Source organism: Pan paniscus, chromosome 5 (assembly GCF_029289425.2).
Source record: "Pan paniscus chromosome 5, NHGRI_mPanPan1-v2.0_pri, whole genome shotgun sequence".
Taxonomy (NCBI): domain Eukaryota; kingdom Metazoa; phylum Chordata; class Mammalia; order Primates; family Hominidae; genus Pan; species Pan paniscus.
This window is the reverse complement of record NC_073254.2, coordinates 78,139,859-78,211,947: the sequence shown is the minus strand read 5'-3', so window position 1 is coordinate 78,211,947 and position 72,089 is coordinate 78,139,859. Positions and strand designations below refer to the sequence as shown.

Here is a 72,089-nt window from a genome sequence, read left to right as displayed (position 1 = left end):
GACACCAGATGGGTAGGATTTATTTTTCCCCACATACTAATTCTCCAGCAAACATCAACTGGGTGTCTCTGGTGGCACAGATCTTCCAATCCCTTGAAATTTCCTGGATGATAGGAGTGCCTCTTGTTCTAATGAGGCAACTTTTGGTGGGCATCTGAATGGAGGCTGGTAACCAGAAAGACTAAGCCATGATTTGAAGACTGGAACTTTCATACTTCGCCAGGAGATGCTACCCCTCTCAGCTTCTCCATGTGTTCAGCAGTCCATAGGTCTCCCAATTCATTGTTTAGGGATTTTTATGGAGGCTTTTTCAAGAAGGCATGACCGATCATTAACTCAATCTCCAGCTTCTCTCCTCTTTCAAAAGGATGGTGGGGTGAGCTCGAAAGTTCCAGGCCTATAATTCAATTCAGTTCTGGTAATATCTACCTAGAGTTAGAGTCACATCCTATAGGTTAAAGGCTCAGTCTCACAGGATTGCCCCCACTTCAGAGGCCAACTGCAATCTGGGAACTTCTGACCGGCTGGCTATGAATTGGGATTCACATGACTTCCTCCTTAGGTTAAATCATTTAATCATTTACTAGAGTGGCTCATAGAACTCAGGAAAGCACTTTACTTTTTTTTTTGCCAGTTTATTATAAAGGATATTATAAGAGATACAGATGAACAGCCAGATGCATTAGGCAAGATACGGGGGAAGGGGTACAGAGTTTCCACGTCCTCTCCAGGGCTCAGCATCTCCATGTGTTCTGCAGTCCAGTTGCTCTCCAAACCCATTGTTCAGGGATTTTTACGGAAGCTTTTTCAAGAAGATATGATCAATTATTAACTCAATGTCCAGCTTTTCTCCTCTTTCAGGACAATGGTGGGGTGGGCTCAAAAGTTCCAGGCTTTAAATCATGACTTAGTCTTTCTGGTTACCAACCTCCATGCAGACGCCCACCAAGAGTTGCCTCATTAAAACAAGAGACACTCCTATCACCCAGGAAATTTCAAGGGATTGGGAGCTCTGTGTCAAAGACCTTATTAGAACAAAATATTCACCTGGCACCCCTATTGCTCAGGAAATTAGAAGAGTTTTAGGAGTTATGTGCCAGGAACCGGGGACAGAGACCAAATAGATATTTCTGATGTCACAATATCACAAAAGTATACTTTAAATTTGTGGTAAATGAAACAATGCAGAATTAGTGTAAATTCAACAAATGCATCAACAGAATGGAATATAGAATCCAGAAACAGACCATTTAGTTTTGGAAATTTAGTTTATGAAAAGGATGGTCTTTCAGTAAGTGGGAGAAAATTTTTAAGTAAAAGATATTGGACCAAAGAGTGTTGGTTGGCCCATTCTTTGCTGCTTCTGTGGTTATGGAACCCATGATTTCTAGCTGAACAAATGGCTGCCCACAGTAGACAATACTTCCTAATCTTTCTTGGAGTAAGGTGGCCATGTGATTAATTCTAGACCAGTGGGATGTAAGCAGAAGGTTGTAATCTTAAAGTGAGGGGCATGACCACCTAACAGGGCTTTCCTGCTGCCTGAAATGAGAACATGATATCTGCTACCTATAGCTATCTTGGCTCATATGGAAAATGCAATGGTTGTGATTGGTGGAGTAATAAGACATAAAGAAAAGGGATCTCTGACACTTCTAGTGACCTCCCAAGACAGGTCTCATCATGAAGATACTGTGTCTTTGGAATACACTACAAATCTTGAATTGCCTGTCTTTAAATTTTATTTTTGGTGGAAAATAAAATTCTAGTTAGTTTAAGCTACTATTATTTTAGATTTTCTGTTATTCCCAAATGAACCCAATCTTAGCTGACACAGATGTGAGGTTATTGAATACGCATTTAAAATTTAAAATTTACAGAAAAGTAAAAGAGAAGAAATAAAAAAGAAACCACCTTATTAAAATCTGTTAAAGAGGAAACAAAGAATTACCCAACCCAAAACATATATTTCTGAGTCTAGGTTTCATCCTTCTATTGCTAATGTTTTTAGCATTAGCATAATAATATTGCTAATAATTTTTTAAAGGAATATTTATTTTTTTTTGTGGGATAATGGTGTCAGCTCCAAAAGTGTAATTGTAAATCTCTTATTTAGGTCATAGAATGTATTTTCCTTTAGAAATTAAGTTATAAACAATGATTGGGTTTCCTGTGAGCCAATGCTATAGAGGACAATGGTAGATTTTGATGAACACATAAGACTTTAAACCAAAATACCGATAGTGGTATGCATTTCTAACACAATCACATTATCACATTGTAAGTTTACAGTATTATGTGTGCTTATAGTATCTTAACTATAAATGCTATTTATTCCTTTGCCAAATATCATTCTATGAGTATTTTTTTCTGTACTACAACTTTTTGTTTTCCTTTGGGCTAATAACAGGTTTTTTTTCTTTTTCTTTTCTATTTACTTGTCTTTCTATATACTAATAATCAATTTGGCCCTAAACTCTCAGCCAGTTGTCTAAATCTCCTCTTCATACATTCAGACCCACCAGGCATTCTTACAATGTCCACCATTCTGAAGAATCTCTCCCAGGCCTTCAGAACTGCTTTCCTCTAGAGTGATTTCTCTGTGGGCCTTGTGTACAGCCATCATCATGGGAACTCTTTTCACTTCTTCTATAAGTAGGATCTCTTGTTTCTTGAACTGCATGATTTCTTCTTTTTTAGTTTACTTTCTTTGTAGTGGAGCACATCTTCTAGTAACCTCCTCAGAAAGGCTTCATAATGACAATACTGTGTCTTCAGAATATCTTGGTATAGCCTCACGTTTGTTTGATAGTTTGACTGGATAGATAGTTTTGGATTTGAAATTGCTTTTCCTCAGAATTTCAAAAGCAACTTACATTTTCTTCTAAACTACAGCTTCGCTACTGAGAAGTCCAAGCCATGCTTATTTCTAGCCCTTTATCACTGTATTCATTTTCTACTACTGTGTAATAAGTTTACCACTAATTTAGGGACAACACCTATTTATTATCTCATAGTTCTATAACTTGGAAGTCAGGGTGAGTTTTCTTCTTTTAGGGTCTTACAAGGCCAAAACCAACATTTTGGTTTTGGGCTGGGCTGTCATATGGAGGTTATGGGGAAGAATGTATTTCCAAGCTCTTTCAGATTTTTGACCAAATGTGTCTTCCATCTGTAGGACTCAGGTCCCTGTTTCCTTGCTGGTGGTTCTCTGGGGGCTGCCCTCAGCTTCTAGAAGTTGCTGTCATTGTTTGTCATGTGGCCTCCTCTGTCTTCAAGCCAGCAATGGATCACTGAATCCTAATGGCTTCCTACCTCTCTGAATTTCCCTTCTGCCAGCCAGAGAAAACTGCTTTTAAAAGGCTCATGGGATATGATTAGGCCCACCCAGATAATCTTTGTATTTTAAAATCAGTGATTTGGGATTTTAGTTGCATTAGCAAAATCCCTTCACAGCAGTACCTAGAGTAGTTTGATTGAATAACCAAAGGAAGGAAATCTTGGGGGATCTCTCTTTAGAATTCTGCCTACCACAGTAACCATTCATATTTTGCAAAAGAGCATTCCCTTTCCTGGGAAGTTACGATACTCTTCCTTGCTGCTTGAGTAGGAATGCTCCCCATACCCTACTCATTGTCATCTGTCAGGCCTAGATTTCTACTATAGATCACATGGAGAGTGACAGGGAAGCAACTAAGGGTAGAGCAGGACTGCTTATTTATAAGTTGAAAAATTGTGAGCTGGGTAATTCCTTTTTAAACACACACATTTATTTAAGTTATATTTTTTGACTCTTCTGTTTTATAAACATATAATTCAAAGTGATAGGAACTCTTAAATGGCAGATCATATCTCAGACTGATGAAAGTAACTAGGAAATAATAAATATGTAATTGAATGCCTAATCTTTTATGGAGATTCGGGTTAAAACGTGAATAGGACTTAATTAAAAAATTATGCAAGCCTACATAATGAGTTAGCTTAGACTGTTTTCTTTCAACTATTTTATTGGTATAAAATCATAATTAACATTATTCAAACTATTATATTTATAACTCATATGAATAGGCAAGTCATTATTGCAATTAAAGCATAAGGAACTTGAAGACTTTTATATTAAACAAATTTTAAAATGTCATTAAAACCAAGAAGTGAATCTGAAAATGTCTCATATGTTTGAGAGGAAGCAATATTTTGATCCAACAAGGAAAAACTTTCAAGTCAAAAGCAGGCTGAATAAGTGAATGTAGGGGAGAGAGGAGATTGACTCCCATATGGTTAATGGTCAGTGTGACATCACTGCAGGAAACATGATTGGTGAATAAGGATTAAGGCTAAATGACACAATCAAGCTGACATATGCTAGGGCCAGAATTTGAAAGCCTTGTGTTATATCTGAGTTTCAGTGCATGGTTCTGATCGATGTAAAAAGGGACAGTGTTAATTCCTATTATTTCACGAGTAAAATTTAAAAAGCTGATCACCAAACCTTCCTATATAGAATACACTTCAGTGCTTTTAGTGAGATCTTATGAATCACACTATAATGAAATTATTGAGCAATTTTCTCTTTGGTAGTTCTTGGACACTGACGTTCAAGTTCATTTTGTTGACTGAATTTAAAAAATATGTTTCTAATATTTTCTTTATAGACATAAAGTATAACTATTTAATGTGTACTACTTGCTATGTTCATTACGTTTATTGAATCATAGCATGTGTCATGACTATTTCCAACCCTCTTTTAACTATTTTAAATAATTTTTAACAGCCTTAAATAATCTATTATATGCCAATACATAAATAATAACATTTCAAGTTAAAAAATACTATTGCTTAAATTGTTTGAACTGAACTAATTCTATAATTGCATAAATAATATGTATAAATTGGGGTTCTCAGTGACAGAAATCAAATTGGTTGATTTAAACAGAAAATGAAATTGTAAAGACATTGAACAGCTTGCAGAGTCATCAGGGAGCTTGGAAATGAAGAGTAACAGACTGAACTACAACCAAAAGCATAACACAGAACTGGCCTTACAAAGATACCTCTGCCACTGTACACTGGGTGATGTAGCTTGACCCATTGATATCACCCATGGGACACCATGTCTTGTGACTTGTACCATCACTACTTTTACCCCTGGAAACTAGAACTTTCAGTCACTGCTACCAGCTCTAAAATGAAATCTTCACCATCCCTTCTCCTTTGCATCCTTGCTCCTTTGACTTAGAATGCTGGTAGCTCTAAGTGGTTGAACAGAGGACACATATCTATGCTTAGATAAGGTACACAGGTTGGCTGCATTGTTAGACATTTGAGAATCTGTATTTTCTGTTTCTGTTGTGATAGTCAGTGTATAACTTGCACAAAGACTCTCAAGATAGGGTTTTCTTCCAATATAGGAAGGGTTTTAGATGTTAGGAAGAAAAAAAAGGCAAAGCAAATATCCCTTTAGCCCCCACTGACATTCTCAAATGTCAATTTAGGGTTTGCAATGTCATAATGCCAGCTGGACCCTTCCTTTCCAGTGTCATAGGGTGTTCCATCACACTAGCCAATGCAGTGTCCTATATCCCAGGGAACAGGTGGACTAGCACACCAGGAAGTCTTCCCTCAGGACAAAAGGAGCCATAATGCATAATCCCCAGAGCCTGGGAGCTACCTTCCTGGGGCTGCTGCTACTGACAGCAACCCCAGCCACTCTAGAGACAGGACGGACAAGTACCTGAGCATGCTTTCAGGCATCCTGAAGACCGATCCACTCACACACATTGTTTGGGAGTGTAAGGACAGGCCTGCCTAGCCCACCACTGCCAGTGCCTACACATGTTGTTTGAAGGCTTGAGGATCAGTCCATACCACCTACAACCAGTGGTGCTCATGCATGCTGTGTGGGAGCCTGAGGATCGGCCGGCCCTGCCCACTGCCACTGCCACTGCTGGCATCCATGTGTGCCATCTAGGGGCCTGAGGATCAGCTTGCTTCTGCTGGTACCTATATGCACTTCCCATGAGCCTGAGGCCTGGACTGCCTGGTGTTCCAGTTTCCAGCAGAGCCTCACTGAAGCCAACACTAACAAGTGTAGCCTAAGCCACTGAGGAACTCAGAGACACTGCTGATGTTGACTACAGTTGAAGAAATCATATGGAGACTACACTACTGCATCCACTCATAATCAAAACCAAAGCACACTACACAACCAACGCTATAGATACTTTTACAGGAAAAAAGTCTTTCGCTATAAAAACCAATCCATAAATTTGGAATAAGTGACTGTTATATCAGGTGTGCAGATAACAATGTAAAGACACACACACACACACACACACACACACAAAACCATAAAAAGCAAGGGAATATGACTTTCCAAAGGAAAATAATAGTTCTGTAATAATAGATCCTAAGTAAAGGAAAACTATGAAATGCCTAAGAAATTCAAAATAATGATCTTAAGGAAACTCAGTGAGATATAAAAGATAAACCATACAAGGAAATCAGAAAAACAATTCATGATACGAATGAGAAATTCAACAAAGAGATAGATATCATTAAAAAAAAAAGCCAAACAGAAATCCTGGAAATGAAGAATTCAATGAAAGGAAAAAAAAATACAAGGGAGAGCTTCAACAATAGACTAGATCAAGAAGAAAAAAGAATTTCTGAACTTGAAGACAGGTCTGAAGTAACCCAGTCAGACAAAACAACAACAACAGAATAAAAAAGAATGAAGAAAGCCTATGTTACATGTAGGACACCAAAAAGTGAACAAATATTTAATTTTGGGAGTTTCAGAAGGAGAGGAGATGGGGAAACATGTAGAAAATCTATTTAATAATATAATAACTGAAAACTTCCCAAATCTTCAGAGAGATATAGACATCTAGATACAGGAAGCTCAAAGATCCCCAAATAGATTTAATCCCAAAAGGTCTTCTCCAAGGCACATTATAGTCAAACTATCAAAACTCAAAGAAGAATTCTAAGGACTGCAAGAGAAAAGCGTCAAGTCACACATAAGGGAATTCTCATCAGACCAACAGCATATTTCTCAGTATATATCTTATAGGCCAGGAGGAAATGAGTTGATATATTCAAAGTGCTGAAAGAAAAAAAACACCCTGCTAGTTAAGAAGAATACTATAACCAGTACAGCTATCTTTTTTTCAGAAAATGAGGAGAAGTAAAGTCTTTATAAGAAAAGCAAAAACTGAGGGAATTAATCACTGTTAGAGGGGATCTACAAAAAAAGCTTATGGGAATCCTACATCTGGAAGCAAATAAATGCTATCTGACATCATGAAAACACATGAGAATATAAAAGTTACTGGTAGAGCACATACACAAATGAGAGAGAGAAACAAATCAAGTTATCATTACAGAAAACCACCAAATCATAAAAGTAAACAATAAAAGAGGAAGAAAGGAACAAAAGATATACAAAATAATCAGAAAACAACATAATGACAGGAGCAAGTCCTCACCTATTGATAACAATCTTGATTATAAATGGTTTAAATTCCCCAATTAAAAGATACAGACTGGCTGAATAGATGGAAAAAAACCAAGACTGAACTATATGATACCTACAAGAAACACACTTCGCCTGTGAAGACACACATACACTGAAAGCGAAGGGAAGGAAAAGAATATTCCATGCAAATGGAAGACAAAGCATGCAGGAGTAGCTATACTTATGTTGGACAAATTAGATTCTACATAAAAAACAACAACAATGAAAAGACAAAGATAATTATATAATGATAAAAGGATCAATTCAGCAAGAGCATATATCAATTGTAAATATATGTGCGCTCAATATAGGAGCACACAGATAGGTAAAGCAAAGATTATTAGCACTAAAGAGAGATTAAACTCCAATACAATTACAGTTAGGAACTTCAATATCCCATTCTCAACTTTGGAGAAATCATCCAGATAGAAAATCAACAAAGAAACATCAGACTTAATCTGCATTATAGACCAAATGGACTTAACAGGCATTTACAGAACATTTCATCTAACAGTTACAGAATACACATTCTTCTCATCAGCACATGGAACATTCTCCAGGATAGACTATATATTAGGCCACAAAACAAGTCTCAGAAAATTAAAACAAAGTCAATATCATATCAAGTGGCTACTCAGATAAAAATAGAATAAAACTAGAAATGAATAACAAGAGGACCTTTGAAAATGTACAGTTTTCAAATATATGGAAATTAAACACCATGCTTCTTAATAATAATTGGGTCTATGAAGACATTAAGAAGGAAATAAAAAATGATCAAAACAAATTAAAATGGAGACACAACACAACAAATCCTATGAAATACAGCAAAAGAAGTTCTAACAGGGAAATTTGTAGCAATAAATGCTTACATTACAATAGAAAGATTTCAAATAAACAACCTAAGGATGCAGAAAAGCAAGAACAAACCAAACCCAAAATTAGAAAGAAAGAAAAATAATAAATATCAGAGCAGAATGAAACAAAATAGAGACTAAGAAAAGGATCAATAAAATGAAGTCTGTTTCCTGAAAAGATAAAATCAATAAACTGTTAGCTAAACTAACCAAGAAAACAAGACCCAAATAAGTAAAATTAGAAATGAAAAAGGAGCCATTACAACTGATAACTACAGAAATACAAAAGATCATCAGAGACTGTTATGAAAAACCATATGCCAAAAAATTGGAAAACCTATTAAGAAATGGGTGAATTCCTGAACATATATAACCTACTAAGATTGAACTAGGAAGAAATAAAAAATCCCTGAGGTTCAGAGCTTCAGTGAGGGCCTGAAGAGCAGACAGGTGCTATGGAGGAATCTGAAATGTAGCTGTACCCCCAACCCAAACCCTACTCTTATGATCTCAATCGTGGTGATGTTAGAGTGCCTATAATGGCATCTTATTTATTTATTTATTTATTTATTTTTGAGATAATTTTGAACTTAAAGAAGAGTTGTCAAAATATTACAGAGTTCTGGCTGGGCACGGTGGCTCACGCCTGTAATCCCAGAACTTTGGGAGACCAAGGCAAGTTGATCACCTGAGCTCAGGAGTTTGAGAGCAGCCTGGCCAAGATGGTGAAACCTTGTCTCTACTAAAAATACAAAAATTAGCCAGGCGTGGTGGTGCGTACCTGTAATCCCAGCTACTTGGGAGGCTGAGGCAGGAGAATCACTTGAACCTGGGAGGTGGAGGTTGCAGTGAGCCAAGATTGCACCATTGCACTCCAGGCTGGGCAACAGAGCAAGACTCCATCTCAAAAGAGAAATAAATAAATACATAAATAAAATAGTACAGAGTTCTTACATAATCATCACCAAACTTTCTCTTATGTTGCATATTTTTGTTGTTTGTTTTTGAGACAGTATCTCACTCTGTTATCCAGGCTGGAGTGCAGTGGTGCAACCATGGCTCACTGCAGGCTCAACTTCCTGGGCTCAAGTGATCCTCCCATCTGAGCCTCCTGAGTAGCTAGGACCACAGGCATGTGTCACCATGCCTGGCTAAATTTTTTGTATTTTGTGTAGAGATGTAGTTTGGCCATGTTACCCTGGTTGGTCTCGAACTCCTGAGCTCAAGTGATCTGCCTGCCTTGGCCTCCTAAAGTGCTGGATTACAGGTGAGAACCACCTCACCTCGTCCAAAGTCTTTTTTGTATTTATTTATTTATTTATTTATTTTTAAAATTGAGACAGAGTCTTGCTTTTGTCTCCCAGGCTGGAGTGCAGTGGCGCTATCTTGGCTCACTGTAACCTCTACCTCGCAACCTCTGCCTCTTGGGTTCAAGTGATTCTCATGCCTCAGTCACATGAGTAGCGGGATTACAGCTCTATGCCACCATGCCTGGCTAATTTTTGTGTTTTCAGTAGAGACAGGATTTTGCCATGTTGGCCAGGCTGGCTTTTTGTATTTTAGGAAACTACATTACATTTAGAAATGTCAGGCCAGGCAGAGTGGCTCACACCTGTAATCCCAGCACTTTGGGAGACCGAGGTGGGCAGATCAAGAGGTCAGGGATTTGAGACCAGCCTGGCCAACATGGTGAAACCCCGTCTCTACTAAAGATACAAAAAAATTAGCCAGGCATGGTGGTGTGTGCCTGTAATCCCAGCTACTCGGGAGGCTGAGGCAGGAGAATTCCTTGAACCCAGGAGGCGGAGGTTGTAGTGAGCCAAGATTGTGCCATTGCACTCCAGCCTGGGTGACAGGGCGAGACTCCATCTCAAAAAAAAAAAAAGAAAAGAGAGGAATGTCATAATTTTTGGGGCCGGGCATGGTGGTTCACGCCTGTAATCCCAGCACTTTGGGAGGCTGAGGCGGTACTATTGCCTGAGGTTGGGAATTCGAGTCCCTACTAAAAATACAAAAATTAGCAGGGCGTGGTAATGCACACCTGTAATCTCAGCTACTACGCGGGATGCTGAGGTGGGAGAATCGCTTGAATTTGGGAGGCAGAGGTTGCAGTGAGCCGAGATGATGCCACTGCACTCCAGCCTGGGTGACAGAACGAGAGTCCATTTCAAAAAAAAAAAAAAATCATTATTTTTTATTATTCCATATAATCTATACATAGAAACTTTATAATTTTATACATATATATATATATATATACACACACACACACACACAGATATTCTATAGGGAAAATGACCTTAAAAATTGTATTACAATTACAGCATGGGAGTGAAGGCATGTGTGAAACTAGTAATACCATCTAAAGCATAAGTAAGTGCAGGGACTGCAGATGGGTCTCTCTCTCTGTTTTTCTTTTATTTTTATACTCTGTAAGTGTACATATTTATAGGCTACATGTGAATCTTTGTTACATTTATAGAATGTGTAATGATCAAATCAAGTATTTAAGGTATCAATTATCCAAGTATTTATAATTTCTGTGCGTTTAGTACATTTCAAGTCCTCTCTTCTAGCTCTTTAAAAAAATACAAAACATTGTTGTTAACTTTTAAAAAATGCGTTGTATAGTCTCACCTTACTCTACTATCAACATTATAAATTATTCCTTCTATTTAACTGTATGTTTGTATCCATTAGCCCACTTCTCTTAATCCTCCCCCACTCAATCTTACCAGTTTGTGATATCTGTCTTTACCTCTATGTGATCAACTTCTTTAGCTCCCACATATGAGTGAGAATATTCAATATTTGTCTTTCTGCACCTGGCTTATTTCACTTATCAGAATGACCTCCAGTTCCATCCACATTGCTGCAAATGACATGATTTCATCATTTTTTTATGGCCAGATAGTATTCCATTGTGTATGTATAGCACATTTTCTTTTTTTTTTTTTTTGAGACGGAGTCTTGCTGTGTCTCCCAGGTTGGAGTGCAGTGGCGCGATCTCGGCTCACTGCAAGCTCCGCCTCCCAGGTTCATGCCATTCTCCTGCCTCAGCCTCCCAAGTAGCTGGGACTACAGGCGCCCGCCAACACGCCCGGCTAATTTTTTGTATTTTTAGTAGAAATGGGGTTTCACCGTGTTAGCCAAGATGGTCTCGATCTCCTGACCTCGTGATCCGCCCGTCTCGGCCTCCCAAAGTGCTAGGATTACAGATGTGAGCCACTGCACCCAGCCCAATGTATTTTCTTGATGGCTTTGTTGAAGATCAGCTGGCCGTTAAGTATGCAGATTTATTTCTGGGGTTTCTATTCTGTTTCATTGGTCTATGGGTCTATTTTTATACCAGAACCATGCTGTTTTGGTTACTATAAACTTGTAATATATTTTGAAGTCAGGTAGTGTGATGCCTCCAGCTTCATCCTTTTTGCTAAGAATTACTTTGGCTATTTGGGCTCATTTTCAGTTTCATGGAAATTTTAGAATTGTTTTTTCTGTTTCTACAAAAGTGACATTAATATTTTGATAGGGATTGCATTGAATATGTAGATTGCTTTGGGCAGTATGGTCATTTTCACTGTGTTAATTTTTCTAATTCTTGAGCATGGAATTAGTCTTTCTATTTGTTTGTGTCCTCTTCAATTACTTTCATTAATGTTTTATAGTTTTCCTTGTGGATATCTTCTATCTAATAGGTTAAATTTATTTCTAGTTTTTTTTGTAGCTATTGTAAATGAGATTATCTTCTTGGTTTGTTTTTCAGATATTTCATGATTGGTGCATAGAAATGCTGCTGGTTTTTAATATGTTAATTTTGTATCTTGCAACTTTGCTGAATTTATCATTTTTGAATTTTTTTGTAGTCTTTTAGCTTTTCTAAATGTAAGATCATGTCATCTGCAAAGAGGAACAATTTGCCTTGCTCTTTTCCAATTTGGATGCCTTTTATTTCTTTCTTTTGACTGATGCTCTGGCTAGGACTTCTAGTACTATGTTGAATATAAGTGGTTAAAATGGGCATCCTTATTTTCTTCCAGTTCTTAGAGAAAAGGCATTCAACTTTTTCCTATTTAGTAAAATGTCAGCTGGGCATTTGTTATATATGGCCTTTATGATTGTGAAGTATATTTTCTACACCGAGTTTTTTGAGAGCTTTAATAATGAAGCCATGTTGAATTTTATCAAATGTTTTTCTGCATCTATTTAAATGATCATATGGTTTTTGTTCATTCTGTTGATGTGATGTTTCATATTCATTGATATGCCTATGTCAAACCATCCTTGCACCCACAGTATAAGTCCCACTTGATTATAGTGTCTTATCTTTTTGATGTGCTGTTGGATTGAGTTTGCCAATATTTTGTTGAGGATTTTTATGTTCATCAGGCATATAGACCTGTAGTTTCCCCCTTCCCCTTCCTCTTCCCTTCCCCTTCCTCTTCCCTTCCCCTTCCCTTCCTTTTTCTTTTCTTTTTTTTGCCTCCCTCCCTCCCTTCCCTCCCTCCCCTCTTCCTTCCTTCCTTCCTCTCTCTCTCTCCTTCCTTCCTTTCTTTTTCTTTCTTTCTTTCATTCTTTTGTTCTTTTGTTCTTTCTTTCCTTCTTCTCTCCCCCTCCCCTCTCCTCCCCTTCCCTCTTTTCTTTTCTTTCTTTTCTTTTCTTTTCTTGCCTGGTTTTGGTGCCAGGGTAATGCTTGCATTGTAGAATAACTTAGGGAGAATTTCCTTCCCTTCAACTTTTTGTAAGGCTTGTTATTAGTTCTTCTGCATACAATTTGGTAGAATTCATCAGTTAATCCATCCAGTCCTCAGCTTTTTCTGTGTTGGGAGACTTCTTATTGTAAACGCACCAATCAGCACCCTGTCAAAAGAGACCACTTGGCTCTACCAGTCAGCAGGATGTAGGTGGGGCCAGATAAGAGAATAAAAGCAGGCTGCCCGAGCCAGCAGGGGGAACCCGCTCGGGTCCCCTTCCACACTGTGGAAGCTTTGTTCTTTCACTTTTTGCAATAAATCTTGCTACTGCTCACTCTTTGGGTCCACACTGCTTTTATGAGCTGTAACACTCACTGTGAAGGTCTGAAGCTTCACTCCTGAAGCCAGGGAGACCACGAGCCCACCGGGAGGAACGAACAACTCCAGACGCACCACCTTAAGAGCTGTAACACTCATCGCAAAGGTCTGCAGCTTCACTCCTGAGCCAGCGAGACCACGAACCCACCAGAAGGAAGAAACTCCGAACACATCCGAACATCAGAAGGAACAAACTCCAGACGCGCCACCTTAAGAGCTGTAACACTCACCGCGAGGGTCTGCGGCTTCATTCTGGAAGTCAGTGAGACCAAGAACCCACCAATTCCGGACACATGTTGGTGACCACGAAGGGACTTTCACCTACCGCCATGTGGTGAGACAATCGCCAAGCAGTGAGACCATTGCCTATTGCTGAGTGATGAGACCATCACCTATCACCAAGCAGTGAGTACCATCGGACCCCTTTCGCTTGCTCTTCTGTCCTGTCTTTCCTTAGAATTCGGGGGCTAAATACCGGGCACCTGTCAGCCAGTTGAAAGCGACTAGCGCGGCCGCTGGACTAAAGACATGGGTGTCAGGCTTTCCAGGAAAGGGCTCTCTAACAACCCCCAACTCTTTGGAGTTGGGACCATTGGTTTGCCTAGAAACAGCTTCCTCTTTTCCTTTACTTCTGGGCTGAGCCAAGGGTTGACAGAGAGGAAAGCCATGCAGCTCTGGGGTCCCAACAACAAGTTGGTTGACCCTGCGGCCATGAGCGGAACTCTCAAAGGCATGTTGCCCAAGTGAGACTCGCCCATCTATACTATCTATCCTGACCCTTGCCCCCTGGGTCCCAATGCCTGCCAGACAAACTTCCTCTCACCTCTCTTCTCTGAGGTTAGACCCGCTTCTAAAAATTGCTACCTGTCTCTAGTGCTTTTCTAGTTTCTCCTATAAGAATGATTTCTAATAAAAATTCCAGGACTCTGTTACCTTCTTTAGGCACCTGGGCTCACCAATCAGAAAGACACAATTTTTGCCCAAAGCCGCGTCATAGTGGGCACTCCCTGGAATTTTAGGATCCCTCCTCAGACTAACAGGCCTAACAAAAGCTATTCCTGAAGCTAGGATATGGGGAGTCTCAGAAATTGTATCCTTCCTATTCATATAAGTGAGGACAAAAGGTGTCACTCTTCCAACCCTGAAGATCCCTTCCCTCCCTCAGGGTATGGCCCTCCACCTCATTTTTGGGGCATAACATCTTTATAGGAAAGGGGTAAAATCCCAATACTAACAGGAGAATGCTTAGGACTCTAACAGGTTTTCAAGAATGTGTCGGTATGGGCCACTAAATCCAATTTTTCTCGGTCAGTCCTCCCTGTGGTCTAGCAGGACAGGCAAGGGTGCAGGTTTTCCAGAATGCGTCAGTAAGGACCACTAAATCTGACCTTCCTCGGTCCTCCATGTGGTCTGGGAGGAAAACTAGTGTTTCTGTTGCTGCGTAGGTGAGTGCAGCTATTCTGATCAGCAGGGTCCAGGGACCGTTGTGGGTTCTTGGGCAGGGGTTGTTTTCTGCTGCTGCATCGGTGAGCACAACTATTCCGATCAGCAGGGTCCAGGGACCGTTGTGGGTTCTTGGGCAGGCGGAGAAACAAAATAAACCAAAACCGCGGGCGGTTTTGTCTTTCAGATGGGAAACACTCAGGCATCAACAGGCTCACCCTTGAAATGTATCCTAAGCCATTGGGACCAATTTGACCCACAAACCCTGAAAAAGAGGTGGCTCATTTTTTTCTGCACTATGGCTTGGCCCCAATATTCTCTCTCTGATGAGGAAAACTGGCCACCTGAGAGAAGTACAAATTACAGTACTATCCTGCAGCTTGATCTTTTCTGTAAGAGGGAAGGCAAATGGAGTGAAATATCTTATGTCCAAGCTTTCTTTTCATTGAGGGAGAACACACAACTATGCAAAGCTTGCAATTTACATCCCACAGGAGGACCTCTCAGTTTACACCCATATCCTAGCCTCCCTATAGCTCCCCTTCCTATTAACAATAATCCTCCTCTAATCTCCCCTGCCCAGAAGGAAATAAGCAAAGAAATCTCCAAAGGACCACAAAACCCCCCGGGCTATTTGTTATGTCCCCTTCAAGCTGTAGGGGGAGGGGAATTTGGCCCAACTCAGGTACCTGTCCTCTTCTCCCTCTCTGATTTAAAACAGATCAAGGCAGACCTGGGGAAGTTTTCAGATGATCCTGATAGGTACATAGATGTCCTACAGGGTCTAGGGCAAACCTTTGACCTCGCTTGGAGAGATGTCATGCTACTGTTAGATCAAACCCTGGCCTTTAATGAAAAGAATGCGGCTTTAGCTGCAGCCCGAGAGTTTGGAGATACCTGGTAGCTTAGTCAAGTAAATGACAGAATGACAGCTGAAGAAAGGGACAAATTCCCTACTGGTCAGCAAGCCATCCCCAGTGTGGATCCCCACTGGGACCTTGACTCAGATCATGGGGACTGGAGTCATAAACATCTGTTGACCTGTGTTCTAGAAGGACTAAGGAGAATTAGAAAAAAGCCCATTCAATGATGTCCACCATAACTCAGGGAAAGGAAGAAAATCCTTCTGCCTTCCTCAAGTGGCTACGAGAGGCCTTAAGAAAATATACTCCCCTGTCACCTGAATCACTCGAGGGTCAATTGATTCTAAAAGATAAGTTTATTACCTAATCAGCCGCAGATATCAGGAGAAAGCTCCAAAAGCAAGCCCTGAGCCCTGAACAAAATCTAGAGGCATTATTAAACCTGGCAACCTCGGTGTTCTATAATAGGGACCAAGAGGAACAGGCCCAAAAGGAAAAATGAGATCAGAGAAAGGCTGCAGCCTTAGTCATGGCCCTCAGAGAAACAAATCTTGGTGGTTCAGAGAGGACAGAAAATGGAGCAGGCCAATCACTTGGTAGGGCTTGTTATCAGTGTGGTTTACTAGGACACTTTAAAAAAGATTGTCCAATGAGAAATAAGCTACACCCTAGTCCATGTCCACTATGCTGAGGCAATCACTGGAAGGTGCACTGCCCCAGAGGATGAAGGTTCCCTGGGTCAGAAGCCCCAACCAGATGATCCAACAACAGGACGGAGGGTGCCCAGGGCAAGTGCCAGCCCATGTCATCACCCTCACTGAGCCCCGGGTATGTTTAACTATTGAGGGCCAGGAAATTGACTTCCTCCTGGACACTAGCACGGCCTTCTCAGTGTTAATCTCCTGTCCTGGACGACTGTCCTCAAGGTCCATTACCATCTGAGGAATCCTGGGACAGCCTGTAACCAGGTATTTCTCCCACCTTCTCAGTTGTAATTGGGAGACTTTGCTCTTTTCACATGACTTTCTTGTTATGCCTGAAAGTCCCACACCCTTATTAGGGAGGGATATATTAGCCAAGGCTGGAGCTATTATCTGCATGAATATGGGGAAAAAGTTACCCATTTGTTTTCCCCTACTTGAGGAGGAAATCAACCCTGAAGTCTGGGCATTGGAAGGAGAATTTGGAAAGGCAAAAAATGCCCGCCCAGTCCAAATCAGGTTAAAAGATCCCACAACTTTTCCTTATCAAAGGCAATATCCCTTAAGGCCTGAAGCTCATAAAGGATTACAGAATATTGTTAAACATTTGAAAGCGCAAGGCTTAGTAAGGAAATGCAGCAGTCCCTGCAACACCCCAATTCTGGGAGTACAAAAACCGAATGGTCAGTGGAGACTAATGCAAGATCTTAGACTCATTGAGGCAGTAATTCCTCTATATCCAGTTGTACCCAACCCCTATACCCTGCTCTCTCAAATACCAGAGGAAGCAGAATGGTTCATGGTTCTGGACATCAAGGATGCCTTCTTTTGTATTCCCCTGCACTCTGACTCCCAGGATCCCACAGACCACACGTCCCAACTTATGTGGACGGTCTTGCCCCAAGGGTTTAGGGATAGCCCTCATCTGTTTGGTCAGGCACTGGCCCAAGATCTAAGCTACTTCTCAAGTCCAGGCACTCTGGTCCTTCAATATGTGGATGATTTACTTCTGGCTACCAGTTCGGAAGCCTCGTGCCAGCAGGCTATTCTAGATCTGTTGAACTTTCTAGCTAATCAAGGGTACAAGTTGTCTAGGTCGAAGGCCCAGCTTTGCCTACAGCAGGTTAAATATCTAGGCCTAATCTTAGCCAGAGGGACCAGGGCCCTCAGCAAGGAATGAATACAGCCTATACTGGCTTATCCTCACCCTAAGTCATTAAAACAGTTGAAAGGGTTCCTTGGAATTACCGGCTTTTGCCGACTATGGATCCCTGGATGCAGCAAGATAGCCAGGCTCCTCTATACTCCAATCAAGGAAACCCAGAGGGCAAATACTCATCTAGTATAATGGGAACCAGAGGTAGAAACAGCCTTCAAAACCTTAAAGCAGGCCCTAGTACAAGCTCCAGCTTTAAGCCTTCCTACAGGACAGAACTTCTCTTTCTACGTCACAGAGAGAGCCAGGATAGCTCTTGGAGTCCTTACTCAGACTCGTGGGACAACCCCACAACCAGTGGCATACCTAAGTAAGAAAATTGATGTAGTAGCAAAAGGCTGGCCTCACTGTTTAAGGGTAGTTGCAGCAGTGGCCATCTTAGTGTCAGAGGCTATCAAAATAATACAAGGAAAGGATCTCACTGTCTGGACTACTCATGATGTAAATGGCATACTAGGTGCCAAAGGAAGTTTATGGCTATCAGACAACCACCTACTTAGATACCAGGCACTACTCCTTGAGGGACCAGTGCTTCAAATATGCATGTGCGTGGCCCTCAACCCTGCCCCTTTTCTCCCAGAGGAAGGGGAACCAATTGAGCATGAATGCCAACAAATTATAGTCCAGACTTATGCCGCCCAAGGTGATCTCTTAGAAGTCCCCTTAACTAATCCTGACCTTAACCTATATACCAATGGAAGTTCATTTGTGGAAAATGGGATATGAAGGGCAGGTTATGCCATAGTTATTGATGTAATCACACTTGAAAGCAAGCCTCTTCCCCCAGGGACCAGTGCCCAGTTAGCAGAACTAGTGGCACTTACCCGAGCCTTAGAACTGGGAAAGGGAAAAAGAATAAATGTGTATACAGATAGCAAGTATGCTTATCTAATCCTACATGCCCATGCTGCGATATGGAAAGAATGGGAGTTCCTAACCTCTGGGAACCCCCACTGGATGCCACAGGGAAGTTATGGAGTTAGTGCACACGGTGCAGGAACACAAAGAGGTGGGAGTCTTACACTACCAAAGCCATCAAAATGGGAAGGAGAGGGGAGAACAGCAGCATAAGTGGCTGGCAGAGGTAGGGAAAGACCAGCAAGAAGGAAAGAGAGAAAGAGAAAGAGAAAGAGACAGAGAGAGGAAAAGACAAAGGAGAAGTTGAAGAGAAAGAAAGAGAGATGGAAGTAGTAAAGAAAAAACAGTGTACCCTATTCCTTTAAAAGCCAGGGTAAATGTCTATCTACCCAGCCAAGGCATATCCTACTTATGTGGATCTTCAACCCATATCTGCCTCTCAGACAGTTTGCAAGAAATAATGAAATCTATCCTTACTTTACAATCCCAAATAGACTCTTTGGCAGCAGCGACTCTCCAAAACTGCTGAGGCCTAGACCTCCTCACTGCTGAGACAGGAGGACTCTGCACCTTCTTAGGGGAAGAGTGTTGTTTCTACACTAACCAGTCGGGGATAGAATGAGATGCCGCCCAGCATTTACAGGAAAAGGCTTCCGAAATCAGACAACACCTTTCAGATTCTTATACCAACCTCTGGAGTTGGGCAACATGGCTTCTCCCCTTTCTAGGTCCCATGGCAGCCATCTTGCTGTTACTCACCTTTGGGGCCTGTATTTTTAACCTTCTTGTCAAATTTGTTTCCTCTAGAATCGAGGCCATCAAGCTACAGATGGTTTTACAAATGGAACCCCAAATGAGTTCAACTAACAACTTCTACCGAGGACCCCTGGACTGACCCGCTGGCACTTTCCCTGGCCTAGAGAGTTCCCCTCTGAAGGACACTACAACTGCAGGGCCCCTTCTTCACCCCTATCCAGCAGGAAGTAGCTAGAGTGGTCATCAGCCAAATTCCCAACAGCAGTTGGGGTGTCCTGTTTAGAGGGGGGATTGAGAGGTGACAGCGTGCTGGCAGTCCTCACAGCCCTCGCTCGCTCTTGGCACCTCCTCTGCCTGGGCTCCCACTTTGGTGGCACTTGAGGAGCCCTTCGGCCCACTGCTGCACTGTGGGAGCCCCTTTCTGGGCTGGCCAAGGCCAGAGCCCGCTCCCTCAGCTTGCAGGGAGGTGTGGAGAGAGAGGCGCGAGTGGGAACTGGGGCTGTGCACGGCACTTGCGGGCCAGCTGGAGTTCTGGGTGGGCGTGGGCTTGACAGGCCCTGCACTCAAAGCAGCCGGCAGGCCCTGCTGGCCCTGGGCAATGAGGGGCTTAGCACCCAGGCCAGCGGCTGCAGAGGGTGTACTGGGTCCCCCAGCAGTGCCAGCACACCAGTGCTGTGCTCGATTTCTTGCTGGGCCTTAGCTGCCTTCCCGTGGGGCCTGAGGGCTCAGGACCTGCAGCCCGCCATGCCTGAGCTTCCCACCCCCTCCGTGGGCTCCTGTGAGGCCCAAGCCTCCTCAACAAGTGCCACCCCCTGCTCCACAGTGCCCAGTCCCATCAACCACCCAAGGGCTGAGGAGTGCAGGTGCATGGCGCAGGACTGGAAGGCAGCTCCATCTGCAGCCCTGGTGCGGAATCCACTGGGTGAAGCCAGCTGGGCTTCTGAGTCTGGTGGGGATGTGGAGAAACTTTATGTCTAGCTCAGGGATTCTAAATATACCAATCGGCACTCTGTATCTAGCTCAAGGTTTGTAAACACACCAATCAGCACCTTGTTTCTAGCTCATGGTTTGTGAATGCACCAATTGACACTCTGTATCTAGCTACTCTGTTGGGGCCTTGGAGAACCTTTGTGTGGACACTCTGTATCTAGCTAATCTGGTGGGCACGTGGAGAACCTTTGTGTCTAGCTCAGGGATTGTAAACCCACCAATCAGTGCCCTGTCAAAACAGACCACTCGGCTCTACCAATCAGCAGGATGTGGGTGGGGCCAGATAAGAGAATAAAAGCAGGCTGCCCAAGCCAGCAGTGGCAACCCACTCGGGTCCCCTTCCACACTGTGGAAGCTTTGTTCTTTCACTCTTTTCAATAAATCTTGCTACTGCTCACTCTTTGGGTCCACACTGCTTTTATGAGCTGTGAAACTCACCGCGAAGGTCTGAAGCTTCACTCCTGAAGCCAGCGAGACCACGAACCCACCAGAAGGAAGAAACTCCGAACACATCTGAACATCAGAAGGAACAAACTCCAGATGCGCCACCTTAAAAGCTGTAACACTCACCGTGAGGGTCTGCGGTTTCATTTTTGAAGTCAGTGAGACCAAGAACCCACCAATTCCGGACACATAATTCCTGATTCTACCTTGCTACTTATTATTGGTTTGTTCAGGTTTTCTATTTATTCCTTATTCAATCTTGGTAGGTTCTATGTTTCTAGGAATTTCTCCTTTTCCTCTAGATTTTCCAGTTTGTTAGTGTATAATTGTTTATAACAGTGTCTGATGATCTTTTGTATTTCTGTGATATCAGTTATAATGTCTCCTTTTCCATTTCTAATTTTGCTTATTTGGATCTTCTCTCTTCCAAATATAGGTTAGTCTAGCTAGGGATTTATTAATGTTGTTTATCTTTTCAAAGAACCAATGTGTTTGGTTGAACCTTTGTATTATTTTATTAGTTTCTATCTCATTGAGTTCTGCTCTGATATTTATTATTTCTTTCCTTGCACTAGTTTTGGGTTTGGTTTGTTCTTTTTGTTTGTTTGTTTTGTGTTTTTTAATCAAGTTCCTTAAGGTGCATCATTAGATTATATATTTGAAAATTTTCTCCTTTTTTTTTTTTTTGAGACAGAGTTTCACTCAGTCTTCTAGGCTGGAGTGCAGTGGTGTGATCTCAGCTCACTGCAACCTCTGCCTCCCAGGTTCAAGAGATCCTCCTGCCTGAGTCCCCTGAGTAGCTGGAACTACAGGCGCTCAACCACGCCCAGCTAATTTTTGTGTTTTTAGTAGGGACGGGGTTTCACCATGTTGGCCAGGATAGTCTTGATCTCCTGAATTCGTGATGTGACCACCTCGGCCTCCCAGAGTGCTGGGATTACAGGCATGAGCCACCGTGCGCAGCCTTCTTTTTTTTTTTTTTTTTTTATGTAGGTGTTTATTGCTATCAACTTCCCTCTTAGCAGAGCTTTTGCTGTACCCCACACATTTTGGTATGTAGTTTTTCTATTTTCATTTGTTTCAAAAAAAATTTTTTTTTATTTTCTTCTTAATTTCTTCATTGACCCAGTGACCATTCAGGAGCATGTTGTTTAATTTGCATGTATTTGTAGAGTTTCCAAAGTTCCTCTTGATGTTGATTTTTAGTTTTATTTAATTGTAGTCTGAGAAAACACTTGATATAATTTTAATTTTTAAAAGTTTGTTTAGACTTGTTTTGTGTCCTAACATATAGTCTGTCCTGGAGAATATTCCATGTGCTCATGAAGACAATGTGTATTCTCAGTTGTTTTATAAAATTCATTTAATATCTTACACGATCACAGAACAGAGATAAGAGAAACCTGAGATCATCTTGCCCTAAACCACATTTTGCACAAAAGGAAACCGTTATCAAGAAAACTATGTGATATGTCTTTAAAAAACAGTGTTTCCTATAGAACTCAAGTCTTTAATCTGCTGGTTGTTTCACTACAGCAGCAGTTCTGAAAGTATGGTTCAGGGACCCCTAGGGATTCCAAGAACCTTTGAGGAGACTGTGAGGTCAAAATTATTTTCACAATAATGGTAAGACCCTATTTGCCTTTTCATTCTCATCTAGCATTAGTGTATAGTGAAGTTTTCCAGAGGTTGAATGACATGGGCTGTATCAAAAGAATAAATGCAAGCTGGGAGCGGTGGCTCACGCCTGTCATCCAGCACTTTGGGAGGCTGAGGCATGTGGATCACCTGAGGTCAGGAGTTCCAGACCAGCCTGGCCAACATGGCGAAACCCTGTCTTTACTAAAAATACTAAAAATTATCCGGGTGTGGTGGTGGGTGCCTGTAATCCCAGCTATCTGGGAGGCTGAGGCAGGAGAATTGCTTGAACCCGGGAGGCAGAGGTTGCAGTGAGCCCAGATCGCACCACTGCACTCCAGTCTGGGTGACAGAGCAGACTGTGTTTCAAAAAAAAAAAAAAAAAAAAGAATGCAAAAACATATACAAGATTCCAGTGGTTTTTCTCTTAAGCTAGACATTAGAGCAATTTGTGAAAATAAGAAATACATCAATTTTCTATAAAAAATGCTATTTATGTTAATATGTACAATGCCCATTATTATTATATTTTTAAATATGCTAATATTGATTAACATAACCTGTGTGTGTGTGTGTGTGTGTGTGTGTGTGTATATATATATATATATATATATGAGGATTTGGTGCTCTCAAGAATTTGTAGGTATTATCACAATAAGTAGAATGATGCCAATAAACGAAGGAAACAAGGACAACACCAGCTACCAATTTTTTAAAATTAATGGTGTTATAAAAATGTCTTCTGTGAATAGACAGTAGAGACTCAAAAGGGTGGAGTGGGATGAGTGATGAGAAATTACTTAACAGGTACAATGTATACTATTCTGGTGATGGCTACACTAAAAGCCGAGACTTCACCACTATTCACTATATTCATGTAACAAAACTGCACCTGGACTCCATAAATCTTACAAATAAAAAGAAATGTATTCTGTGGCACTCTCCTTCTTCTAAAAATAGCTTGGGCTGTTTTGGAATAATTTTTAACTTATTATATGTGATTGCAAGCTCCTTATGTGCCTTGGAATTCAGAATTTCATGCTTCCACTTTCACAACTGACTTCATTTAACTTTATGAAGCTTGTGCTAAATATATACATGCTTAAGGATATGTGAAAATCATTGAAAATGCTAAATTAAAATGATTTTAAACTAGTTTTAAATTGTATCAACTTTACAAAATAATTTTTTTCAGGGAGTTACACTGTTTTCTACTCGTTGCTTACTTAGGTTTATCGAAGGGGCAGATGAGAGGAGAAATTCCCTTTCTGAAACAAATGAAAAGGACACACAAAAATATTCTTCAGTTTCCCTGCCAATGTGTGTTTCCACTCAGCCCTGAATTCACTGATTTTCTACCTGTCCTCACTCCAATATTTTTTAATCATCGATTTTAAATCTTAATTCTGTAAACAGATCTACCATTTTCTTAGAAAATGAGGCATTTCTGGGAAGAACTGAAAAGAAATGGGGACTGGATTCATGAAAGGAACTTTTGGGGGCCTTTGTGAACAGGAGTTCTAGAACCACTAGGGAAGCTCAAATATTACTCCTTATAATTTTTGTATGATGTTCTCTTCAATAAAGGGTGTCAATGTAGTCTTCCTGTTACATATGTCATAATTAGATGCATATAAAGGAGGAACAAACCCATGCAGCTTCTAGAACAACAACAAATCGGGAGAAAGATAGGGTGGAAGTATCCTTCTGTCGTGGTTGTTATGTTCTTATGCTGACCTGAAACCATATTTTTGTGATTCATGAAGGTCATAAGAAAGACTATTTCCTTCACTGAACTTGGCTATTATTCTCACAAGTCAGTTATTCCCTTGGTCTCATTGGGCATGTTTTCACCCTATTTCCTTATCAGTTAGTGCTGGGAAGATAAGAACTTTGTATTTTATACACTGTACTGTAACATATAATATATGTAAACATGAAACAAAAACAGATTCATTGTGATTTCATTTTCTCCCACAGTGAAAGAATAGATTTAATCCTTTACCTAATTTGCATCCTTTGCTCTTCCAATCCTGTTCAATAATTCATCAGAAGGCAGTAACTTAGTGGTAAACAACATATTGTTTCCCCTTGTTGGTACTTAGTAAGCTTTAGCTTCTGCAATCTGTTCTCATGAAACGAATCCCATAATTCCTTTAATCATTTTAGTTACTCTTCTCTGGATCCATTCAATTAGATTACAACTTTTTGGCAGTAGAAGTACTTGAGTTGAACAGTCTTTCCATATGTTGTCTCAGAAGAGTGGTAAGAGAAAGACTTGGATCATTTACATTCATGGCTCAATGGCTACATTCATTTTGACTAAGATAGCTTTCTGGATATAGTACACATTGAACAAATGCTTGTGAATGAAAGTGTTTAATATGGACTTATTGACCATTTATTATTTTTCTAATCTATTTGTTAAGCCCTTTACTGACATTTGGTTTCTCCTTTGGAAAAACTGATTCTAAATAATGGTAATACTTTTAAAATATGTATCATGCTAATACCATAAATTAGGTTATACACCATATGTCCAACCAAGCTTTAGAACACTTTTTACAAAAATGGGCAAATCAAGGTTCAGGAAAGGATATTATAAAAAAATCATGGATACACATTGAGAAGAAGAGATTGTCAAAATAAGGTAAGGAAAAGAAGATGACATGAATCAAATTTCATATTCAATAACAATAAAATTCCCAGGAGAAAATTTGGGTAAGTAGTACTATAAAGGAATGATTTTTTAAAAACATGTCCCAATATGTAACTGAACATGTAAACCAGCTTGGAGTTCTTTTCTTTGATATAGGAAAGGGAACATTTCTGAAACAAAAATGAAATTTTTCACAAAACATTTTTTTCCATAGCTCAATGGCACCTGTTTTGCATGGAGACAAGCACATGCGAGAAAAAGTTGTAAAAGTGGAAGCAAATGTGGTCTCAGAAGAGGACTGAGAAAAACTTAGGTAAGGCTCTGGTACAAGACATTGTGGGAATTAAACACCCTACTAGAGATCTGGGGGAAAGCACCAAGAGCAAGTCAAATACTAGGATAGGAGATAGAATCCCTTTTCTTGGGGAGGTTCGAGAGTCCAAAACAGCCATATTCAGGATGCAGTTTCAGGTTGGCATCAGCATCAGAACTAGGTCCAAATTGAAGATCTGGTTGTAGATCAGGCTACACAGAGCAGAAGCTTTAGAGTCAGTCATGGAACAAGTACCAATGGAATGGAAATAGGAATAGTTAATCACTGTCTTTAGGAAATGGGGCTTTTGAAATGGGCCAAGAGAGTCAGGCAGGATTGAGTGGTTGTAAGTATTGGCTTGGTCTTCCTCAGGCCCAGAAGACCAGGAAGAAGTGATTAGCCATGGAGACTATACACTTCCACATGGAAAATGCTTAGAGAGAATTTGGTTTGGTTCAGAAGAAACTGCATATCCTCCTTCATCAACAATACTTGAAGTTGAGTTGATAGCAGCAGAAGTGTGATTTCAAACCCCCTTTACTAGTGAAGAGAAAGCATTCCCTATTTCCTCTACTGAGTTAGGATTGTTTATGGGACCCTATGGGGCAGCCTGTAGATGATTCCGTGTTCATTGTGCACAGTGGGGATGGTCTGGGATTTGTCACAGACTGACATCGGAGAATTGGAAAAGCTAAAGAAAGATATTTCAGTTTTATAATGAAGGTCCAGAATTAATTTGGAGGCCAGAGGGACCTAGAAAAGAAAATAAAAATGAGAATTACAAATGAGTGGATCTTTGCCATTGGTAAAAATCTGGGTCACTTATAGCTGTATTTTTCCATCTTTGCTTTTGTCTGTGGGCTTTGATAGCATAGTCGTCTAATAAGTGTTTCATCATCTGAATCTGACAATAGATATCATTCCAGAATACAATTGTTATGTAACAAAAATTCTGTATGTTGGAGAAAAAAGTCAATCAACACAATTTTAAGCTTTGTATGTCTTTTGTTTGCAGGGAGTCAGGCGTAAACAAGCATTTGTCATTCGATTCTTCTAGTGCATTTTCAGCATACTGTGCCTTGGGCATGACACATCAGAATCTGATGTTTATCTTTTATTACCTGCCAGACCTCTCTGGAAAAGCCTCTATGGAATTCATCATCTGCAGTCTTTGTTGTAGCTACACATATAAATACACGTTGAATGCACTTGTTGAGGATATTGTGGTTTCTAACGCTGAACTTAAAAAGTGTTGAGATGAATAATGAAGAGGACCTTCTGCAGGAGGTATGAAGCTAATCATTAAAATGTTTTTAACCAAAATATTGACAGTAAATCTTTTTTAAAAAATGTCAATTATTTGAATGCCAGTAAGAATAAGGGCAGCATAATTATACTTGTTATATGTCCACTCAGGAGAAGTTTATGAAGAATTGCCCTTCTGTACTACACAGTGAGTTTATAAAGATAATAAAAACTAAACAATTCAAAATATTCATCTAGGAAAGCTCATTTGGTTTGAATAATCATTTAAGTTCAATAGGCACTGAGTTTCAGAAGCATAAGTATGCTATAAAAAATTTTATTTCTATTTTGGTTGTTATTGAGAGAATAATCTTTGTTTTTCTCAAAGCTTTGGCCTCTTTCTAATAAATATGCTTTGAGATTAAATGACTAAAGGTGGAAACCTGTTTTCAAATTATATTTGAAATGCACAGCATGAATAATGATAGCCACTTATAGGGTCTAGCATATGTTAAAATAATCAGTTGTCAACATATAACATTTCTCCTCACTTCTTAATGTGCGTGTACCCAACCTTCACTCTTGTATTTCTGACTGACCATTCTGAAAGACTGAAGTGCAGACTTGGAGGCAAGCTGTGGTAAAATTTGGGAGGATGCGAGTTATCTTTAGTAGGTTAAGAAAATATAATGCAAGAAGCATACCTACTATGTGAAGAGTGCAGTGGAAGACCAGTGCATTATGTATGAAATAGTGGCATATAGAGAACAAACCTGGTCCCCACTTTTGCATGTAGTGGAGAAGATAGCTAACATCTAAGAATGGGTTCAGTGATCTGTGTAGTGAATACAAGCAGTTGTTTTGAAATAGAGTCAAGAACAAATGCACTTTCCCTAAGGAAACTGGGCAAGGCTATGTGAAGAAGGCACTCCCTGAGGAGGAGCTGTGGCTTATCCTGTACTGTCATGTCACTGTTGTAGGCATCAAATGGTGGATATGTTTATGTGATTATAATGAATTTAGCTAAAAGTAAATTCATAGCTGCAAAGGAAGGCTTATAGAAAGAAAGTAAAGGTAATTAGCATATACATCATTAGCTTTTTGGGATTTTGATTTCTAACTATGTAACTTCTTGGACTAGTTTTACTTACTACTTCTGATCCCATGGCAGAACTCTGCTTTCTTCCCCATCTCCCACAATTTTAGCCCAGGATTCCAGGTGATACAGCTCCCATGAAAGTCCTTAAAAGCCATGCCCTCCTCAAGACCAGTCTAGACCAAATGTTGATTGTTTACTCTTAGGAGAGCAGAAAAATGAACAATATGATTTTTAAACTGCACAATTCTCACAGCAAGAGACATTCTCTGTCTTTTGAGGAAAAGTTCCTTCAAAGTTGGAATAGAGCATTGTATTTACTAGATGTAATAAAGGTGAATCTTGGCTGGCCACTTGACCCAACTCCACTGAGTAAGCTCTTTTATACTCTCCTGTATAGGGTCACATTCTCAGGAAGTGAAAGAATATGGAAGGAGGGAGAGAGATGACATGTGACATTCCTTTTCCAGCCAACCGATGTTTGGAAAAGGACAAGACTGTGTTCCATGCTAGATGCTCTGGTAATGTGAGCAAGAGCAGCATGAAGTTAACTACAAAACACAGCAGCTGAACAAAAGCTCAGTGGATTCCGAAGGGCAGATTGTGTATATGGAGAAAATCCCTCAGAATACTTACTTCCCCAGTCTGAAGAAATTCTTTGTCAGAATATTCAGTAAAATGAACAGTTATTAATCTTAGGTTTGGTACTTCCCTAAAGAATATTTTACTGAGATTCTCTATTTAAAACAATGCTGTAAAGTCATGCATTCAGCTACATTCTTAGCAGTGGCAGACAAAAAATAGATTGAAAACACATTCTTACTTCTTAAAGTAGATCCTATGGGTGTATGAAGTTGTGAAATTGAGTGAAAGAGTGGCATATCATAACAATTAAAATCTGTTTATCAAGAACCTTGTGTGTGGTGCTGAGCTGGGTAATATGTCAAGTGAGTAAGATCTGTTCTCCACCCTGCAGATATTTATAACTCAATACAGAGAACACTGACACAGGTAGACACAGTTCTGACGTTTGCATATCACAGAAGGAATGAATGCCATCTGGGGTAAAGTCAGAGACTCATCCTGCTCTGCAGCCTGTATCTGTTGGGGGCATGAAGTGCAGCCCCATGGGAGGCTCTACCTGACCTTCTAGAGGCTTGCTTCAAGAGGCTAGAGATTTACCTACCCCAGCTTTCCCTGCTTTATGCTATTGTCTGTGTGACTCTAGAGACCTCCTGATTCTTGTTTTGTATTTTCCATTTGTTTTGTCTCTGAGAATTCAGAAGATTTGTCTTCTGAAGATTTCAAGGTTTATAGTTCATTTTATAATTATTTACCTCAAACTTACCTACTTCCAGTGTATCAACTAGCTCTCCATTTAAGAAATCTCAGTGGAGAGACAAGACAAAAATTAGATTTGAGTTTCAAGGGCAGTGGATTAAGCTCGCACTTCCTGAAATGAGAATGCCTGCATTTTAATCTTGGCTCTGCTACTTACTAGCTGTGTGACATGGGGCAAAGTATTGGACTTCTCTGTACCTCACTGGGACATTAATAGTGCCTACAGGAAGGGATTTTGTGGAGATTAAATGAGTTAATACATGTAAAGTGCTTAGAACTGTGCTTACAATATAGTGAGAACTCATTAAAAAGGAGTCATTCATTACATATACTTTATTATGTTATGTTGACTTCTAATAGCTCTCCTGTTTTCATTTTTACAGCCTTAAAGAGTTTTACATGTTTTCCTTTACATGATAGAATTTGTTTGCTTATGATAGTAATGATAACAATTATATATAATATACCTTTTTACATAAACATATATCCATCCACTTCTAGCCTATTAAGGCTTTCCTAAGGCACAATGACTAGAACTATTTTTAGCAGTCAGTTACAGGCATATCATAACTTTTTTAAAGGGTAGAGCACCTTCCCCTATCACATTTAAAGTATTTTTATATTCATATTTGCAGTATTTTTATATGCTGCAGCAGCCCATTAGCTGATATCTTCACTAACAGTTCCATAACATTCTTGGATCTTTTTTCATACTACATTACAGAGCCCATTATCATAAATATATATTATATATACATGAATATTTAAATTTTTTCTACATGTCTTTTTACCTTTGAAATATTTTTGTTGCTTTTCTGCTCACCCACAAAGCCTTCACAAATTATTTTTGTCCTGTCTACATGGATAAATATATTTTTAGCCATACGATCTTAATTTCTCTAAAAAATATGGAGAATTCTTCTTTGATTTACTTATGAACATACTAAATAAAACTTTTTGCTTCCTTTATTATTTTAGTTTTCTTTATTATTTAGCTTCATATTATCAAAATCACATGGTGTTAGACCTTTGTAAAATTATGTTTTTCCTTCTCTGAAAATGTTTGGTTAGGTATATTTTTCTTGTGTAGAACTTCTATTGTAGATTTTGCATAACTTGCCCACAGAGGTGAGATTTGTTTATGGGTTGATACACACTGTTGACTATTAGCCAATTTGTTAGAAATAACAATGAGACTCATAGCTTTTCATATGGGAGCAGCTATATCATTTACATTCTGATACTTCTTTCACACAGAGCTCTCAATAATGATCGTTGCTCTATCATTCTTGGTCACATGTGAATGTTCCACCTAATCTGCCAACTTAGGTCTAGGTTATTATCTTGTAAAAGTGGTGAGGATTAAACAGTTAGAAAGTGAAAATTTGATCGTAGAAGTGGAAATTAACCAGGTTGACCCTGACATTTGGCTAATCTCCCCACAAATGTGCTTGGAGATGAGAAACTCAACACTTTGACAAATAACCCATTCCATTTTGGGCTCATTATATTAAGTAAAATTCTGATTCCTTGCAAATTCCAAGAAATTTATCTGGATTTTCCTTCTGTGCTTTGTTTTACTTCAAAAGATAGAGATACTATTGAACTCTCACTTGAAATGTGGAGTTTTTTTTTTTAAAGACCTGAATTTCCTTAGTTTTCTGTATTTTGTCACATATAAAGTTTGTAAGTAGCATGAAGAGATGAAATAAGAGTTGTAAACCACACATATTTGAATTCTGCTATGTTCTAGCTATGAAGCCAGTCAAGTTGCTGCATTTATCAGATCCTCAGTTGCCTCACTGAAATATATATCTATATATTTATATAGATATATAGAGAGTGAGAGCATGCATACACACACACACACACACACACACACAGAGAGAGAGAGAGAGAGAGAGAGAACATTTTAGCTATTCTTCAGAAAAGCAAGAGAAATAATGTTTTCTCAGTATCTTAAGTGGGGTAATCATAACCGTGGGGAAAAGGCCTGATATTGAGGGTAACTACTGTGAAAAAACCCTAAAGAAAAGGTAAAATTTATAGAGTAAAGCTACAGAGGCATTGTAGAGCAGGCTTTCACTAGCACAAGCCCATCTGAGTAAAGAAGCACAGGTCTAAGCCCTTCTAGAGAAAACTTTGAAGAAGTCCATGCCATATTTTATCTAGGAAAGCTGTTTTGACTGAATCATCCTAGTGGGTTACCATCAGGTCTTGCTGACATCCAAAGAAGTCTCATTTAGAATCTTTTATAAAGGAGAAGTCTGAGTCAAATGTCCTTTCTGGCCTTATACTTCAACATGGTAGGTCTTGGTTGTAATTAATTAATTAGAAATTATTTACTCAATTACTACTTTATGCTAGGCAATATGTTAGGCACAAGGACACATCTAAATGCCACCTTCTAAGAATCTTCAGTCTTTGACATGTTCTTCTTGTCATCCTTTCCTGACTTGACTTCTTATCCCATCTGTCTTGGATTCCATATCCCATTATTTTAGCATCTTCCTTGCCCAAATCCTCAACTTATTTTTGTCATTGTCCTTCTGAGTTTGTGACCTCATGAAACCTTAAACCATGGTGTCTTCACATTTCCAGCTGAGCTTTGCTAGAGAAAATAATTACCTGTGCAGATTGGTGTCACTTTAAACTTTAAAACCTCCAATTCTTTCTGGGCCCTTGATATTTTTCTTTCTTGTGTCGGCTCTTTCTCAGTTTCCACTATAACTATGTGAAACAATTTCCATTCTCCTTAAGCCTTTAGTCTTCCATATTCCTACTGTATCTGAACACTTCTTACCCTAAAGGGAAAATTGGAAGCACCACAACCCTCCACCTTTTCTTATCCAGAATGGATAAGATAGATTAAGGTTTAAAATCAGTTTTAGATTGAAATTCTGCCATTTGTTGGGTGAAAATCTTCCTGAGGCTCAGTTATCTCATCTGAAAGGCACTCATGAAATGTTAACAATTCTTTGCTTTCTCTCTTTCTCCTCCTAATAGTCCTCTTCCTCCTCATTTTTTCTCTTCCTTCCTTGTCTCAGTCAGTTTGGGCTGCTATAACAAATTGCCATAGGTTGGCTGGCTTAAATTACAAACATTTATTTCTCACAGTTCTGGAGGCTGTAAGTCCAAGTTAAAGCCTCTGGCAGATCTAGCATGTAGTGAGGCCTCACTTTCTGGCTGGTAGATGTACATATTCTTGTATCCTATATGGTGGAGAGCAGAGAGAGAGGAAGTAAGCACTCTTCTATTTTTTTTTCCCCATAAGGGCACTAATTGTATCTTGAAGGCTGTAGCCTCATGACCTAATCACCTCTCAAAGGCTCTGCCTCCTAACATCATCGCATTAAGTGTTAGGGTTTACTGTATGGTTTGTGGGGGACACAAACATGCCGTTCTTAACTCTGCTCTTTCTTCTAATGATCTACCCCTTTTCCTTCCTCTGATAGAGGAAAATGTATTAAAGTTAATTCCTTTATTTCAATCCCAGATTCCATCTTTTCTGTCCTCCCAGGGACCTCCCTTTATTTTTTTTCTACTCTCTCCTATATCTCCTTTTTTGTTTCCTTTCATTAATCATGTATTTATATATGTATATATGTATGTATGTATATGTATGTATTTATTTTTGAGACAGGATCTCACTCTGTTGCCCAGGTTGGAGTGCAGTGGTGCAATCTTGGCTTACTGCAACCTCTACCTCCTGGATTCAAGTGATTCTTGTGCCTCAGTCTCCCGAGTAGTTGGGATTACAGGCATGCACCACCATGTCTGGCTAATTTTTATATTTTTAGTAGAGACGGGGGTCTTGTTATGTTGGCCAGGCTGGTCTCAAACTCCTGGCCTCAAGTGATTTGCCCACCTTGGCCTCCCAAAGTGCTGAGATTACAGGTGTAAGCCACTGTGCCTGGCTGTCTTAGCATTTAAATATATGCAAGTCTTCTCTACCTAAAAGCAATGTATTCCCCTGGTAGATATCTTTTCTGTCTTCTTTACTTCATACTTTTGAGTTGTATTTCATATTTTCATCTGATAATATTTCTTATGGGCTTACTGGGTGTAGATCCTGGGCTAAACATCTCACATTCCTCTTCAACTCACTGGATCTAGCTGCTGCTCACATGCTTCCACCGTGACTGTCCTTACCAAGGCCTCCAGTGACTTGGGTTGCAAAATACAATGGGCAAGTATTAATACCAACCTTATTTATCATTTCATCAGCATGGTCCTTTGGTACTTCCTTTTTATGTTTACTCATTAACTATGGTGGGTTTTTAGTTCTATTTATTTATTTATTTATTTATTTATTTATTTTTACTGTGCACCATTTAAATGAACATCTCAGTTCTCTTTTACATCTCTTATTTTCTCAGTCCCTGTTCTTTCCCTTAATATTTCCAACCACTGTCAGGGCTATTTTTTCCTTCCATTTTGTCTTTTACATTTTGACCCTTATGGTCAATGCTTGCTGGACACCTCCAGATGACACAATCACCTTAGATTCCATATGCCCAAAACAAAATTCATAATTTCCCTTCTCAAGTCTTTGCTTTCTGGGTTTCCTAGTCAGAAATGTGGTTGTCATTTTTCAGTCCTCTGTCTCTGACACTTCCTATATCCAGCTAGTTACCAAGCTGCGAAATCCACTTCCCAAGTATGTCTGCACTATGCTCATTTCGCCCCCTACTCCAGAGCTATTCTCCTAGTTCAGATCAATGTAATCTCTACTCTAGATTACCCAAGTGGGTATTAGAGATATAAATAGTTCCTTGTTTTATAGTATCCTGACCTAGCTGTAGTGTTTCTCAATTCTACAAGGGACACTTAAATGTATACTTGGCACTTAAGAGATCATAATGCCTGGGACTAAAGTAATTAATGCCTTTTAGTTTGGAGAAAAAAAACGTATACATGGACGAAAGCTCTACTTTAATGATACTGAAAGTTATTTAATGAAGCATTAGGTGAGATCTCCAAAGGGATACTATATAATTTACCAATTATAATGAAGACAACATAACTATGAGTTATTTGAAGGGACAGAAAGTTTAATAAGGATTCTACTTTCATTAGAGACTTAAGAACATCAATCATCCATTAAAAATAGAGCTACCATATATGATTCAGCAATCCACTACTGGATATATATCCAAAGGGTGTGGAATCAGTATGTTGAAGAGATATCTACACTCCCATGTTTATTACAGCATTATTCACAATAGCTAAGATATAGAATTGACCTAAGCATCTGGCAATAGATGAATGGATAAAGAAAAAGTGATATATATACACAATGGGATAGTATTCAGCCTTTAAAGGGAAGGAAGCCTTAAACAGGCAATAATTAGCTTAGCCCAGGCATTATGATCCCTTAAGTGCCAAATAAAATTTTCTGTCATTTGTTAAAACATGAATGGACCTAGAGGACATCATGTTAAGCGAAATAAGCCAGACACAGAAAGACAAATACTTCATGATCTCACTTATATGTGACGTGTAAAAAGGTTGAACTCAGAGAAGCAGAGAGTAGAATGTGGTTAACAGAGGGTAGGTGGTGGAGGGATTGGGGAGATGTTGGTCAAAGAATAAAAAATTTTATTTAGAAAGAAGAGTAGTTTCAAGAGATCTACTGTACCACATGGTGACTACAGTTAATAATAATATATAAGGGGACCTCAAAAAGTTCATGGAAAATGTGTATTATAAAAACTGCGTGTGGATTTTAAAATCTTTTGAACCAAAGTAAATTCATGCTAACTTGTTATGACATGTCTGAACAGGATATAGTTTGAGGCAGTAAGCATAGGACATCAGTTTGAATAGAGCATCTATCAGAGCAGCATGAATTCTGCTAAAATCAAAGCAAGAATGAACATCAAATTTATGGTGAAGCTGGGGTGGAAGAATGGTGAAATCCTTGATGCTTTATAAAAAGTTTGTGGGGACAATGCTCCAAATAAATCAGCAGTTTGAAATGGGTGACTCTTTTTGAGAAGAGATTAAACAGTGTTGAAGATGAAGGCTGAAGTGGCAGATCATCCACATCAATTTGCCCTAGTTGTTCATGCCTTGATTGAAGACGGCTGGCGATTAATAGCAGAAACGATAGCCAACACCACAGACATCTCAATTAGTTAAGTTTACACAATTCTGACTGAAAACTTAAAGTACAGCAAAGTTTCTACTTGATGTGTGCCAAAACCATTGTACCCAGATCAATTGGAGATGAGAGCAGAGCTTTCAGTGGAAATTTTAAACCGGTATGATCAAGATTCTGAAGCATTTCTTCAAAGAATTGTAACAGAAGACAAACATGGCTTTACCAGTATGATCCTGAAGATACTGCACAATTACAGCAATGGCTAGCAAGAGGTAGAAGTGGTCCAGTCAAAGCAAAAGTGGACCAGTCAAGAGCAAACGTCATGGCAATTGTTTTTTGAGATGCTCAAGGCATTTTGCTTGTTGACTTTCTAGAGAGCCAAAGAATGAGACCTACTTATTAGGAAAGTGTTTTGAGAAAGTTAGCCAACACTTTAGCAGAAAAATGCCCAGGAAACCTTCACCAGAGAGTTCTACTTCACCACGATGATGCTCCTGCTCATGCCTTTCATCGAACAAGGGTAATTTTGTGAGCATTTTGATGGGAGATCATAAGCATCCAGTTTACAGCACTGATTTGGCTCCTTCTGTCTTCCTTTTGTTTCCTAATCTTACAAAAATCTGTAAAGGGGATTCATTTTTCTTTAGTTAATAATGTAAAAAAGACCGCATTAATATGTTTACATTCCAGGACCCTCATTTTTAAAGGGATGCACTAAATGGCTGCTATGATTGCTTACAAAAGTATATTAACCTTGATAGAGCTTATGTTGAGAAATAAAGTTTATATTTTATATTTTTATCTTTTAATTCCATTTCCATGAACTTTTTGACATACCTTCATATTGTATATACAAAAATTGCTGAGAGAATAGATTTTCAGTGTTTTTACCACAAAAAATGGGAGATAATATATATCCTAATAGCTTAATTTAGCCATTCCACAATGTACACATATATCAAAAGATTATATTGTATACTATAAATATACATAATTTTTACTTGTCAATTAAAATTAATAAACATTTTAAAAGGAAAGGAGATCTAGGTCACCTTTTGTAGCCCTTCTGTCCCCAAATAAGAACATTAATCATGTTGTAATGGATGGCTACATCAAACCACCCTGCAGGTTAATTTTTGGTTGTGGCCAGAAAAGTAGGTAACTGTCTTATCAGGACAGGCTAGATAATCAACAGGAGCCTAGGAAAGAAGGAAACAGTGTGACCCCAAGAAATGATAAAACTAGTTTTGTACAGATGGAGATAGGGTTTCTATGTGAAAATTCCCAGCTGCGAAGGCTGGGGAGATTGTTGAGAGGCTGGATTATGCAGAGCCTTAGAGAATACCAATTTGAGTTTTCCCTGAAGATGAAGGGAGAATTGTGGAGGTATTTTCAGCAAAGAAATAACAAAACCAAAATTGTGTTATAGAAAAATAACATGGCAGTAGTATGAAGGATGAATAGAAGAAGGGTAACATTGGATACACAGAGAATGGTTAGAAATTGTGGAGCTGGTCAAAGAATACAAAATTACAGTTAAATAGGAAGAATAAGTTCAAGACATCTAATACACAGCATTGTGGCTATAGCTAATAATATACCTTCTTGAAGATTCTAAGAAAGCAGATGTTAAGTGTTCTCATCACCAAATGATAACTATGTGAAATAATGCATATTTAATTAGCTAGATGTAACCATTCCATAATGTATACATACTTTAAAACATTATGTGGTATACATACATACAATTTTATCTGTCAGTTTAAAAAATTAAAGGAAAACGCCAAAAAAACCCCATCAGACAATCTTATAAAAATGGGTAGTTTTAAAAAGACACTTCAAAAAAGAAGATATTGAAAAAAATTGTGTCAATTTTTTGACACAATTAAAATTAATAAACATTTTAAAAGGAAAGGAGATCTAGGTCACCTTTTGTAGCCCTTCTGTCCCCAAATAAGAACATCAACTCCAGCCTGTTGCCCAGGCTGGAGTGCAATGGCGCGATCTCGGCTCACTGTGACCTCTGCCTCCCGAATTCAAGCAATTCTCCAGCTTCAGCCTCTGGAGTTGCTGGGATTACAGGCACCCGCCACCACAACCGGCTAATTTTTGTATTTTTACTAGATGCGGGGTTTCGCCATGTTGGCCAGGCTGGTCTCAAACTCCTGACCTCAGGTGATCTACCTGCCTCGGCCTCCAAAGTGCTGGGATTACAGACGTGAGCCACCGCGCCCGGCCAGAAGTGCTTATTTTTAAATGGTAAATCACTTGAAAAGAATTGCCACATGTATTTAACTCTTTCTACTTTCTCGTATGCTACTTTCACATTTTTACTATTATAATGAAGGTGGCACTGAACATATATGACATATCTTGGATTATTTTCTTAAACCAAGTTGCTAGGAGTAGGAATACAAGGTTAATAGGTATGGATATTTTTAAAGTAATTAGTACAAGTTTGTGATGTAGTCTTTGAAATAACACTTCTGTAAATATTTTAAGCACATTTTCTTTCTTTTTTTCTTTGAAGAACACACTTAAAGGTAACTGAAGGCACATTCTTTCCTCTTTGACATATTCTTTTAAGTTTGATAATTATTGATCCCTTTTTCCACTATTTCTAACAGAGGTTAAAACTTGATGAAATTTTGTTTTGTTTGTTTGCATTTTCATGCACCTCTCTCATTAACAAAATCAGATGTTTGGTAAATGCATTAATGGCTACATCTCAGACTATAACTATTATACAGGGATAAAAAAAGTTTTTTTTTTGTATTGACATTAAAAATGTAACTGTTAGAGAAAAGTAAATCAATAAAATCAGTGATATTTAGAACCTAAATAACACATTATTATATTGGAAAGAAATTTATTAGGTCAAATTAGGGTCTACATTTAATGCTTGACAGTATTCCTTTAGGTTAAGCGTTTTTTAGTTAATTTGATCAAGTCACTGAGTTGAAATGCAAAATGATAAACTTATATTAAACCATATAAACACCATTTCAAAAGAATCACCATGATGAGAAAAACATGAATTATGGAAACATCTTGTAATGAATTTGAATGTAAGAAGGAAACATTTTTTATGGCCGTTCCCATGTATGAGACAAAAAGCCATCTGACGAAACGATAGTGGAAACATTTTGGAATTGTGAAAAGCTGCTCTGGTGAAAATTTCAAAAGAAATCAACCTGTTGTAGTAGAAATTTGGGATTGTCCAAATTAAGCATGAATTAAATGTGTATATTTATGCCATGCAATCAAAATGAAACTGCATATCTGTACTTACACTCATGATTCTTCCAGCCTGGTTTGCCTCACTCCCTATCTTCAGCTGAAATGCTCCCTCTTCTGTTTAAGGCTGGCCTATCTGAAGACTGAAATACTCTGCCTGTGTAGTAATAGCATTACTGTAGAGTCCAAGCCAGGCTATTTGGGTCACACTGCCCCACTCTGAGAATCCTCGGACTGCTTGATATGCCTTCATGATTCTGAGAGGTTCCCCTATTTTATTGTGTTTAGAATCTGGAGCTTCTTAGATAAGGGAATAGTGCCTGACCCAGTGAAAGTCACCTCTAGGCTGGCCAGGGCCTGTGAGGTAATCTAGAATGAGTTATCTTTCCACCAGAAATCCTCAGTAATGCATGGTGCCCAGGTAATAATTGTGGCTGACCTCTGTTTAGTACTTACTATGCATCAGGCATTGCTTTTCCAACATAATGGTGCAACCAGGGAGAGCTGCATCACTGAGTGCTTGATAAATGGTCAAATATTTCTAAACTGATTGGTAAACAGTGGCTAACAAGAGCCTCTTAACGGTCCACTCTACCCAAACTTTTCTACCTGTCCTAGTATTTCCCTGGGGCTCTTGGACCTGTCCACAGCCCATCAATTAAAGAGTTAAAGAACTAGTACCTGGCCCTACAGGCCCTCCAGGACCTTGCTACAGCTTCCTAGCACCCCAGCAATGGTTGGGAGGATATCCTGGTGACAGTGTTCATTAAGAGTGTGCCAAGTACTTGGTGCTCTGGAGCCAACTGGCTGGGTTCAAATCTGAGCTTTGTCACTTATGAGACTTGTGAGCTTGGGTTAGTTGATTAGTCTTTCTTTGACTCAATTTTTCTCATCTCTGAAATAGGATGGTAATGTATTTATCACATGGGATATTTTTCAGACTAAATAAATTAAGACATGTAAAGCATTTAGAAGAGATCTAGCACATAATAGGCACAATATAAGTGTTGGTTATTTTTATTAGATGTACCAATGGCTAAATATTTTCACCATCACCCTTTAGTACCACACTAGATACCACTGTTGGGGAAAAGACAGGTGGTCACTGCTGATACAGTTGTGCCTCATATCTCTAGAGCTGCTGCATATTCTGAACAGCATTCCGGTAGTTTTGAGACCTAGTTGTGTGGTAGTTGAGAAAGTTTATTTCTTTACTTCTTACCCTATATTTTAAATCAATTGACAGTATTTAACAATCATGAAATTTCAAATAAAAATCCAGATTTCTGGCATGTTTTGAAAATTTGTAAAACTGGCAACATGAGGGCCACGTTTTAATACGGCAACAATCATCTGGACTCCTGTGTTGGCTCCTTCCTGGGAAGGGGTATCAACTACTGTGTTCGCCCTCCAGCCCATTGTGTTTTTTTGTAATCTGTCTGGTATTTGAGTTTGCTCTCCTTGAACTAGGCTAACCTAAGCATATCTCTTTCTTTACAACATGGAGGCCCTTAACTGCCACAGCAACACTTTATTGCCTCTACTAGATTGTAATATTCTTTGTGAATCATGTTTTATGTTTTGTTTATTTTTATGTCTTTGATTTTGCCTTATCCATAGTAGGTTACATCTTCACTCTTGGGACTAATGAAGTTTAAACTGGTGGTGATGTGAATTAAGGTGGGTTTTGCTTTTATACAGAAAAGAGTTATAAAAATACAATTGAAAAAGAATATATAATTGAAGAAGTTGAACAAGTTTTATGAGTTACACAGATCACATTATATAATAAAAACAGAATTCCATTTAAGTCAATTATCAAGCTGTGGTGATGTAGGAAGCACCTCAAATAAAATACTTAGATTTGAATTCCTATTCTTCCTCAGATATGACCTTGAACAAATTACCTAACCCCTGTGGGTTATTTCTGCTTTGGAAAAAATGTAGGTAATAATAAATATTCCCTGTATGTTGTGGGTATTAGATGAAATATAAGATATTGTCTGGATATGGCAATGCTTTTAAAATGTTAATATTTTTATAGGTATTATTTTAAAGACTTTTTTTGTTGTTGTTGAGACAGAGTCTCACTCTGTTGCCCAGGCTGGAGTGCAGTGGTGCGATCTTGGCTCACTGTAACCTCCACCTCCTGGGTTTAAGCGATTCTTATGCCTCAGCCTCCCAAGTAGCTGGGACTACAGACACGTGCCACCAAATCTGGCTAATTTTTTGTATTTTTTGTAGAGATGGAGTTTTGCCATGTTGCCCAGGCTGGTCTTGAACTCCTGGCCTCAAGTGATCCACCCACCTCAGCCTCCCAAAGTTCTGGGATTACAGGCGTGAGCCACCCCACCTGGCTGGATATTATTTAAAAGACTTTAGGCAAATTAAATTTAACAGAGTTTAATTGAGCAAAGAATGATTTGAGAATTGGGCCTCCCTGAGAACCAAAATAGGTTCAGAGCGACTCTGGAGCTGCCACATTGTTGGATAACATTTATGGACAGAACAAGAAAAGTGATGTACAGAAGACAATAATGAGTCACAGAAACAGCTGAATTAGTTACAGCTGGGAGTTTCCCTTATTTGAACATGGTTTGAACAGTTGGCTGCCTGTGATTGGCAGGCATCTGAAATTCTAATTGGTACAGGAGTAGGTTATAGTTGGTTTATAAAGTTCTAGGCCAAACTTAAGATAGGTAAGGAGGTAGCTTTATGTAAACAATTCCTCCCTTTGGGTCAACCTCTTAAGATTGAGAGGTTGACTGAAACCTTAGGCATTGACGTCACTCTCACACCATTGTAAATGGACTTATTTGGTCTCAAATTCCACTGGGAAATAGCAGTACAGTGGATTTTGTAAGGTGGGAATATGGAAACAGAATGAGAGAAAAATAACCTGATTGTTTACTTTAGGTTAATTTTTTGTAAGGGTTAGAGCAGAGGGGACTTCTTTATTATGCTGGTATCTCCTGTTTTCAGAAGGAAAAAAAACTGTTCTGTTTTGGAATCTATCTTCTTCCTTAAAGTTTCACTGTGATTATGTTGTATTAGCATGAGTGATTTTGTTTTGATTTGGTCTGTTCTGTTGGGGCCTAATGCAAGAGTTCAGTCCAGAACAATGGTCTTCCGTAATTTTGTTTAACAATTCTCTTCTTTTGGTCAGGTTCTCACCTAGATGAGAGTGTGACCAAAACTTAGGGCTTTGGTGCTACTTCATATTACCATTATTTTGGGTTTTCTGTCTTAGCACATTATTGATAGGTTATAGTGTCTTCACGGTCAGGCATTTCTTTGAGATTTTGTCATTCCAGTCAAAGAGACCATCTGATATTCTACACATGGCTGTCTGCAAACATTTAAAACTTTGGGGAGAATATAGCATACCAGGGAGAATACTATTGTGACTGTCAGAATGATAATGATAATGACTACTATAGTGACTGGCAGGAGCATACCAAGAATTTGGAGTATGCTCCTTAGCCAAGGTTCCTATTAGTTCCTATTAATCAACTAAAGTTAAATAGATCGAAGAATAAGCCAGATGAAAAGTCTACATGTTTTAATTAAGCAGCCTGTTCATTAATCTCTTGTAACTGAATCTCTACAAAACCCAGTGTATTTATTCATGTACGATAAGAAGTGTAAGCCACTGCACAGATTTCTCCCTGTTCAGCCTGTAGGTAATCTAGAGCAATTTTATTATCTAGCGCAACTTTAGCAAGAGAATTTAAAGAAGTCTGCTGCACAGCCACAGGTTTTGCAGTAAAATCTGCTATACAGACTACTGTAAAGGATACATTTCTAATCATTACCTCATTTACTCCAAGCCATAGAAAAAGGAAACTAACAAATGATGCCCATCTAGAAAGGTGAAGGCCTTCTGGCAATGTTTTATTTAACCTAGGATGTACGTTAAGAGAAGTGGACTGATGTTCTGTTTCTGACTGATACTGGAGTAACAAAGGTGTCATTAAAATTCCTAGCCTACACTGGCCCTTCATCTTGCATCCATCAAGAGATAAGGTTGCTCATGTATAAGGTTGTCTGTGAAATCTAACACAAATAAAAATATACTCCACACACATAGGCCCCTTTTCCCACTGTGTTGTTCCAAGAGGCATAAGCAAGGCAAAAGTTAAGAAAGGTTAAGAATCTTATGATGGGAGAGAAGTCTTGTTCCATGATCTTGGGAAAGCTTTCTATGTCTAGGATGCCATCTGCTTCAAGGGAGAAAGTTCTCTGGTTAGCTTTACCTTAAGGTCTCTGGCAAGTGTTTGGTTTCAAGAGGCTGGATGGGCCAGACTCAAGGTTCAAGGTCCCAGTATTTTACTGCAGTGTGAGTGGCAAGGGAAGTCTTTCTCTGATGGTGTTTCCAGAAGGCCCAGTCTCTAAGTTTTAGACCATGAAGGGTTTGACTGTATCCGGTCAGTGGATCATAAAAAGCTCTTTTTACCTAATGAAAATACACTTTGGCACAATGCATTGAAGCCTACATTGTAGCATTTAGTCATATAAGAATTTAGGTGCAGAAGATACATAAGGTTCTATTATTAGAGGCCTTACAGTGACTATTTCATAAATGGTCAACTCATGTTTTGATTGGAAGAGGAACTGATTGTCATCAGTCTGCAGTACCTTTGACCAAGACAATTCAGTCCATTCAGTTAGACTTGCCTAATGCTATTATAGCTGTAACAACTTATGTTTTACAACTTGTCCAGTGAAACAAGTACCTTTATTGTTGGAGATTTCTCTAGGAATGTTCCATGAGAGAAACACATTTCTTGATAACCGTTAAGCTATTTTAGCTATTGTTATTGCATTAGCCTTCTTGCATGAGAAAGCTTGTATATAACTAGAAAACATGCATTACAAATGACAATTGAATAGAAGCCATCTGTAAATGTTCAAATGGCCCATCAAGTAGCAAAAATGTACCTGAAGTTTTTTTTGTCTTCCTAGGATTATGGATTTGACAAAGCAAAATAAACCACTTTGGCAACTTAGAATAGTCATGACACCAGTATATTTTTAAAAATATAATTTGGACGCAATCTTGGCTCACTTCAACCTCTGCCTCCTGGGTTCAAGTGATTCTCCTGCCTCAGTCTCCCGAGTAGCTGGGATTACAGGTGTGCACCACCATGCCCGAATAATTTTTGCATTTTTAGTAGAGATGGGGGGTCTCACTATATTGGCCAGGCTGGACTCGAACTCCTGACCTCGAGTGATCCACCTACCTCTGCATCCCAAATTGCTGAGATTATAGGCGAAAGCCACCATGCCTGGCCGAGTGTAGAGCTTTCAATGATGGAAGTTTTAATTACTTGAGAAGGACCAGGCAGCTCTCCAGACTCACCATGAGTCCACACTCGACAATGAATTCATATTATCTTAAATACAAATTTCGTTTCTTCAATTTAGGTGCATAGCACTGCTTATATAAATGGGTTATTGTAGGCAATTTGACTTGAACTATGAACCTCATTTAAATTGCATATTTTAACAACATCAGTACTGGCTGATCTAGCATGGAAATCTGCCAAAGTATTTCCTTGGTATTCAATTAGCTCTTGTGCTACTTAAGTTGGCAATTTTATAAACTGGTCAACTTCTTCATTAGAGTTTTTAGTATTCTTATCCCGTCCAAATGTATATCATTCTAGAGTTATCAGAAACCTGTATTCAAGAGTGTTTATGAGCATTCTTTCAAACCTTTCCATGAACCTCCTTGAGGACACAACATTTTAGGATTTTACTTGATTGTAATGAGCTTTCAGAAAGTTCATCAGAATTAATAAACTGTGAATAAGACTTAACATGGTTATGGTTAAAGATGCAATTGACAAGGAAATTTGGCTCTTTCTGTATCCTATAATAATTTAACATAAATAAACATAATTATTACTGATAACATATACTAAGACATATCAGAATATTAGGAGTCACATATGATTTTGAAATACATATTCATAATATATTCATAAAATATAACTCAGAGAATGTTAAGTACCATTTATTTTATGATGCTTTCCATTTTATTTAACATATCAAATAAGCCTATTTATTGTCTCTTTTTTGGATGCTTCAGGGACATTTTGGAACATCCTAAAGTTAGTTTGAAGGAAAAAAGACTTAATTTTAGAATTTGAAATTTGATTTTAGGAAGCCTATCAAATATGCCAAAGGTTTTAAACACTATCAAAATAGAATCACAGATTACGGCAAAATAATAGTAATTAATTTAGCCTAACTGATAATTAAAAGGTTTTCAAAAGCAAAAATCCTTATTCACTGATGAAGAGGAGATTCAGTTTTCCAAATAATCAAAAGACATAATAAAGACAGCACAAAACAAAATTTGTCTCTCCTCTATTTTTGTTTGCATTTTACTCAAAAGGTGGACGAAAATCTTTCACTCTTATTAATACTACAATAAATTCTTATTCAAAGGAGAAAACAGAGTTTTACTTTTTTCCCCTGTGAACTCTGCAGAGAAATATGAATTTTACTTTTGTGTTAGTATATAATCAATACTACTGCTAATTTTCAGAAAACCTTATAAATAAATATTCACCTTCAATCAGCTTTTGAACACACAAGATTTCCATAATCCTTTTTATAGCCTCTTACATTTTTTTCTATTTTCCCCCAACCTTGAATATCCATTTAATTTTATTTATATAATTTTTTCATTTTGAAAGAACCTTTAAATAACCTCTAAACTAGACAAAATTATTTTTTCTCAACAAACACACATTTTAATTTTCTCATCAAAAACAATCTTGCTTTTCTTGTATACTTTACATATAGAATTATTTATTTTATTGTATTTATTTTTTTTAAGACAGTCTCATTCTGTCACCCAGGCTGAAGTGCAGTGGCACAATCTTGGCTCACTGCAACCTCCACCTCCCAGGTTCAAGCCATTCTCCTGCCTCAGTCTCCCTAGTAGCTGTGGTTACAGGTGTGTGTCACAATGTCTGGCTAATTTTTGCATTTTTAGTAGAGAAGGGGTTTCACTGTGTTGGCCAGGCTGGTCTCCAACTCCTGACCTCAAGTGATCCTCCCAGCTTGGCCTCCCAAAGTGCTAGGATTACAGGCATGAGACATCGTGACCAGCCAAATTATTTACTTTAGTAGTTATAATTACATATATTAACTTAAATTTTAACTCTTAGTAATTCTAACTTCCAGTGTAAAACCTAGGAAGTAAATGATTTTGAAGTGTTTTATATCAGTATCTGCAGATAAAAACCATTTCATAATTGTGTAGAAAGATGTTTCCTCAATTATTTTTAATAGATCTAAATATATTTACATTTTCAATATCATATAAAAATAAGATGCTAAAGCATAAATTTCTGTTAATAATTAATACTTCAATATTTTAACTTCTTAGAAATGACTCAGATATTTAATGAGTAATTATTTCTGAACTTATTCTTATTTTTTATTTTATTTTTTGAGATAGATCTTGCTTTGTCACCCAGATTGGAGTACGGTGGCATGATCTTGGCTCACTGCAATTTTTGCCTCCCATGCTCAATTCATTCTCCCACCTCAGCCTCCCGAGTAGCTGAGACTACAGGCAAACACCACCATGCTTAGCTAATTTTTATATATTTTGTAGAGCTGCATCTCACTGTGTTGCCTAGGCTGGTCTCAAATTCCTGGGCTCAAGTGATGCTCCCACCTCAGTCTCCCAAAGTGCTTGGATTATAGGAATGAGCCATTGCTCCTTTCCCTATTTCTGAATTTAACACGGCTTTAAGATTTTAAGTTTCTGAAAATAATTTTGAAAAAATAACATAGGTATTCTCCCTAATGTCCTGAGTGGCACCTAGGATGGCTAGGAAGGCCAGGGCCCATCTGGGACCCTAATTTACACACCAGGTGTAGAGTCAAGGACTGAGGACAGAGCTATGAAAAGGATGTCTGGAGGATCCAACCCCTCTCAGCATGGCCAGCAGGCAAAGCTGGAGGAGGAAGGGCAGGGCCATATTGGGCTTGGCTGTGCCCTGCTGCTGGTGGCCCAGGTACAGTGGACATACACGTCTCCAGGCCTCACCATGACCACCTCTCCAGGCCTCAGAATTCAGAGGCTCAAAATCAAAGACATAAGCTCACAGTAAGATGTGTGAAAGGCTTCAGGGGAACCCAGTAGCCAGCCTTTTCAGTGTCAGCTTACAGACAATCAAGCACATATCAAAATTTGACAGAAGCAGCAATTTTGTGACCCTAAAACATATAGCAAAAACAGCATAAACCTTTCTGACCAGTAGACCCAGAAAAAAAAGTCTGAATTATATTTAGTATTGACAATTCTGAAGACATTCCTATTTTATTTTGCCAACAATGTAAAAACTTGCTTAATTTGACAAATATTATATAAGATCAGAAAGAAATATCTGATACACATAACACTTACAGACATATAGACAGACACGGACAAGGGCAAAAGTTAAAATTTTCAGAAAAATTTTTCATTTGCTAGTTTCCAAATAGTTTTTTTCCCCCCAATTCAGACTATCAATATTCCAATTACCTGTTTCATTGTTCTAAGCAATTGTTAGCTAGAAAACCCTAAAATTTCACTTCTAAAAGGATGACTTTTAGGTAAAACAAGGTAGAAATTTTATCTCTCAAATGCATACAGCTGAGACTTTAGACCTAAATATTGTACCATCTTTTGCCTAAATCAAGGAGGGAGGATGTGGATAAATGCCCAGTTAAGACAGGATGGATAGGAAAAGGTACTTTGGAGGAATCTTGTTACATAAATGTAAGTCAATGATAAGAGTCTCTAGTAACTTAGTCTTTCCTCTCTTCCTGCTGCACAGAGGCAGACACCCTTAAAAATGGAGGTTTCCTTTATAGATGTAAATTTCCTTTACAAATATGTTTCAAAATAGCCAGCTAAATGCCAGAAAGGTGAATTTGGAGACCAATTTAGTTCAATAGGTGGTCTTTTTAAGTTAGCCACTATTTTTTAGCTAAAATTACTGAGTTCAGGTTGGAGCCCATTAATTAATAAGGCCAGGAAATAATTCTCTATGTGTGGACTCAGCATGGATAGCTCTGAAAAAGAAAAAAGCCTACTTTACTTGAGGGCCTACCATTCATGAACACTTTATATAATTCTCTTTTTATCTTTGGGGCAGGATAGTAACTAAGCCAAAAGATTAGAAGATTCAATTTTTCTTATCAATTAGTTGCTTAAGCTTTTTGTTTGCCTTTTGAAAGGCTTTTAAAAGAGGCAATAGAAATATTAACACTTTTAAGAAGGTTCTGCACATCAATAGGTGTCCCTGGATATGCCTAATTTGGGAGCCTTCATTTTTAAATGCACTTCTTAAAGTGTGGTGTTGGTGTTGTTTATTTGGAACATTCCACCATAATTTTAAATTATCTTTATAAGATTTTGCCATTTTTGTAAGTATTTGCAGCTTGTGGGACCTAATAATTATACATGTAGAGGTATGGGGTAGACAAAAGTGGAGCACTCAGTTCATCAGAAATTAAGGATTCCATTTTTATATTGAAAATTGGTTTTGGCTCTCACATCTTGATCAACTAAGCTGAAGATTTTTCCCTACCTCATGCATTAGAAAAAGAAACAAAAGGGATAGGACACAAAATCCTGGTGAATTTCTGAAAGCCAGAGTTCACACCTTCTGCAGTATTGCCATTTACTGCCAGTTTGTCTAACCAGTCAGTCATCTAAGAATTCTAACTGGATATAATCCAATTAGTTATTAAGTCTAACACAGTCCAGTGTCTGTCATGACTTCTGAACCCAGTTAAGATAAAAAATGTGCCCATACAAATTCAGATAGTCAAAACACAAACGCATGGATCTCCATAATCTGAGAGACAACTTACCCATGATCCCCAGTTGATTCGAGAGAGCAACAGATACAATGGAGCTGGTGTACCTTGCTTAATCACTCAGTGCTCCTGGGGGTTGCTGGAAGCTCTACTTCAAATCCCACTTCTGAGGCCATCTGTTAAAAGAAAACCTGTAGAAAAATTAAATTTTAAACCCAGTTAAAGAACAATTCAAGAGTCAGGCAGCCCTCAGAACAAGAATATGTTCAGAGCGACTCAGGCTGTCACATGGTCAGATGACATTTATGGACAGGAAAAGAAAAGTGATGTACAGAAGATTTCCATCTTGGTACAGAAGATGGGAATGAGATACAGAAACAGTGTTGGAACATGTTTTGAACAATTGGCCACCTGTGATTGGCTGAAACACTGTGATTGGTAGAAGAGTAGTTTCTAGTCTGCTTAGAAATTTTTAAGTCAAACTTAAAATATATAAGGAGGTAGCCCTAGGCTCAATTTAATTTGACAGTATGATTTTATTTATATTAGTGTTTACAGTTGAGAATGCCAAGGCCCTAGAAGGACTTGATACTTTGTGGAAAGGTCAGAATTACAACCCAAACCTCAATCATCTGGGCTAGTAAGTTTTTTACTGAGGCATCATTCACATTGCACCTAAGTGTAATTAAAAGATCAAGGATTAAGGAGAATAAAAATACTCGAATGGAGGTGGGATAAATGAAGGATCCAATAAATTTGTTTTATTATAGCTATGTTTATATGCTGATCACCCTAGTATGTAAAAGAAAACCAAAGGACTGAATGAAATGTATTCTTCATTTGAAACCCCTACTCCCTTTTTTGAGCATTTTTATGGAGTAAAAGGTATGTACTGTGCCTTAGTTTTTGGACTTTTTTTTTTTTTGATACCGAGTCTCACTCTTCTCTCACTCTTCTTGCCCAGGCTAGAATGCAATGGTGCCATCTCGGCTCACTGCAACCTCGGCTGCCTCTTGGGTTCAAGCAATTCTCCTGCCTCAGCCTCCCAAATAGCTGGGATTACAGACACGTGCAACCACGCCTGGCTAATTTTTGTATTTTTAGTAGAGATGGGGTTTCACCATGTTGACCAGGCTGGTCTCCATCTTCTGACCTCGTGATCCACCCGCCTTGGCCTCTCAAAGTGCTGGGATTACATGTGTGAGCCACCGCGCCTGGTCAGTTTTTGGGCTCTTATTGGTGAAATTCTCAGTTAGTAACTAGGCAAATTTTTTTTTTTCTTAAGAAACTTTCTCTTTTGATCGGGTTTATATGAGGGCAGGTGAATGTTTTTAAAATGACCTTTCTTTTGTCTTGGATCTCTGGCTTTTAGGAAGCAGAATGGCATGTTGAAAAACAAGGTATTTTTAGAAACTGCATCTTTCATTCACTCTTGTGGCCTGGGGCAAGTTATTCTGAGTCTCATTTTTCTTATTTGTAAAATGGTGAGATTTTATTAACTTAAGGGGTACCATGAGAAAACATGCTTGACAATGTGCTTAATTTTAACACATTGTTATTTAATTGTTTATTCAGTTGCAGGTTAGAGTTTGAAACTGAAAGAGATGTTAAAGTTTATCTCACCCAATTCCTTCAATTTATATATGAAAATATTATATATGAGCAAAGGGTCAAGCTAAGACAAATTTAGTCTGCTCATATTGCATTGATAATTATATACCTGGCTAAGTATTTCATTTTCTAAACAATACTTCTTTAAAAGACTATATAAATAAATAAATAAATAAAAATAAATATATACATATGCATTTAACAAAAGTAAAATTATAGACTATGCATTTCTAGCAAAACAATTTTAGACATGGTGAACATGTACAATAAAGCTTTATATTTCTGCCAGATTCTATCAGAAGTGTGTTGGGAAAATTTATGCAAGTATTGAAATTAAATCCTAAATTACTTACAAAATTAATTATTATATATTAAGTATCATATTGTCCAAATATAAGGTTATTTGGAGTGAAAAAGACCACAATTTTCTAATAAGTGAAACTTTAAAATTACAGAAAAGCCTTTGTTCTAGGAAATATAACTTTGTTAATATAACAATAATAACAATGCATCATAATTACATATAAGCAAGCAAAAAATGAAAATCTTTCTTTTTCTATTTTAGCCTTGGGAGAATGAATTGGTTTTATAGATGAAGTGATACAGCTGCTCCCCAGCAGCTACTCAACATATATTTATATAACTTGCCCACAGATGTGAAACCTCTCGGAGCCTGCTTTTCAAAAAGATACTAAGCTCAAAGTGTTTACAACATACTTTTTGACCCTGACCCTGTCACTTTCCTCTCTCCTTAAACCACTATGAGGGGTTTGTAAAAAACCTTAAAAATACCAGTGTCAGCTTTTTCAAAATTTTTCATATTTTTTTTCAGTGACAGCTTTTGTGTCTTGGGACTGCAGGGGTGACTCTGTGCACTGTTAGTGCTGAGATTCCTGAGCTCCCCAGCACCAGCCTGTGCCTCACGGCCCAGCTCCCTGCTGGGCATATCCTGTCATGTCAAGGATTATAACTAGATTGTGAAAGTTAGGTTATTTTGTTTTGAATGCATTTCCTTAGATTTTCTTAAGCTATAAAATGGTTTGGATATGATGTTTGTTTTACACATATAAAATACAGTCACAAAATAGCACTTTATGAATTCAAGTACTTTTTTGAAGTGAAGTAAATATTGATGCAATTATTAATTGCATTATTAATTTTTTCCTTTTTCATAAGGAAAAAGCAGAGAATACAATTCTTCAGATGCTTATGCCTTCAGACAAAAAGATTAGAAATCCTAAAAAATAGAAATCATAAAAAGTAAACTTTTTAGTTAAAATAGGTTTTGCAAAATTATTTAGGAATAAATAATATAAAATTCCCAAAGTAAAAAATAAACATAAAAATCTTGAGTAATTAGACAAGATTTTAATTTACTTAATGATATTTTCTGTATCACATATAAAAGGAGATAGAGAATATCTGGCCTATCAGCACAACACTGGGCTTTTAAATTGTGAGTTATTCAGGTGAGTGTGGAAGTGACAAAATTTTCGTCATTATAAAAGTCTTCTATGCTCATTAAAAAATTGAGCTATTCAAATATACTCTCTCGACATCCAAATATCATTGTTTGAATAATCTGTTATTTGGCTTTTTGTTTATTAATTATCAACAGGACTCAACAAGAGATGAAGGCAATGAGACTGAAGCCAACAGCATGAACACATTAAGAAGGACAAGGAAGAAAGTCACTAAACCACATATTTGTTCAACTGAAGTGGGAGAAACGGATATGTCCAATTCAAATGGTATCTAACTACTCTGAGCCCTCAAAAATGGTGTGGTCAGTGGCAATCTCCATTTGGTCTTTCTTTTCATAAAACATCTTCATTTCTTTTTTGGGAGAAGCAAAAGGACAAATAAAAGTTATTCCTACATAAGTGTCATAAAAGATGGCAAATATAAGCTTACAACGTAAATATATAAAAGTAACCAATCAAAATATTTACAATGTAAAGAGGGTTAGAATTAGGATGACAGTAGTAGAAAAAAAAAGAACAAACAGAGGAATGTATGAGTAGGAGGAGAGACAGTTTTCTGCTCTGAAAATGAATAGAAAAATCATTACAGAGGATTTGAGGGGCCATAAGAAAGGTATGGAAGGTGTCTTCATAACACATTTTGGAACTCCAACTAGATTTCAACAGATGTGAGACACTGCTAAAACTAGAAGTTAATTTGGGCAACAGGCTCAATCCTAGGAATCACTGTGTCCTAAGGCAGGACAGTAGGAATTCCCAGCATATGGTTACAATAAAAAGCAGTCAGATTTTAGTAGATTTTATTATTTATTTATTTATTTTTAATTAATTAATTTATTTTTTTGAGACAAGAGTCTCACTCTGTCACCCAGGCTGGAGTGCAGTGGCATGATCTTGGCTCACTGCAATCTCTGCCTCCTGGGCTCAAGTGATCCTCCTGCCTCAGCCTCCTGAGTAGCTGGGTTTACAGGGCATGCCACCATGCCAGGCTAATTTTTTATATTTCTAGTAGAGATGGGGTTTCACCATGTTAGCTGGTCTGGTCTCAAACTCCTGACCTCAAATGATCCACCTGCCTCAGCCTCCCAAAGTGCTGGGATTACAGGCTACAGACATGAGCCACCTCACCTGGCCTGTTTTTAAATTCTCTATAAACAATGCACTTTCTTGGCCAGTGACTAGGGTAGACCACTCCCATTGCCCCTCATTTAATATGTCACTGCTAGAAAGATACTATTTTCTCAAGTATTCCTCTCCATATTATATTAAGAGACAGTTGAAAACAGTGGAAACATATTTTAACATTTTTCCTTATTACTACAGAGAGGATCGGAAACCAAATGGTGTGCCACAAATTAGGGAACACAAGCAAACCTGTCATAGGACCTGGCTCTGCTGAGTCTCATCTGTCATATGATGACAAGGACTCTCAGGATGAGACAACAGTGATAAAACCTTTGCCCCCCAGAACAACAACCAATGTTCCTGGAGGTGAATTTAACCCAAACTCTGGTAAGGATTTACTGGTAAGGATTCTGGAACAAACTGGTATGTGGTTCTAGCCACTAACCCTAAGTTTGTATTTGAATTAGAGAGAATGTAATGTTGGTTGAGGAATACTAGCCCGGGAGTCAGAACACTTACAAAGATTTTTATACCTATCTTTTATAAAATACTTTGTAGTTTTCTTTACCCTTTAGGCTGTTCATCTGGAAAATAGAGGGGTTGCAATGGAAGATGTCTTGCCTTTTCTAAAAGTAAAATCCTATTATTCTAAGTTTCTGGCTTATTAATAGTGATGTAACTATTTTGGTACATGAGTGTATTGGTTAAAACTCACTTGAATTAAAATGCTGGAAATTAGTTACAAAAGCAAATCTAAAAGCCAGGCACAGTGGCTTACACCTGTAATCCCAGCACTTTGGGAGGCTGAGGAGGGGAGATCACTTGAGGCCTGGAATTTGAGACCAGCCTGGGCAACATAGGCAGACCCCGTTTCTACACAATAAAAAAATTAGCTGGTGTGGTGGCAGATGCCTGTGGTCCTAGCTACTTAGGGGAATGAGGTGGGAGGATCACTTGAGCCCAGGAGGTTGAGGTGAGTTGTGATTGTGCTACTGCATTCCAGCCAGGGTAACAGAGAGAGACCCTACCCCCCTACCCCACTCTGAAAAAAGGAAATCTATAATGACAGGGTTAAACATACAAGATTTGGAAAGATGAGAATATACCAGAGTGGGACGTTAGAGGGATAGTGTCTACCACATTACCCTCATTTCTGACACCAATTACAAGTTTTGGAATCCCCCAAGTTAACCTTAGTTTTGGTAATTTGCTGGAAGGACTTACTGAACTCACTGAAAGCTGTTATATTCAAGGTTATGGTTTATTACACTAAAAGGATACAGATTAAAAATCAGCCATGGGCAGTTCAGGCAAGTTCTAAGCACAGAATGTTCACTTGTCCTTTCTTAGTGGAGTCATGGACAGACAGCACTATTCTCTTGGCAATAACGTGAGGAATATTGCCAACCAAGGAAGCTCACTTGAGTCTTGGTGTCCAGAGTCTTTACTGGGGCTTCATGGTTAACTGGGCATTTGGCTGACCTCACTCTCCAGCCGCTTTGGGGATCAAGCAGTTACTGCATGACTTGAAGTCACCACTATAAATAACATTGTTAGAGTGTCTGGTGTGGCCTAGAACCCCTTGGTAAACAAAGACACTCTTGTCAGGCAAGACATTCTAAATGCTTGGAGATTATCTCCCAGGGACCAAGGGCGAAGACCAGAGCTCTCTTTGGGCAAGGTTAAATCCTTTAGTACACATAGGGCCTAAGGAAGAGCTAGAGCCTGGAAAGTAAACACAAACTTATTATCTTTTTAAAAATACAAGTGTACTATCTCACAGTTTTGTATGTTAGAAGTCTAGGTTGGCTCATCTGGTTTCCTTGTTTCAGGTTTTCCAAGGCTGAAGTCAAGGTATTGCCATCTGGTTTCTTATCTAGAGATTCCAGGCAACAGTACATTTACAAGTTCATTCAGATTGTTGAGAGAATCCAGTTCTTTGTGACTGTAGAAGTGAGGTTCTTGTGTCCTGGCTGGCTGTCAGCTGGGGTGGCCCTTATCTCCCAGAATCCTCTCTGTGGTTTTATATCTCAGAGATAGCAATGCCTCAAATCCTTCTCATATTTAGAGCTTTTCTGAATTCCCCTTCTTCCACATCCCTTTTCTGCCTTCAGCTGGAGAAAGCCATCTAATTTCAAGGGCTTAGATGGATAATCCAAGATAATATCCCTATTTTAAGGTCCATAACCTTAATTACATTTGCAAAGTCCCTTTTGCCATGCAATTTAACATATTCACATATTCCAGAGATTAGGTATGGAAGAAATTTTCGAGGGGTTATTCTGCCTACTGATACCGAAAGGAGGCAGGGAAATACTGCATAGAAGAGGGCAGTTCCCTGGCAAAGGCTCCACCCTCAAGCCTGGAAACCCATGGCCCTGAATAGGAACAGACATTTCTGTTTTTGTTCCAAAATGTTGCCTTTTCCAAGACCACTCTGGCCCACCATGTCCCTATCCTATGCCCATATAAACCCCAAGCTCCACTGACAGAGCAGGAGAACAGAATGGCAGAGAGGGAAGGAGCATCTGAAGGTGGGGAGGAGTTCAGCTGGGGACGGTCGGAGAGGAGATCCGTCGCGGGACAGCCGAACTCCAGGGGAAAGTCATATTCCCACTCCATCCCATTTCCTGCTCCCCAACCATCCCACTGAGAGCCACCTCCATCACTCAATAAAATCCCCACATTCACCATCCTTCTAGTCCATGTGACCTGATTCTTCCTGGACTCCGGACAAGGAGCCAGGTACCTAGAGAATAGGGTGTAAAAGGCCGTTACCCGGACTCTCCACTGAGCTGGTTAACAGCCGTCCGTGGATGGCAAAACTAAAAGAGCATGGTAACACCCCTAAACCCTGCTGTAGGGCCGCAACCTGAAAGCGCTCACCTTGGCTCACCTGCATGTTCCCCCTCCCATAAGTGGTTTGAGTGCAGTGGCCGAGTAAATGAGTCATGTCCCTGTTGCATGCTCCGCGAGGAGGTCAGGGAACTCTCCCATCTCACTACCACACCGTCTCTCATAACTGAATTTCTCTCTACTTTGGCTTTATGAATTTCTCCGAAGTGAAGAGCATGAGCACTAACAACCTCTGAACATCAGGCGGCTGTTGATACAAATACCCACAGGGGCCAGACAGTTAATACAAAAGATGGGCTGGTGTAAGAACATAGGGAGTGGTTCTGGTCATGAGAAAACTGGAGCAGAGAGCAACAGACTATGGCCCAAAGGCTAAATTCAGCTTGCTGGTCAGTTTTTCTAAGTAATGTTTACAAATTGTTTATAGCTGCTTTTGTGCTAAAATGACATTGTGCTAAATGAGTAGCTGCAACGAATACCATATGGCCTACACGGTTGCAAATATTTACTATCTGGTCCTTTACAGAAAATGCTTGCCACCCCGTGAAGTAGAGGTTGCCTGCCTATCTAGACTACCTCAGAGTTCCAACCAGTTGTTGCTATGGAGAAATACCTACCCATGGTTGCCAGATCTAGTTTCAAAATAAATTTGAACTCAAGATTTTTACATAAAATTTTCTAATAGTGAAGTGCTGTCCACTATTTCAAAAAAGTTTCTAAACACTGGGAAGACTAATCAGATAACATCTGCTGGCCACATTGACTCCTCCACAGTTTGTGGTCATTGTTTTATATATTCTAGTTTTAGCTACAAAAGAGAGAGGGATTTACCATTTCTTTGTCTTAAGCCAGAAATCTGGAGAAAGATCTTGTATCATGAGCTCTCTTTGCACTGTCAATTGTGACTTACAGCATGGGTACCATTACTAACTCAACTTCTTTAGCTCAGAAGCTCCCTTTTTGGCCCAGAGTGTATTAAGTTCTCTATAGGCCTTCAGTACTAAAAATTTAAACCACAAACCAATACATATACATAATTTAAAAATAAACTCCCAAAATAAGTGTAAGGAATTTTGATATGGTGTTTCTTCTTTGGAGTAACTTCTCTAAGTTTTTCCAAAACTAATACTTTTTTTTTTTCAAAGAAAAGCCCCCTTTCCCTCCCACTTTTTATTGTATTGCTTTTTTTCCCTGCTTTGTACCTGGTTATTCTGCCACCTGGGCTTTCCAACAATGTCTGCGCTAATATGATGTGGCCAGAAGGTAGCACAAACAGGGTGGCTCTCACCATAGCCACAATGATGAAAGATGGCTGGACCTTGAAAGAGCATGGTACATTATGCTAGGTGTGCAATAAGCTGAATGTATTCCAGAGTTTTCTCTCAAGTGCACTTTTCCCTTTCTTTGAATTGGTATTTCTGAAAGCCCAAACATCTCTTCAATCTCCCTTTTATAAGTGACCATGGCTTGTTCTCTATATATAACTGATATATGTCCTCATTGTCACTGAACACAAACAAAATTTCTCCAAGGCCTCCTAGTTGCTATAGAGCTTTAAGGTTTTTTTTTTTTTTTTAAATATTTTCTTATTTTTTCCCTAAACATTCACAGCATTAAAACATCTTCTACAAAAACACATTGATTTAATTTATTAATCCTCTGAGGGAATAGAAAAGAAGAAAAATCTCCTAGGAACCACACTGTAGGAAAAACAAATGAGCTCCTGAACTGGCAATTATCTGCCTGCTATTCATCATGTGCAACTGGGAAAGGCTGACCAAAAGGTTTAATTGTAAATAACAAGTATGATTTATTGAAGAAAATAAATTCAGACAATGATGCAGCAAGATCAGTTGATGCCTTGAAAATGAAATGGGATTGGATAGGGTTCTCATATTTGGTGAAAGAATTGAACTTTTAAATGAAAAATCGATGCTTAGGATATGTACTAAAATATATGATGACAACTTTTACTTATTAATTAGACAAAGTCAAATCACACAGGATGTATTCATTCATTCACTCACTCACTTATTTAAAAAATATTTGTTGAGTGACTATGAGATGCCTATACTGCTACAAGTACCAAGAAAACAGCAGCAGGTAAAACTAAGCCCTGGCTCTCAAGGAGCTGATAGGCAATGGAGAATGACAGGAACATGTGAGTATACAGTGTGGCAGGTGCCAATAAGGACACTGAAGAAAATAGAAACAGAATGATACACTGTTATGTGTTGAATGGTGTTCCTCCAAAATTGTTAAAATGAAATCCTAACCTTCAGTACCTGATAGTGTGGCTGAATTTGGAGATACGTTCTTTAAAGAGGTAATTAAGGTTAACTTAGGTCAGTAGGGTGGCCCCTAATCCATTATGATTCATGTCCTCATATGAAGAAGAGTTTAGGCCACAGACATGCACAGAGAAAAGAACATGTGAAGGTGCTTGAAGAAGATGGCTGTATAGAAGCCAAGGGGAGAGAGAGTTTAGAAGAAACAATCCTGCTGACACCTTTGGTTTCGGACCTCTAGCCTTCAGAACTATGAGAAAATAAATTTCTATGTAAGCCGCCTGTCTGGGGCATTTGTCATAGTAGCTTTAGTAAACTACCCTACTCACTGTCCAGTCACAGGGCAACTTGGAGACTTCAAAATTAATCAAGGGTTAGAGCTGTCCATGTTGTGATCAAGTTTCATACAATTAATACTTCAGGTGATTATGGTTTTTTTTTTTCCAGCCCTTTCACTGTGTGAATTTATCCCACCCTTGTATTTGATGGCATGTTTATTATCTATACTCGCCCCACATCATAATATAAAGTTCTATGAGGGTAGGGCTCTTTCTGGCTGATTCCTAGGTACACGTTCAGTATGAATAGTATGTGATAATGAAAAATATCTATGTTGAGTGAATGAATATTATTATTATTTATTTATTTATTTATTTATTTTTTTTGAGATGGAGTCTCACTCTGTCACCCAGGCTGGAGTACAATGGCACCATCTCAGCTCACTGCAACTTCCACCTCCCAGGCTCAAGAGATTCTCCTGCCTCAGCCTCCTGAGTAGCTGGGATTACAGGTGAATGCCACCATGCCTGGCTAGTTTTTTAAAAAACATTTTGTAGAGACGGGGTTTCACCATGTAGGTCAGGCTGGTCTTGAACTCCTGACCTCGTGATCCACCTGCCTCGGCATCCCAAAGTGAAGAGATTACAGGCTTGAGCCACTGCACCCAGCCAAATATTCTTATTTTAAAATAATATGTATTCATTGTGGAAAGTTTAGGAGACACAGATAAAGCAAAAAACTAGTAAGACTACCTGTTATCCTATTACTAGTGAACCAATAAAATTACCCTTTCTCCTTTTATAGGAGATGTCTTCTTTATAGCCTATGTATAATTGCTTATTATGTTTAGAATACTCATTATCTAAAAATTTCCATATTATTATTATTATTTGTTAAGACAGTCCCTCTTTGTGGCATAGGCTGGAGTGCAGTGGCGCGATCTTTGCTCACTGCAACCTCCACCTCCCAGGCTCAAGCGATTCTTGTGTTTCAGCCTCCTTAGTAGCTGGGACTACGGGCGCATGACACCACACCCAGCAAATTTTTGTATTTTTAATAGAGATGGGGTTTTGCTATGTTGCCCAGGCTGGTCTTGAACTGGCCCAGGCTGGTCTTGAACTCCTGGCCCCAAGTGATCTGCCCACCTCACTCCTGCTGGTATTACAGGAGTGAGCCACCACGCCTGACCCAAATTTCCATATTTTAAAATGCCTTTACATTTTGTTTTAAGGAGCATTCTTCATCTTGGGCTGAACACCCAATATTTCAGTGTAGGTTGGGAATACAGCAAGGTTAATTTAGCATGAAATACTTTAATTGCTGCAGTTTAATTGTTTGTTTTAAATGGAAGGTAGTTATAAAGCCTCCGGAGTTTCAGAGTAGCCAAATGTATCAGTGATAGCACATTATCACTAATATATTTGCATATGTGGAACCAGTAATTTGTTTTTCCCATGCTTCATACTTAAAATCTACTTAATCTATGTTTCTAAACTGTCAATGTTTATGCTTAGTTTTAAAGCCTAATTAAATCTTGCAAAAGAATACTCAGGTATCACTTTAAAATTACAGCTGCTCAACATCAATGATGTGAGAGATTGATGGGTGTTTTGATGCAGACTTGATCATGATAACATTTACTTGGGCTAGAGTAATTGTACTCACTTTATGCATTTAAGTAGCACTTACATGGTGCTTACTGTCTGCCAGTAACTGTTAATAACTTGTTAATCCTCATAACAAGCCTATGAAGTAGGTCATATGTTATTGATGAGAAAGTCAAGTCATAAAGAGGATAAGATTGTTGCTAGGGCAAAGGTAGGATTGGAAGGGAGGTAGATGGACTTCAGTGTTTTGTGCTAACCCAAACTACACTCTGCTGCCTCTCCTAAAAGTTCTGACAGCAACTAACATTTATAATGTGTACTATTTGCCTGACCATTCTATGTGCTCTAGACATATTAATTTAATTTGTGGTAATAAGCCACCCAGCATGAATCAAAAGTCTGCATTCTAGTTTCAATTCTGCAGTGGACTGATGGTGTGGTTTGGAGTAACTCATTGTACCACTTTGGGACTCAAGCTAACGAGTTGGTTAGATTAGATGATTTATCTCCAAAGTTCTCTTCTAGCTCTACAGTTAGAATTTTCAAACTATCTTAAAAGTCTTGAAAAGAATGTTTTTTATGTTTCTAATTTTAAATTGAGTATGCAGTCCAGATTTTTCATCTCCTACACTCTCATTCTTAAAAAAAACCCACACTTTTGTTTGCTTATTTAAGCAAGTTTTAAATTTGACAGAAATATGTACATTTCTTAGAGTTAGATGCCATTAAAAAGATATAAAGCCCTTTGGGCAAAAAACTCCCAGAATGAGACAAAACCCCTCAAAATAAAACCAAATTCACTTTTAATCATATAGAAATTTAAATTTAGAAATTAACAGTTAGTTCAAGAAGCCCAAATATGTTTAATAATAGTCACCTACAGACAGGCTTTTATGGTCCCTTTTTTGCTGTGAACTTATGCAAATATGTTCTAATTTCCATAAGCAAAGGGATTTTCAGTAAGTATCTACATATGATATCGCTATATCCTTATGCAAATAATGTCAATTTTGACCTCGTCCTAACTGATAAATGATCTCTCAGGTTGTTTAGACACAATGTTCTTGGGAAGACGGTAAAGGCAGAATAAGAAAGGTAAGATATCCAACTCTAAGCCAGTGACATGATGAATATATAATGTTTTTGTTAATAATATTGACTAATTCACTAGTCTCCAGTCTCCTTTTGCTTCTCAGTCCATCATGATCTCGTGAGTTAGAACCTATTTTTTTATTTTGCAGATTGCATGAGGGACAGCAGTCAAATTTTGACCCCACCTCAACTCTCTTCTAGAATGAAACACATTAGACAAGCCATGGCCAAAAATCGCCTCCAGTTTGTACGATTTGAAACAACAGACCTCCACGGCGTGTCCAGGTCTAAGACTATCCCTGCACACTTTTTTCAAGTGAGTTTTACACACAGTTGTGACTAAATGTAATTTCATGACCATTAGCAAGCAAACAGTTCTTATTACTCTTTCTTATTTTCTTGTAATCTTATACAGCAATTCAAGCTGAAAATCAATAACTTATTTTGTTTCTTCCCTTGTTCCTCCCAAACACATTATTGCTCCCCAAGGAGCTAAACACGTACTCTCAGCTCTCAAACAGCAATTTCTTTACCCAATAGAAATACAAAACTAATTGAGGCTGGTAATTTTAGTCCTGCCTTGAATAATTTTGCTCTACAGAATTATTTTTTCTCCCTTACTGCAATTATGAAGATTATATTTTATTTGACATGAGAAAATTGCAACAGAAGACCCAAAAGCAAACATAAAAAGGAAAAAATGATTAAATAGAAAATATTTGCTAGATAAAAAATGTATTCCTTTCAGCTCCAAATTCTGATAAGAAAATATTCCATTGTTGTTGGATGACTTAATGAATATTATTAAATTCCCAAAAATGATGATATCAAGAAATATTGTTTTTGTTGTTTTGAGAGTTCCTTAATTTTTTGTATCAGTTTTTGTCATGTGTTTATTTTGATGACTGAGTTGTTGTGTTAACTAAATATCAAATTTCTTAGCAAGGGACATCAGGTCAGTACTATTTAAGAAAGTGTGAAAGTTAAGCATCCTCTAGGTTTAACTGTTTAAAAATATTACACTTTTATCACATTAACATCAGATTCTAATTTTTAAATTTGCTTCATGTTGGGGAAAACTGGACATCTTCAAAAACTCTTTTTAAATAATTCTAACAGATTCAAACTTCTTTCTTAAGGAATTATTTGGACCTGCTTGCAGATATTGTTTCCTCGTCATTCAGGCAAGAATACATGTTGCTTAATTTCTATAAAAAATGAGGATTTTCTTGTGGACAAGCCCAGAATATAATTGAAATGAGTCTCTTTCAATCATAAGGAAAAGTAACTGGCACTTTAAGTACTTGCCAGAGACCTCAATGTAAAAGTGTTTGCTATTCAGTTTTTGTCAAATTTTAATCATTTATTTACTAATGGCACCTAAAAGTCCATATATAGGACATTACTCTAGTTTCTCCATGGAATCCTTTTACAAAAATAAAACAGTATGCTGCTTATACTTGCTAAGGATTGATATAATTGACATAAAGAGAAAAATTCTGCATACTTTTTTTTATCCAACTGCTACTGAAAATATTTTTCATTATTTTGTTCAATATCCCACATACAAAAAACACTTTTTTTCCTTGAGTTTAGCTAGAGAAAAAGTTTGTTTCTCATGAGAATTTTAATGTAACTCATTATACACCTTCTCAATGGCTATATTTATTCTTAGTCCCAGTTTCCTAATAACTAACTTCCCTATTTCATTACCTAGTTATTATTATTTTGTTCTCATTTAATGATCATAGAGTATCTATATTTTTTTAAGAAGCCACTTTAAATTTATTTTTGAAACTTGTGAAGGTATAAATAATGAGTATTAGCACAATGAATATTTGTAATTTAAGAGAAAATAATTTATTTTGGAAAATTTGCTGTGAATAAACATTAAAAATAGGTTTAAGAGGCCGGGCGCAGTGGCTCATGCCTGTAATCCCAGCACTTTGGGACGCTGAGGCCGACGGATCACCTGAGGTCAGGAATTTGGGACCAGCCTGGCCAACATGGTGAAACCCCATCTCTACTAAAAATACAAAAATTAGCTGGGCCTGGTGGCAGGGGCCTGTAATCCAGCTACTTGGGAGGCTGAGGCAGGAGAATCGCTTGAACCCGGAAGGCGGAGGTTGCAGTGAGCCGAGATCGCGCCATTGCACTCCAGCCTGGGCAAAAAGAGTGAAACTCCATCTCAAAAAATAAAAAATAAAAAAAAGATTCATCTGTGCAAAGTAACCTAAATATCGTGTGTGTGTGTGTGTACCTTATTCCATCTCAAAAAAAAAAAAGATTCATTTGTGCAAAGTAACCTAAACATTGCATGTGTGTGTGGTGTTTTAAGGTTTAAATCTTACAACCAACTTATATTATCTCTGTTCTATCAAAAGGGTTGATTTTTATTTAAATTATATGCAAATAATGTAGGCTTTTTCTATATTTGATCTAGACAAATTATGATATATTGCTACAGGACTTGTAACTAATTCTTGTTTTATTTCAAAAGATGACCTTTACTATGGTCCAAGTTTCATTTGTGATAAGGATTTAAGTTATTCTGCAAAAATTTTATTGGGTCCATAGTGATCTATATTGAAGATGAAGTTGTTCCAGTGCTTTATATCTATAAACACTACTTAAGACAATATATTATCATGAATATATTAACATATATTCATATATTTCCTATAACTAATAGAGAGTAGTTTGCATTCTCTATGTCCAAGAAAAGAATAAAGCAAATTACAGTGCCAGAAAAGAGCGTTCAAAAAAATACGAACTAAATAATCTAAAGAATAAAGTGTGACTTTTTACTATGGTATGAGTTCATATAGGACTATTGGAGTGAAATGGCAACCAGCTGTTGTCTACTACTCACAGCCAAGTGAATACAAACACAGATTTAAATTGCAGGAACTCATAGAAGTCTCATGAATAATATATATTATTTCTCATTTTAGATATGTAAAGAACTAATATACGGAATTTCAAACTAAAAAACTGACAAGCAGGGAAATGACATTATTGCTTATAGTGAAAATATGAATTAAAGGATTCCATGCTATAATATTCTAATATCCCACAGTATGCGTGTGTGTGTGTGTGCGTGTGTGTATAAAGTTTACATGTACAGGTCCATGAGTGAGTTGGAAAATTAGGCAGGCACCAAATGGTGTTTGGCTCACTCAACTTTATTATTGGTTAAAGTGGAGTTGGATCAGTTCAGTCAAATAGCATTCGAAAATATGTGTAGAGATGGTTGAAAGTGGAGGCAGTGGTTCATGGGCAAATGCCGAAGAGTGAACCAGTAAATTACTTTGGCTAATACCAGCCCCTCTTTGATAGCCATGCTTCTTGGGGTCTGGAGGTAGCATAAGAAATAGTCTGGCTTCCTTCCACCATGTAAGGATACACAAGAAGAAGCCATATACGAACCAGAAAGCAGCCCTCACCAGACACCAAATCTGCTGTTGCCTTTATCTCGCACTTCTCAGTCTCCAGAACTAAAGAGGAATAAGTTTCTGTTGTTTATAAGGGGAAAAAAAGAGAAAGAAAGAGAAAGAAAGGAAAGGAAATTGTCTGGCTTGCAGATTGTTAGAGTGTTTTATTAACCTCATGATCTTCACTGACTTCATGGGAACCAACCTTTTATACTCAGTGATTTTTCTCCATCTATTAACGTAACATTCAACCTTGTTGATATTTCTAATACATAATTTTCAGAAATTGTTTTATGTGTCTGTTCAACTTAATAACCTTATTGCTTCCCTGTTGCCTGGCACAGAGCAAAAGTTAAATAAATGACCAAATTCACTGAACCCTAGAGATAGATGGCTAGAAAGTACCTTAGCAGTCATCTAGACTAACACTTGTTTTACTGATGTGGAAGCTGAGGCACATAATCCAATGACTTGCCGAAATTCACAGAAGCAATTAACGAAAGAGCTAGGATGAGAAGGCAGATCTGTTGACACCCAGTTCATGCTGACTTGAAGGCTACAACATTTTGGAAGCTATAACTTTGGAGTTATAGGTCCACATTCATGGACAAGGGTTCTGGGACTCTGAGACAGTGAGGTTTTTAATTCTTAAATGGGTTGTAAAAGTGAATAAAGAGAGGAATGCAGCTGTCAGCATCCTGGCTCCCCTGGTGTTAGGACAAATGTGCTGTGTGCCACAGTACTGACCATAGTCTGCAATTTGAGAAGGATTGAGAATTGTTTACTGTAGACTTTTGAGGGTCAGTTAACTCAGGATTACAATAAAATAAGCAAAAATAAAGCCTTATCTGAAGAATTAACAACTGTACTATAAAATAAAAAGTGCTTCAGGAAGCACTTTTGATGATGATAATTTCAAATAATTCCATAAGGCTTTACCTTTGTTTTTTGCTGTAACGGATTTTCTTTATCATTATACCTTTCATTTATAACTGCTATTTTCAGATCTAAGAGCATATAAGGCCTTCAAGGCTTAAAACAATGCATTGTTTATAAAGTTGCCTTTGGGGGTTTTATTTTAAAATGTTTAACATTTATCTGATATCAAGTTAGTGTTAACCAACAAATGTTAAACATATATATATATATATTTTATATATATATATATATTTTTTTTTCATTAGCAAGCCTTTTTCCACCCCCCCCACCCGACCCTTTTGTTTGTTTTCAAAACCTAATTTCTTCATTTTTTTCCTTCTTTAGGAGAAAGTGAGCCATGGTGTTTGCATGCCCCGAGGTTATCTTGAAGTGATACCAAATCCTAAGGACAATGAAATGAATCACATAAGAGCCACATGCTTTAATAGCGACATAGTCCTAATGCCAGAGTTATCAACCTTTAGAGTTTTGCCATGGGCTGACAGAACTGCAAGAGTGATATGTGATACCTTCACTGTGACTGGTGAGCCTCTTTTGACTTCCCCAAGGTACATTGCAAAGAGGCAGCTGAGCCAGCTGCAGGCCTCTGGCTTTTCCCTGCTTTCTGCTTTCATCTATGATTTTTGCATTTTTGGTGTGCCCGAAATTTTAAATTCAAAGATTATATCTTTTCCTGCTTCAGCATTTTTAAATAACCATGATCAGCCCTTCATGCAGGAACTTGTTGATGGCTTGTATCACACTGGAGCCAATGTCGAGAGTTTTTCCTCCTCTACCAGGCCTGGTCAGATGGAAATCTCTTTCCTGCCTGAATTTGGCATTAGCTCAGCTGATAATGCATTTACCCTCAGAACAGGTGTCAAAGAAGTGGCAAGGAAATATAACTACATTGCCAGCTTCTTCATTGAGACTGGATTTTGTGATTCAGGGATTTTGTCTCATAGTCTCTGGGATGTCGATAGGAAGAAAAACATGTTCTGCAGCACTTCTGGAACTAAGCAGCTCACGATCACTGGGAAAAAATGGTTGGCAGGACTCTTGAAGCACTCTGCTGCGCTCAGCTGCCTGATGGCGCCTTCTGTTAGCTGCCGAAAGCGTTATTCCAAGGACAGGAAAGACCTGAAGAAGAGTGTGCCTACAACATGGGGATACAATGACAACAGCTGTATATTTAATATCAAATGTCATGGAGAGAAAGGCACCCGGATAGAAAATAAACTAGGCTCAGCAACAGCAAACCCTTACTTGGTGCTGGCTGCAACTGTTGCTGCTGGCTTAGATGGACTTCATAGCAGTAATGAGGTCTTGGCTGGTCCAGATGAGAGCACAGACTTTTACCAAGTAGAACCTTCTGAGATCCCTTTAAAACTAGAAGATGCCCTTGTGGCACTGGAAGAAGATCAATGCCTGAGACAGGCTCTAGGAGAAACCTTTATTCGATATTTTGTTGCCATGAAGAAATATGAGTTGGAGAATGAAGAAATAGCTGCAGAGAGAAATAAATTCTTAGAGTATTTTATTTAGAATAGAGCTCACAACTACTCCTTTAGACATGTAATTGTTACTTAAAGCTAATCTACCAAAACAAAAAGACTGAACTTTTGTAATTAACAACAGCAACAATAACAAGATTACGAATGATTTTGACTTTTTTTTTTGTCCATGGAATATTTGACAGATGAAGTAGGACTGCTGAGAAGATTCTGATAACAGAAACAAACAACAAAGTTGTGGTGAAGCTATAATATTCAAACTTACCAGATCTTGTCAGTTAGTCATTTCCTATGTGTATGTTGACCTGGATAAGAATATCCAATTTTGGGCGGCAATAAATATATTTGCACATTAAGAAAAAAAAGACTTAAGCATTAGAAAGCAAAATTTAAATGACTAAAAAAGAAAAAAAAGAAAAGGAGAAAAAATTTTAATGGTACACATAGGTTATGATTTCCAGGGAGACAAATATACTAATATAGTCTCGCTAATCAAATAATATTGTGAATCCAGGTTGTATGCACCATTATGGTCTTTCTAAACAAGTTAAATAAACTTTTGCCAAAATATAATGACAGGTAGGCAGTTTTCCCCTAAGTCTCTTCTCTTTTCACCCTTCTCCACTAGCTCCTGAAAAGCTTATGAACTTCAAGGTTATAATGTCCTCAAGAAACAAATCCCTAAGGAATAGAATTGGAGCTGGGAACAACGAGGTCAGATTTTAAAAGTAGTTAAAGCCTTTCTTTTAACAATGCCTCATATAGAAGTTCAATACACAAAGTATAGATAGAAAGATGTTTGTGTGTGAGGGTAGGTGGGCTCTGTCTACTCTGCTTCATTCTTTGAAACTAGATGTTCCTCTGAAACCTCTAGTGCTCTGTGGAGTGTGAGAACAACTGCCTGGCTAGCCAGGGCTATGTTTGGAGTTTAAGTTTGTTATTCAAATTACTGAATCTGCTGCTCACAGAGGTTGGTACCTCCCCAGAGAATATTACGTGTTCCAGGCCTTTGTTTGAATGAGATAATATTGTAACTATCACAAAAGTTTAGCTTCTTTTGGGAAGAAGTCCAAAATCCACTTACTAGCAAATGAAACATTATTCTACTGCTTAGGATCAAACAGCAGATTTTATGTTCAATTAAAACTGACTGTGGTCTCAATTTAGATAGCAAACACACAAGCAGAGGATTAGAATTTGGCTCAGATCCTCTTATTAAAATTCATATTACTCAGTAGCTTAAACAGTGAAAGTCAGTCTATCCTTCACTAATTACTCCCTTCTTTTTTCCTTTGAGCAGGAGAAGTGTGTTTGGATACATAAGAAGAAAGTTCCCAGCACTTTGGGAGGCCAAGGCAGGAGGATTGCTTGAGGCCAGGAGTTTGAGTCCAGCCTGGACCACATAGTGAGACCCCTGTTTCTACAAAAAAAAAAAAAAAAAGTGCCTCGCATGGTGGCACATGCCTGTAGTCCCAGCTATGTGGGAGGCTGAGAAGGGAGGATCGCTTGAGCCTGGGAGTTTCAGGCTGCAGTGAGCCATAATCACACCACTGCACTCCAGCTTGGGTGACAGAGTGAGACACTGTCTTAAAAAAAAGAAAAGAATAAAATTCATGGATGCATATGGGGTAGAGAGAAAGATAGTGTAGGGTAGGTGAGGGAAGGAAGGGAACCTGTCCTGAAACCTCCAGAATGAAATCCCACACATTACATCATGGGAGGGATAAGGAAGACTCTCATGCCAATTTTCTAGCTGTCTGCTAGAAAATTCCCCTCTGTTCATTTTCCCCTCTGTTCTCAGTAATAAAACCTCAATATGTTCTTTGAAAGCAATGAAAAATGAAATGATATTTCTGAGCCTTCATTAAGGTTGGATGTGGTCATGTTATTAGGTTAAGTGCAAAGAGGTGAAAGCAGAAGTGTTGCATATAAGTTCTTTAGGACATTTTCTTTTCTTTTCTTGTATTTTTTTTTTTCCGAGATGGAGTCTCGCTTTGTCACCCAGGCTGAAGTGCAATGGGGGGGGGGGGGGGGGGTCTTGGCTCACTGCAACCTCTGCCTCCTGGGTTCAAGCAATTCTCCTGCCTCAGCCTCCCAAGTAGCTGGGATCCCAGGTGCCTGCTACCATGCCTGGCCTTTTAGTAGAGATGGGGTTTCACCATATTGGCCAGTCTGGTCTTGAACTCCTGAACTCAGGTGATCAGCCTGCCTTGGCCTCCCAAAGTGCTAGGATTACAGGCATGAGCCACCATGCCCTATCACACTTTAGAACACTTTTTTAAATGACGGATGCTGTGTGCTCTGCCCTTTCTTTCTCTTGCTGCCTTCACCCTTCCTGCTGAGTGGCCTACAGATAATGTGGCTAGGATAATGTCCTTGGGAAGGGAGGTTTGCTCCACAGGGTACAGTAATAAGGTGGAATCTCTGCTTTGTAGAGCAGTTTGACTTGCCTACATCCAGATGTTTACCTGAGAGAGAACCAAACTTCTATCTTCTTTAAGCCACAATGATTTTGATTCTTTGTTAGTTGCAATGAAATTTATTTTCTCTTTTCCATGTGTGTGTTGTATGTGTGTTTGTGTGTGTGTGTGTGCATATGAGTGGGGAATTTGAGGGATTGGGGGATGAAAGAATAAAGGTATAAGAACCAGTGAAAGATGACTTCCTCAATATTCCCACTTCTAGAGAGGATAATCTGAGTTAATCAAAGGGATCCACACATGCAAAAAATGGGATTGGCTCTAACCCATCCCTATAAAGTGGCATATCCCTTTATAGTCCACGGGCCTTAATGAAACATGTCTAATGCATTGACTTCATTTTACCATAATGAGTAAAGATGCTGTAAAAAGTCTGATAATCACAGTGTTTGAAGCCGTTTTTTCCCCTTTCGCATTATTAGCATAACTTAAAAACACAGTACTCAGGATGCCATGTGAAGGAATTATATAACTAGGAATATTATCTTCAGTATTAAGTGTACAGTAGTGAGTCAAAGAAAATATTCAGCCATAGATTACAAATCAGTTGATAACGTAAGTTGGTGTGGCAGTCTCCACCAAGATTTCAGTTAGGTGTGTGCTGATGTATATTCTTGTTCTTTAAGGCAACCCAAAAAGAGGCATTGGCCAGCAGAGTTCAGGGCCAAAGACAAATTGGGGTAGGCACATGTAAAAATCAGTTATCTATTTTTCTATTTCTTTCATCTGTTCATAGGCTTTCTATTGTTGAAGGGACTTTCTGCTGATGCTTCTACCTTCTTGGTCTGGGTTAAGAGGGTAAGACATTCATTCAGCAGCACTTATTGAGCACCATTTGTGTGCTAAGCCTTCAGCTGGGAGCCATCATACTAGGGGAGACCAAAACAAAGATGAGCAGACGATGAAAGAGTTGTGGATCTGTGTATCTTAAGCAGAACATAAATAATTTTTTTTGTAGACCTAATGCTGAAAAAAACTATTTGGAAAGCTTCTTTATGGCTCGAAAAGGGTGCTTTATAAATAGCTTTACAAAAATTGCTTTCTTATTTTCATTTACTATAATTGTTCTAATCAAAGCTTAGGGGAAAAATGTGATTACTGAATTTAAAGTTGGTAATTAAATGAGTATACATAAGAAATGTAAATTAAAAGTGATAATATTTTAAGACTAGAAATTAAAACATTAGTATTGTAACAAGTTTCTATTTTCAAGGACATTCTATAATCTAAAATTTCATTTTACAGTGTGTGAATAACAACAACGCTTGAAATGATTATTTGAAGGCAATGAAAGATCAAAAAACTTTAATCTGAATAAAAATTGAAAGCATACAGTGAAGTCTGAGCTTATCAGTAAAACAGAACAGTCTATTGACATATCTCCAGTCACCTGTTTGACAAAATACGCTTACCAATATGTTTATGATATAGGTATGACTGGACAATACCTTTAACCTTGGGTTTTCTATGACAGGGGTAAGAATTTGTGTCTTTAAACATTGCCTATGTGCACAGTGCCTTCCCTGTTAAAGCTCTTCTCATGCTGCCTATAATTAGGGGTTTACATGATACTTCCTAATTGCTAATTAGGATGTGAATTCTCAGAATAAAAGGTACAGATCTTACTTACATTTGCATTAATACTTCTTGTTCCTTGCATATGTTCTGGAATTCAATTAATGTTTAATCAATCAATGCATATGTTATTAGCATAGTACAATACTATGCTTGTCCAGTATAAAACACACAAATTCACCTACCCAGAGAGAGGGAGGAATAGAGACAGTGGAGAAGTCCAACAGTTTGTGTTTTTTTATTGATCCTGCAATTTCTGTCATTAGAACTTCTTCAGGTTTTCTGCTTCTAGAAACTCCTGAGTAAACACCATTTGATTAGCTTGATGGGGATCAAAAGAACAACAACAATAAAAACAAAAACAAAAAAGAGCAAGGTGAAGTTATCATGCTTTTTAGCCATGTGGAACCTTTCAATAGCTCTCTTAGATTTGTGGAATCCCTCTTCTTTGGGCTCTTTTCTCAGAAAGTAGAAGTCAGAACCTCACCTTCCCAATTTCTCTTGCTGCCATTGAGAGGTGACAGCGTGCTGGCAGTCCTCACAGCCCTCGCTTGCTCTCGGCGCCTCCTCTGCCTGGGCTCCCACTTTGGCGGCACTTGAGGAGCCCTTCAGCCCGCCGCTGCACTGTGGGAGTCCCTTTCCGGGCTGGCCAAGGCCGGAGCCGGCTCCCTCAGCTTGCTGGGAGGTGTGGAGGGAGAGGCGCGGGCGGGAACCCGGGCTGCGCGCGGTGTTTGCGGGCCAGCGCGAGTTCCGGGTGGGAGTGGGCTCAGAGGACCCTGCACTCGGAGCGACCGAGCGGCCGGGGTAGTGAGGGGCTTAGCACCTGGGCCAGCAGTTGCTGTGCTCAATTTCTTGCCTGGCCTTAGCTGCCTTGCCTCGGGGCAGGGCTCCGGATCTGCAGCCCACCATGCCCGAGCCTCCCCCTACTCCGTGGGCTCCTGTGCGGCCCCAGCCTCCCAGACGAGGGCCGCCCCCTGCTCCAAGGCGCCCAGTCCCAAGGGCTGAGGAGTGCCCGCTGGCGGCACAGGACTGGCAGGCAGCTCCACCTGCAGCCCCTGGTGCGGGATCCGCTGGGTGAAACCAGCTGGGCTCCTGAGTCTGGTGGGGACGTGGAGAACCTTTATATCTAGCTAAGGGATTGTAAATACACGAATCGGCACTTTGTATCTAGCTCAAGGTTTGTAAACACAGCAATCAGCACCCTGTGTCTAGCTCAGGGTTTGTGAATACACCAATCGACACTCTGGATCTAGTTACTCTGGTGGGGACTTGGAGAACCTTTGTGTGGACACTCTGTATCTAGCTAATCTGGTAGGGAGGTGGAGAACCTTTGTGTCTAGCTCAGGGATTGTAAATACACCAATTGGCACTCTGTATCTAGCTCAAGGTTTGTAAACACACCAATCAGCACCCTGTGTCTAGCTCAGGGTTTGTGAATGCACCAATTGGCACTCTGTATCTAGCTAATCTGGTGGGGAGGTGGAGAACCTTTGTGTCTAGCTCAGGGATTATAAACGCACCAGTCAGCGCTCTGTCAAAACAGACCACTGGGCTCTACCAATCATTAAGATGTGGGTGGGGCCAGATAAGAGAATAAAAGCAGGTTGCCTGAGGCAGCACTGGCAACCCGCTGGGGTCCCC

The 72,089-nt window shown here is 38.7% G+C and overlaps 1 protein-coding gene across 2 annotated transcripts; it reads left to right on the top strand.

Annotated features, from left to right (window-relative positions):
- Positions 1–26,543: 26,543 nt before the first annotated feature.
- Positions 26,544–70,502, top strand: LGSN (lengsin, lens protein with glutamine synthetase domain). Of its 2 annotated transcripts, XM_057302531.2 has the most exons (5): positions 26,544–26,613; positions 51,415–51,547; positions 60,677–60,843; positions 65,225–65,423; positions 65,845–70,502. In XM_057302531.2, exons 1-5 carry the CDS (start codon positions 26,584–26,586, stop codon positions 65,940–65,942), a joined length of 627 nt encoding a protein of 208 aa, XP_057158514.1. In that variant the 5' UTR covers positions 26,544–26,583; the 3' UTR covers positions 65,943–70,502. The 2 variants fall into 2 exon arrangements, with proteins under 2 accessions (XP_057158514.1, XP_057158513.1); XM_057302530.2 differs by having other exon boundaries at positions 65,225–70,502.
- Positions 70,503–72,089: the final 1,587 nt, after the last annotated feature.

What these genes read in the sequence shown, in the direction of transcription:
- LGSN (XM_057302530.2), top strand. Translation starts at nt 26,584, where the DNA reads ATGAATAATGAAGAGGACCTTCTGCAGGAG. An exon ending in GGATATGTCCAATTCAAATG is followed by an intron (nt 51,548 to 60,676) that starts GTATCTAACTAC and finishes TTTATTTTGCAG; the next exon opens with ATTGCATGAGGGACAGCAGT. An exon ending in TCCCTGCACACTTTTTTCAA is followed by an intron (nt 60,844 to 65,224) that starts GTGAGTTTTACA and finishes TTCCTTCTTTAG; the next exon opens with GAGAAAGTGAGCCATGGTGT.